Source organism: Phoenix dactylifera, chromosome 6, assembly GCF_051530095.1.
Source record: "Phoenix dactylifera cultivar Ajwa chromosome 6, Ajwa_hap1_PhDact_Kaust_v1.1, whole genome shotgun sequence".
NCBI classification, from domain to species: domain Eukaryota; kingdom Viridiplantae; phylum Streptophyta; class Magnoliopsida; order Arecales; family Arecaceae; genus Phoenix; species Phoenix dactylifera.
Window position 1 is genome coordinate 26,134,629 of NC_143195.1, and position 72,089 is coordinate 26,206,717.

Sequence of the window (72,089 nt, forward strand, 5' to 3'; positions counted from 1 at the left end):
CTATATAGGGTCGAGGCGCCAAAATCTAGGGTATTGTGCACCCAATGTGCATGTTTTAAATTGCCATGGCCCAAAATAATTAGTAACCTTATGAATATGAAAGCCTACCTTAAGTCAAATCATTAACGCTTGTTGTTTGGTGGAATCAATAATGAGCCAATCGTTTTAATATCTAACTGTCATCATATGAATTTTGAATGCGTACTTGCAAACGATCATGTGAATCGGACCCACGATGTCCCCACGTGTGGAAGACATTTGCCTTAGGCCAAAAAAAAAAAAAAAAAAAAAATCCACTTTGGAAACTGTTCAACCTGGAGGATCCTATCACCTAGGGTAAGCATAAGCAAACTCTAATGAAAAACTGAAACATTCTGCTACAGTAGGAAACAAAGCTTCCATTTTGAAGACCCCCCTCTTGTACACCATAAATGGACTTTTTATTCGGAAGCAACATCCCTATAAGTATGCAGTGTAAACAGCTCGCACTCGATGCCATTTTCAAATTTCAAAGTTGACAAGTAGGGCCAAAATGGAAACATTGTTTTCAATTTCATAGTGCATTATAATAACTTCCCTTTTGCTCCCTCGATATCTCTCTCATGTTAGAGATATCTAGGATTCAAATTTATTTGTATAAAAATATTTCTTTCGTAGTTAAAAATAATATATAAAATGTAATAAAAATATAAATTGAGGTTTGTCTCAATGATAATAAGGATGGGTTCAAGTCTTCTACGATGTATCAAAGTGTTTGAGCACGAATAGTTAAAATGCAGTCGAGCTCCCTCTCTTTCTCTCAAGAAAAAAATTTATAACAATAATAACAACCTATAGTGTACGTATTGTTGCTGAAGACCGGGATCGATTTAGGTGTGGAGCTAAAAAAGTTGCCGGAAAGGTCAGCTGATTTGTTGCCCTAATTGGAGGTCGACTTAAAGATTGCTGCACGTCTCAAAGGTAAAATAAATACTTGGATGCTAGCTCCAGCGTCGCGCTTTGATATGAAATATCACCAACAAAAAAAAGTCCACTTACTAGAGAGTATTCGGTGGGGGACCATCTGATGCCTAAGTCAAACTTAATTTTTAGAAAACAATGAAGATGTTGTGAGAGTGGCAAAGTGTCAGCATAAAGGAAATAATTAAAAGTGCTTTGGAGCATTTACTTGAAGGAGCACTTATAGAGGCGACGACCAGCGTCCGTCGCCGAGGAAATTGGGCACACGGGCCATTATTGGTAATAGATTGTGCATCTTCTAAAGATCATGTATCCGGATGTTACACCGGCACATCTCGTCTGCCCAGATCGTTCATTCATTACGTAGTTATGGAATCCGTTAGCATTCATTATTGAGTTGTCGTCAGCTGGGAGGGAGTTTGAAATTCAAAAGATTTTTTATCCATTTTTAGGGTCGGCCATATGGCAGGTTTTATTGGTCGGCCTTGTGGCGAGCTTCTTTTTATCGATTTGTCATATTTGTTGTGGTCGGCTCCGATGTATCAAGGCCCAGACTATGCAACATTGCAGGTGCGTATGCCCAGACTTGACCAAACCATCCGTTCTTCATTGGAAGTCTATACACCTCATATTAAGTACGCGGAAATAGAGCCAAGGGAATGTGGGTGGTGACTGACTGGTGAGCTTACCCAAAGTTTCTGGATCTTGATTTCAGCAAGAAAGGTAGCCCTTAAGGTATCCTTCTAGAATCGACTTCACGGCAATGGCGATTTTTCTCTCTGATAATATCTTCGTACGAACGTCGAATTGTGGGAGAGAACAGGAGTAGGGTGGGAGTGCACGGGCGGCAGCCCTGGTGAGCTGGGAGCCGTACTTTTGACGGACCCTCTCAAGGATTCCTGCTGTCGGCTTCCCGTCGCCTGTTGCTATCAAACCCAGTGAATGACAGGGACAAAACCTACTTTCCCTCCATATCGCAAAACTCTCAAAACTCCCCTCAGTGGCTTCATGTTACGAGACTTCACTGCAATCATGATTTTCTCCAAATTATTACTCATTGTAATGAAAAAATATTGAACCTCTCTCTTTCTCTATCTATAAAAAAATATATACAGGCAACCCTTTTTGCCAAATTATCGATAAGCTAAATAGTCTCTTTCAGTGTACATATTCTCTAGGAGGATGAAGCTTTAGATTAAGGTTGCATCAACTTGTTGGGCGTTCATTAGGTCATTTGTGGGAAGTGTTCATGGTCTAGGCAATCTTCTTTGGACTTGGATTTTGCCACATTATCAGTCGATTAAATGGCTTCTTGCTGCATGCCCGCTAGTAGTGGTAGTATCCATGATATTGAGGGAAGTTTTCATAAAGAAAGAGATTGCCATGGCTTGATATGGTATATGTACTATTGAGAATTCTGGGTGTCCATGGTTTTGCATCTGCAATCACTTGAACATGTACATTCTGTCACTAGTTCACAATTATATCCCGCAAAACAAAAATTTAAAAAGAGTTGGGTGGTTCTTAATTATTACAACGCCATCCACTTCCAATAATCAAAGCAAATCCATGCACTATCATAACTGGCCTATTGAGCCAATGGTTGACAAATTAAATTGCAGTTCCACGTACTGTTCCTACAGATTAAGATTTTGTATTTTCTTCGAAGCAATAATATTGAGATTTGAAGTTCCTATGATACAACTACTTAAGTACCAATGATTAGGGGTCCTATCTTTTTCATTACTAAGGATGGGATAAGTAGGCACTCATAAACGAAAAGGAGATGGTAGAGAGTAAGTCATGTAGTGGGTGGTTGGTAGCTCATAAAGTTCTTGTCCTCGGTCAAATATTCTTTTGATGATCATTAAACAAGTAGTTGAGAGTCGATTACCAAAAGAAAAGGTGAAGCACATTCAAACTTTGAGCTTGCTAGAGACCCTAGGAAGAGGAGTGGAGGTCTCATAATAAAGGTTGAAGGAAAAAGTAATTCACTTGTGTACGACTATATTGATAGTCATATGACCTCCTAGTTGCTTGCAAATTCATTCAGAGTGCAAAATCACTTAGCCAACATAGTCTGACAAACACAAATTACTTTATGATAATGGTTTTGGGGACTTGGAGTGAAGAGTTCTTTGACATCATATCAAAATTTTAGAGATGACCTTATATTTTTGATTAGAGGAATCTTGGTTATCATTTATGAAACTTGGCTTGTTTGTTGTGGATATAAACCACATTCATTTGGGTTGAGTGCATCGATTTGTGCGCATATTTGATGAAACGTATACTTGCTTCAAAAATATCCCATTTAAATAATTCTAGAAGTTTGGGTAAAGAGAAAACATGAATAACAACAAGATTAGGAAGGAGTGGGCTATAAGTTTATAAAAACTTTGAAGTCAAAATGGTAATCCTATAGACTAATCAAAACCCAATCTGTGGACTGTGTATAACTTATGGTAATCATAAGTTTATAATGGTCTCTTTACAAAAGGCACATTTTAATTTTTTCCCCTTCCTTGTATAATTGAAGGGGTTGTATGTTACAAAACTTGCAATATTTTTTTTCTTCTATTTCTTGCCTTTTATTTATTTTAATCCTTTTTACGATTGGCCTGGAAAAGATAAAAAAATTCCCAAAATTTAGAAATTGTGGTCTTTCCAAATGGGTTTACCCCATTTGGTCATACCCAGCACCAAATATTTTGGGTTTTGGGTAGTGTATTCCTAGGTATCAGCTCCCTTTACTTCAAAGAGGAAGAAGAAGAAGAAGAAGAAGAAAGAGCCTGCAAGATAAAAAATCAAGTTAGTTTGTAGGAATGTTTATTCAATTAGAAGTGTCAAAGTACGTACAATATCACATTAAAAAAATGAAAAAATTAAAAAACTCCTCCACATAGTGGTAATATCTTTTTCTATAGTCCGAACCTTTACAATCTCTTTAGAAGCCATTTGACCATCCCTAATAACTATTTTATTTTTTAGAAAAAAATAAACATTCGTTTTAAAACATCATTGTCACCCTTTTACTTCTCAAGGAAAAAAAATATGGCTCTTTTTTCAATGCCTTGATCTGTTATGCATTGTTAATTGCAACATTATGTATGTACCAAAAAAAATGGCAACATTATGTGATGTCAGAGTTTCTTCCTACGGGCCCCAAATTAAAAAAAAACCCTTTTAACTGTGAAATTACCCATGTCAAAACTTGCAATCCTTAATTGTATCCTCTCATTTGGTAATGAAAGGTAGACATCCAATTCTTCTTTTAGTTTATTGACCTCCCATAAGTATTGTCTTCTCTTAAGTGAACTTTTCTCTTATTTAGACTAGAATAATGCAATAGTGGCAATCATAATTAACCTCAATCAACAAGCGTTATCCCATATATCGATGGTGCCCTTTATGAATTAAAGTAGGCTCCATTCATAGTCACTTAGTAATTCATTTTCAACTTGACAACAACCCTCTAGGCCAGTTGGAATATTGCATTCTTGGCTGTGATTATGGCTGCTCCCTATCTGGTTAATGGCTTTCTACATCCCTTGCTCCAACATTGGAAAAATGGCCAAATCTTTCATTTTTTGATCACACAAAGGTGCTTTTCTTGAGATATCGATGTCCTATTCCACCAAGGTTCTATCATGGAGGACCATTTTTCATAATGGCACTATCTATCTAACAATTTTAATTTTGATTCAAAACCAAATTAACAACAGTTTATTTTAACAATCAAGGATCTCACTGAAAAGGCTAGCTAGAAGATACTATTTGAGTTTCTTGGCTTTGTATACAAGAATCCAAGATCTACGTGGTGTATAGCTGATATGGGACTAAACACACGACCGCATGGGTCCTCACGTACTCCTCCTATTTAAGTGTCAGCTTCTTCTTTAGGCTAAAGATCTAAATTCTTTCAAATCTAATTATAAGTACTATAAATCTAATCACAAATATTACGATCAACTTATGCATAGTCCAAATGGGCCTATGCTGCAATATTCCCTAGTCTATATAGGTTATGAGCCGAATTTGCTCTGGTACCATTACTCAAGCTCATCACTTTTTTAAAATTAATTTTTGGAGGGCAAACATTGACACTAGTGCTATGACGAATTATGGCATGTCTCAGTGATTCAAGTTACTTGCTAAATTTTTGATAAAGCTAGGGGAAGTTAACCTTCATATTATGAAAAAGGAAGATATATATTATGTTGTAGGCATTCATGAGCCACCAAAGAAAAAAAAGAAAAAAAATCAGCAAACATTTGTCAAGACATATTTTTCATTCTGGACACTTGACCTGGTGCCCTTCAAAACTGGAATCATGCCATTAAAACATTATAGTCTTTGACAACTTATGGGCACTACAAGTTCTTAGCTATTTCTTTTTACTGACATCGGAGCCCGTTTCAATTATATAGGTTGCAATCGAACCTCCAAATGGCAATTGTTTGGTCATATCTGCATGCATAAAGGTTGCAATCTCTTACACCAAATTTAGCCCGGGCAAAGTGGACAATCCTTTCCATGAAATTGATGCGGACAACTCCCCCCACATGTGTTCCAATAGCTTTGCCGTTTCCAAATACATAACATATCCTATGGATACTCTAGGAAAAGATGGTGTGGATGTAAAGTTCTAGTATGATGGTACCTATTTGCAGCCCTCGACGGCCGTCATCAGAAGATGGATGACCATCAAATAACATGCACCATGTATGACAGTATGTGCTTATGGACTATTTTGTTTGATGGTTGTCCATCACCCAGCAACAACCATCCAGAGTTGCACAACACTCTGTGGTGTGGTCCATGCACTACAATGGATCCTGGTGAGTACCCAATGGGTGCGATGGTAAAGTTGATTTTGGCTTTTCTTTTCTATTTTACTTTTTATCATTGAGAGAGGACATCAATGAAGTTGCTATGGCGTGGGTCGGAGGGAGAGCGTGGGGCGGGGAAGACAAATAGTAGATAGAGGGAAAGAGAGAGAGAGAAGAACCACTGCCCCTTCTTCGAAAATGATTATCTTATAAATATTTGCTTAGAAGTCATACAAAAACTTGTGGACACTTTTTCAGTAATCCACTTGAAGAAAGCTTAAATAACTGTAGTTGTTTTCTTAATTGAGAGGATAGCATGATACCCAAAGCTTACAGTCCGGAGAAAAATTAGTCAGTTTGAATGTTTACATCATGCTCAATATGATTAAGTACCCAAAACTTCATGTGACTACGGCTTTCAAAACCTAAAGAATATCTCATGAAATGACATAATTTTTCGTGTAAAAAATATAAGAAATAAATAAATAAAAGCATTTTTCTGAGGTGTTACTTAATGTTTAGTGAAGAAAGAAATAGCAGTTCATAAGAAAGTCAAGACCAAAGGGCATACTAATCGTCCCAACCCAAGAAACATATAGTGGCTAAATCAAGAGACAATTACCACAATCTATATGACCCACAAAGAACCAGATCTAGATAACTAATTGATGAAGGACAAAAAAAACTTTCTAAGGGAAAAAGAGGAATCCTAATACTTTACATCTTTCTCATATTTAAATATAGTGCGAAGGGCAAAAAAAAAAAACTAGCAATTTTTTTGAATAATTTTCTTAATGAGATCGACCCCTTCTTGAAGGATGAGTTGATCACCACATGAACCATTGTGACTATCACTTAAAAAAAAAGCAAAAGACACATCCCAATACATAAGTAACATGAGTCCATATAGTAATGCCTCCTAAAATATATATTGAGCTGTATCTTAAAATGACCTACATTTTCCAATGACAGCTTTTTCTTGAGATCAAGCAGTGTGCTACTATACATCTCTGTCTACTCTTATTGTAGAATGGTCATGGGTCGCTACGATCTCTCCAGCACATGAGCATCACAATGCATCGGCGAAGTATGTAGAATCTGGACCTCTGCTCCCTCGCCAACAGCCGGCACCTCCGGCTAAACGAGTAGCACGATGAGCTCTTCTCTGTCTTGGCCATTGCACCTCTCGCTTTCCCCTCTCTTCCCTCCCTAAGTTTGCCACGTAAACTAAGGAGGAGGAAGAGTGGGAGTAGATAAAAAGAGAGGGAGAGATGGTGGTTTTTTATAACTTCTACTGGTGGTTGCTCTTTATGGATTTGAGATCTTGCTCAGTGGATTAATACTCGAGAGCTTCTTTTAATCCCCCAACCATATCCTTGTGGGAATTGTGCGAGTCCACCACACCATGACCCAAGGTGGAGATTCCACAGTTTTGGACTTCACAGAACTTGAGATGGGGCCTCAGGCTTTGATTGCTCTATGTCTCTTTCTTGTGGTCTCTGACAGGCCAGGAGAGGGTGCATGTATGAGGGAGAGGACCAAAAAGAGTGGGGGATGATACCTTTGGCGCAGAAAATGAAGGTGATATGTGGGAAGAATAATTCAGTGGGAAGCTTATGTTACTTTGTCTCCCTTGGGTTCTGGCTTCCAGCTTAATTAGCCCTCTGTCAAATGGTGTGTGAGCAAGCTAGCTTGGGTTTCATCTTGTGTTTGTTTCTGAAACCTGACCTAAAATACGCCTCCCATCCCTCCTTTTCTTTGTGTGTATCTTACATGGCCAGCCCAAGCTAGCAGGCCTTCAAAGTGGACCAAGCTTGGGCTAAGTTACGACCATGTCAATGTTCTTGTACAAGAAAAATGGATTTTAAAGGTGCATGTAATATTACTTTTGGATCCGTGTTAGCCTTATTTTATTTTTTATAAAACCGTTCGTGATACTACTGTCTTCTGATTTGTCTCACACTGAATATGTACATGATCAACTATCAAATTTTCCCTGTATCACTCACTATCATCCATTCACACATTTATTGTGCTTGCTCGGCTTGTGCTTGTTTACAAAATAATTACTTTTCACCTGAAAGGAAGAGTTAATTTAATTAGGATATATTTTGAGGGTTGGTAGCCATTTCATTTGTACATATGCTTAAATTTCATTAATTTGTTTAATTAGGAAAGGCTTCCCTTATGAATTATAATGTAGTTTATATTATGTATTTTATATACTACATGTTTTAGAAGTACAAAACTATAACCTAGAAACCGAATTCATGGGTGAAAGACTTGAATACACAAAAGCTGGAGATAGTAACTAATAAGATTCTTTTAGAATAATAACCAAGTATTGTATGTATGAAAGACAAAGCATACAACTGGTCCATGCAAGAGAATATTGGTATTGATGTATACAGTGTAGTAACGCTAAGTTTCTTTCAGCATAGTCATAAAACGTTATAGATATGAAAGACCAAGCATATATACGGGTGGTCCATGCAAGAGAAAATTTCTATGTATAATGCTTCCTTTCAAAATGTTGACTATGGACAGAAGAGGAATGCACTTCTTCAGTGCCTGTTTTAAAAAACTGCTAATATTTGCTTCTTATTCTAGTGTGTAAGGATTTCAGAACATTTTTTTAAAGACTAATACCTTTAGAATAGTTGATGGTCTTCTGCTTTCCTTTTAAGTTCTGTAATAAAGAAGATTTTATCTACATTTGACAAACTTAATGATATGTTTTTGCTGTCATCCAAAAAAAAAAAAAAAAATAGTAGGCTCCAACTCTTATGATAGATTAATGAGAAAATAGGTCCACCTTATGATGAAAAATGCTCAAATTTGCCTTAGCATAAGGTATACCAATCAAAATTAATTTTTGGATGCATGCTAAGCATACTTTAGATGCATTCTAGTCCTTTAATGCAGTCAATTTGCATCTAAAGCTCTGTGCATCTTGAAGTGAGTTAGTAAACACTACTTTCAATTGTCTCAACAATTGAATCAGAATGAGGAATAAAAATGGATTCAAGATGAGACAAACAAAAGATGACAGCTGCCAGCTGCATCCATCAAACAACTTGCTTGTTCATGGAGCCAACAGGCATGCATCTTAAGAAGAAAGCTAAACTAGGCATTTGTATGTTGATTTGCTAACAAAGAAGTTTAAGTAGTTCGAAGACCAGTCTTAAGATTGTCCTTGAATTGCCTGAAAACAGTGCAAGACTGGATCATTCACCTTATAAACAAAAGACAAATGTCTGACAGCCACAAGGGAGTCACGCATATGCAGTGGTCTCACATGCGGGTCAAGCATGTAGTATGTAATTTTATGGGTTTGAACACATAAAATCAAAATAGGTTAGGCTGGATGTGCTTCACTTATTGATAAGAGTTATCTGAAATGCTCTAACAAGACAAGTCAGGACAAGAAAAATGGAACAAACTGCTAGAAAAAGCTTCTTGAAAAGTCACATGAGTAATATGCTGTTCAATCACAATTATCCTACTACATCCACTTTTCTCATGAAACAGCAAGTACTACTTTTCCTTTCAAGCAAGGGTTGTCGTCGAACATAGATGTGTATCTATCGATGATGAAGACATTACTCTCTATTTTTTCAATGGGAAGCTCCCTTTAAGATTTTGATGGAGGAGGAGGAATGGGTAAACTAGGGTTCTTCTTAACTAAAGCAAATTTGGGGGAATGGTGTTAGATGTCTTTCTATTTCTTTTCCTCCACAATTGAAATGATCCAATGCCTTACGGACAGTTGAAATGACTTTGGTCTTGTTTGAAACTGCTGCTAGTGGTAGCGCTTTTGCAGGTAAAACTTCTAGAAGTAGAACTTTTCCTAGTAGAACTTCTAGCAAAAAGTTATTTGGTATTTGGTAAGTACATTTCTAAAGTACTATGTTGCTTTTTGTATAAGAAAATGATACTAAAGAATATTGCATAATGCTGCCAATTTCTTTTATAAAGAATTGTTATAATAAAGTATTCTCAATGTACAAATTATTTATTTTGAATAGTATAATGCTAGAATAGCATACTATTATGATACACTAGTATCATATTATAAGAATATAATAATATTATACTAGTAAAATATCATTGCTATGATAAATATTGATAATAATGTGGTATTGTCATAATATTAATATACTATACTATAACATAACATAACATAACATAACATAATATAATATAGTATATCCATTATTACTTAATAAATATAATACAATATTTTGGTACAAAGTATTACAACTATTATTATACATAACGATACATAATTACATAGTATATTATTATTATAATATATGAATGTGGTACTACTATTTTAGTAATATTATACTATAATATTATTTTATATTAATATAATATAATGCAAACTATTGTTAATCTATAATTCATATATTTTATTTTATTCTAAATATTATAATAAACAATGTAATAGTTACAAAGTTCAGGGGTATTTTGGTAACACAAATAGCTTTATAATGGGCTTCAAAAAGTGTTTTTGGAAGAAGCTTCAAATTAAAGCTTTTGGCAAGTAGAAATTTTTCAGTTTCGAGAAAGATTAGAAAGTTATTGCAGATTTTTTACCTAACATCTATGTAACACCCATAAATGCCTTTTGGACTCCAGAAAGTGCTTTCGGCCTCTTCGAAAGCAATCTCAAACATGGCCTTTATCGTCAAAAGACAAGATTTGTAGGAGACCTAATCATTGTAACCCAATCTCAATCAGCGGTTGATTGGGTCTTCGAAATTTGTCTCATTTGGGTTTCGGTCCCATGGCTCTAATGACTGGCTTAGTATATCCGAGGCTAAGATGGTGTTGAGCTAGAGTTGTTTCTTGAACTTGCTCTTGAATTTATGGTCTCATTTAAGCCCAATAGGGATCCCTAAAAAATATTGTCATCCATGATCGAGCCCATGAAGATCTTTTGAAAGGAGCAAGTTTCGGCCGGGTTATGACCAAGACAAGGATTTAAAATCTTACTTTATTTTTCCAACTTGGAATTACTATCTTCTTAAATGGGCACATGCTGGTGCATGATACTGGCCCACTCTTTTTTCCCATGGCAGTCACTGCTATTACTTGATCTTTGCTGAGTATTAGTGATGACACGAAGAAAATACAGGTTAGTAGATCAAGCTCTAAAGAAAGTCTTTTTCCTCATGAAAAAAAATGCTTGATTTAGGTTGATCTGAAATTTATCTGTTCACTTCATACTCATTTTAATATTCCTAGCCTTGGAACAAGTTCAAGAAATAATTCAACAGCTAGAAATTGTGGCTTTGAGCTTTTTTCACAGTGATAATAAAGCATGATGGATTTCTCGAGAGAAAAGAAAAATAATTGAAGGCTTTTACTTCCATCCTAAATAATCATTAATGTTGAACCTAACCTCGAGCCGAACTTGATGAGTTCGGTATGATTTCCATTTTCTTAGAGTGAAATCTCTAGACTATGGGCTGGTATGAAGAACCTTTGGGCAAAGACTTTCTATCGGGTATGTTTGGTGAAAGATGACTTTTGCACCGAGGAGTGCGGTACCATCGTGGATAGCTGCCATATCATCTACTCAAAGATGGGTAGCTCTCCTTTATCACCACGGCGTGCTATGTATAGCACTGATGGTGCCTTGTTGTATTTGAGAAATGAATCGGAGCTGCCCATCTTTGAGATGTAGTGGCCATCTATAATCTTACTGCACTCTATAATGTGCACTGTAGAGGATCTAAACTCATGTTTGGTTGCCTCAATGTGGATGCGTAGTAGCTACTATGTTGAAGTAATATTAGCCCTCTACTAGTTGAAGTTGCTTCCCATATTTTTTAGCCCGGTTCTTCTTACTGTGGGAACTCGTTTTCTGTCACACTTTAGGCCACTTTAGAACAACCACATGCCTGAAGTCACCTCTTGCATAAATGGCCTTTTATTTTTGCTGCAACAGATAACTCATACACTTTTAGTATAGAGTGCTCTAGGTAGCTCCCCTTCTCCGATCCACAGGGTTTTCTTGGAGTGATTCGCTACGTACGAGGCCACCCAATCTGTGGTGTTGCATAAATGGCTTCGAGTGCCCACTTATGGCTAACCAAACAAGACTTATAGAAGACATTTTGGAGGAAACCTTGGTGGCCTCATTGTTTGAGCAGATTATTTGCCCCTCTTTTTGAAGAAGGAAAAGACAAAGAAGGAAACTCATTTATAAGTCCATTTTCATTATTATTGAGATCTCCAGATCGATTTCCTTTGTAAGAGTTTTTCGATACTTTATTGTTTGATTAGTTTAGAGAAGGTTGTGGTCCAGAAAAGTATTCTTTTGATCTGGGATCTTCTAGCAGTATCAAAAGAGAGACAAGAAACATTGTTTGATCAGTTTTCTCTTAAGGATTTTAGTCTTCATTTGTAATATTTTTGTCTTCATATTGTTTTCCCATAAAGGGAAAAATATTTTCTTTTGTTAACGTAGTTTCAGGTTCTGCATGCGTGTTGGACTTATTTGCGCTCAAGTCCTCACCGAGTGCACAGGTTTGGTTCTGTATGCACTGGCCTTCTAGAAATAAATTATCTCAAACATTTTCCCCCTTACTTCCCTAACATTTTTTCACCTGATTCAAACCTTCCCCAACCCACCTACGTTGCCATCCCTAAGCAAATCACGGTTCAAAGAACTACCTCAGCATTCATTATCTAACTAGATTTCCTAGAAATGTGGAGCTGAAGGGATAAAAAGACTAATAAGAAGTTCATGTATTGCAGCTGCTTGAGTATGCTTTTTCCTCATAGCCCCTCTCCTAACTCCAGCTAGTAGTTAAGATGCAGAACTTCTAATGTTCAGGTACATTGATGGCTGTAATTAGCAACATAATGCTTATAGAGCAATTGCTCAAATAGTCTATGCTTCTTTTTCTTTAAAAATACCTTGCAAACCTAAATATAGGATAAACTTTGGGGCAACTAATGTGATCAACTTTTTTAATCAAAATGACACCAGTTGGGCCTATAAGTTGATGATATTGATGGAAGGACATGTAAACTACATCATCTTATGCGAGTTTTGCCTGAACAATGGGACTTGCACATGTTTGAATAACCCTACAACGTTGGGAGGACTTTGTATCTTGTGGAGGAGGTTCATGATGCTTAAGATAGACAGGACACAAAGTGTAGAGGACCAATTGTGAGCCTCAAAATTATTAAAAACCTTATTAAAGGACCAATGAACCTCAAAATTGTTAAAAAACCTAACAATTTTGTCATGACCCGGTCTGAGGGTGCCATAGATCGAAGACATGGCAACTACCACACACCTAGAAGATACAGCTCTATAAGTATGCAAGGCATTCAACCTGTAAATCAATCATATATTGAGTTAAAAAAAAAACTAAGCACCCCAATATATAATAACCTAATAATTCCGAAACCATCCCAAAAACTATACCTAAATTAAATCATAAAGTTCTAACTCTATATGGCTTTCAAACCTTCAACCTAACTAGAAATTCTCAGATAACTTTCAATAAAACAAACTCCAAAGATAACATCAGTCCATATTGAATACCAGGCCTTGTTTTAATCATACTCTCAAAATCACACTTGCAAAATGAGAAAACTCATGATAATATGCTCACCAACCTAGTAAGTATTCCCCACATATTCCTAAGAATATGTTTAGTGTCAAATGATATGTGTAAGAAAATAAATTTTTTATACATGTATAAAAAATACTATAAGGAATATAACCAAATAAAAATATTTATACTCTTCTGAAGTTCTAAAACTAATACCCAATTTTGATATTCCATGGACGAGTCCATAATATAGGTATCAGTAAATGTAACTTATTAGCAGCCATTATTACGTTTATGCCCTATGACCGGGTATCGATAGGACATGCTTATACCGGTGACTAAATATCAACAGTGTCATACTTACACCCTATGACTAGGTATCTATAAAACATGGCTAGTTAATATGATTCAAACCCAAGCCATATACTTTTTTTGATGATCAAGCCACATACTCAATTGATCAAGTGTTCTCATCCACCTCTTATCATACAGACAATTAGTTATCAAGTATTGCATAGTAGAGTTACAGTTCAATGAAAAAATATTAATTCTAATCAGAGTATTCAAAACACAGCTCCCTAAAAATCACATTAGAATACTACAAAACTAAGCTGTGTTTCAATCAACTTCAAAACTAGTACTCTGTTTTGTCTTACTCTGCGTACCAGGTCACTTTGATATTTCATTCGACAAATCAAATAATCTTAAAAATTCTTTAAATTTTGCAAGATTAAAATTCTATAAGTTCATAACACATCCCTAAATCCTAGGTTAAAGTTCTTAGCAAAACTTAGGTGATAAATTTTTGAATAAATTTTTGAATAGATAAAGATAGAATTTGTGTACGCAGAGGCCATAAGCGTCTGCATCCAAAATTGTTCACGTGGTCCCATGCGACCCCGCTGGTCCACTCGCCTTTCCTGGGCCGCTCCCAGGTTGGCTCTAAATGGGCCAGGCCTGGGTCTCACCAGTTCAAATAGTTTTAGATGATGCTAATCCAAGCTGTAATTAAATAATCCTCTTATCCAAGATAATGTAGGAAAAGTGCAGCAATATTCATTGCCCGAACCAAGTTAAGACCTAAACTAGGGTCATCAGTATTTGGTTCAAAGTATATGAATAGGTTGGAAACTTAGTTGTAGAAGACTTGAATGAAGATCTAGCTTCCTGTATAAGGCCATCATTTGCGTCTATCAACTCTATCTCCTCTCTCACCACCCATCACAATTATATGCCCCGGCAAGAACTGACATATCAACAGACACCAGTTTGCTATGTTAGTCAGTCATGTCCCTGGACGCATTACTCTACCGCATTAGTTAGCTACGTTAGTATTACCAAACACATCAGTTTGTTGTGTTAACTTTCTGATTTGCCACATCAGTTTCTAAACTACTATGTCAGTTTCTGCTCTGCCATATCAAAATCTATATTATCACATTAGCTTGATACATTAGGTTGCCATATTGGTTTCCGAGTTATTATGTCAACTCCTAATCTGCTATATCAACTTTTGAGTTACTATAACAACTCGTGTTCTACCACATCATGTTTTGCACTGCCACATAGCTCTTGATCCACTACCACGTCAGTCTCTAAGCTGCTATGTCAGCTCCTAGTTTATCACGTCAGCTTCTGAACTACTACTTTAGCTTTTGTAGTACATCAGTTTCTAGGTATATTTGTAATCTAATTTTCAAACTCAAACTGGCACCTACAGTACCATTTTGAGTTTGAGGAGGATGTTAGCATAATTTTTAAAATCATGTAACAACTGCATCACCCATAATTTTTTTTATATTATTATTGTGTTCATATATCATCCTATATTATTCTTTTTATATGGAGTCTGTACAATATATATAACTTCTGAGATGTACCGAATGTAATAAAAAAAATAAAATTATTTTTCTCTTTTTTTCTCTTGTATTCCTCTGTAAATATTTTAACACTTAGAGTGCCTCAATATGACACAATCATCCTTTCACAAAAGAAGCTAATACGCCACCCGAGAGGCTGGGAATGGAGTCCGAATTTGTGACGTTTTTCTACCTGGAGGTGGGGGGTGGGATACCCACCGGATAGATCAGTTGTTCGGGGAGCTATTGCAGAGCGGATTCGGTCGCTCCCAATTTCAGGGCACCCTTGCCTTGATGTCAGGGCGTGGAGCTCTTCCTGCAGCCTTAGGGTCAGAGTAGCCAACATCTGCAGTGTTGTCCAGGATTGGAGAGAGTTGGGGGTGGACCTTAGATGGATCTGGCGATTCGGCTTGCACCCCAGAGTGGCTTTATTTCTCTAGAAGTTCGCTTGGGGGAGGCTACCAACTAGACTATTGCTATTCGAGAGGGGCATTGGTATCCCCCCTAGTGCCCTGAGTATCAGTGTTAGGAGGGTTTGGAGGCAGTTGAGGTTTTCCATGGTGCTTTGGTGTCATGTGGCGGCCTTTCTCCAGATTATTCGTCGATTGGCGGGGGCCTTACAGTCCAAATCGGAGGTAGTGCAGACGATCTATACTACCTATGAGATCTGGCTTGCCAGAAATGCATGGACTTTTAGGGAGAGATGCCCCCCACCGGAGGTGCTGGTGGAGAGGGCGCGACTGTTGGCAATGGAGGCCTCTTAAGCCATCTAGTCGGATAGACCTTTGACAGCTTGGAATATCTGGGGCTTCTCATCTACTCGTGGAGCGTCTCGCTTGGTGTTTTTCATCTGTAAGCCCCCACCCCCGAGCTTCCTCAAGGTCAATTTCGATAGATGTGTCCTGCAGGGCGGCAGGAGGGGAGGTGCGGGCTTCGTTGTTAGGGGCCCGAATTCTAGAGTGATCGCAGTCGGGGGCTGCTAGTTGTTCGACATCTCAATGCCAGAAGCGGAGCTGAGAGCGGCCTGGTCTGGATTGTGCTATGTTTGGCATGCCTTGCAGGGGAGAGAGGTCCTTCTGGAGGGCGAATCTGCGACAGTCATCGGATGGATTCTGCAGGTTTCGGGAGGGAGGGGGGTCAGCTATTACCACCCACTTCTGAGAGATATTCGGGCCATGGTTAGTAATAAGATGGGGGTTGGAGGATATTCTGCTCTCCATGATATTTTGCTTTTTGACTTTCTTGATTGTATCCATACACGTTATGTAGGATACTACCATTTTCAGCAAAAAAAAAGTCTCATAGGGTTAATCAATGGGGGTTGGAGGCAGTGTTTCATGAAAAATTTTCGCTTTGGCCCCTCCTTTTTTTTTTGGGTCAAAACGGCATTTCATTTTCAATAAATCAAGATTGAGTACATCCTGCCAAGTCAAGAGAAAGTAAGCCATGCAACAAGTGGGAAACACATGCAAGACTAGTTCAGATGACGTCCCCAGAGTGACGAGCCACATATGAGGCGACCCAGTTTGCAGCTCTGTTCACCTCACGATACACATGATCAATCTAGACAGCTAACATCTTTTGAACCAGTCTACGAGTATCCCAAATCAAAGGATGGCCATCACCATATCTATCCACTCTCTGTATCCAGTCAATCACCGTGGCAAAGTCCCCCTCAATGCACAATCTGTCGACCCCCAACATACATCTCGCATTCCGGATGCCCTTCCAGACAGCTCGTAGCTATGCCCCAACAACCGTCAATCTTGGTGTGCTCCGACCTCCAGCTACAATCAATCTACCATGCTTATTCCTAATAACAAAGCCCACTCCTCCGAAAGCTCTATCCATAGCTTTGGCCCCTTGGTATCACATTGGTTTGCAATTTTTTCTTGCACTTGGGTACGGCCGGGACTGGGATAACCCATCATTGTTCTTTGGTAGTCCTTGGAGAGAGTGGATCTCCTGCGGTTAAGATGTTGTAGCCTTCTTAATGGTGATTCGGACCCAGTGCTTAGAAGACATGTTCCAGGTGCTCGTGGTTAGCATAACCACTACAAGAAAAGTGAGATTTCCCGATGCCTTTTTTCCGACGCTATGGAGAAGCGTCGTAAAAGTTTAGTTCAGCGCCTGACTTTGCCGACGCTTATAAAAAGCGTTGGTACATTTTGAGAATCGACGACGCTTTAGAGCGTCGGCAAAAGTCTGGACCTAAGACGATGCTTATAAGCGTCGTCAAAGGCCAAATCCCTTCAAAATCGCTCGCTTCCCTCCCGATGCCCTAGCTGATCCTGCGCCGACATAATCCCTTAAAAATCTCTCCTCTCCCTCATCCGAAGAGCAGATCCGCGGAAGACGATGGAGGGCGCCTCGGAGGAGCTCGAGCGTTGAAGCCGCTACCTCAGCTCCCGATGAGAGAGGAGCGGAAGATAATGGAGGGCGCCTCGGAGGAGCTCGAGCGCCGAAGCCGCTACCTCAGCTCCCTCATCCAGCGCACCAAGCTCAAGCCCGACGGCGAGCCGGAGAAGAGTCGCCAGCAGCCGGCGAAGCCCGACAAGGAGAAGCATCGCCCCACCGTCAGCGGCGGGAGAAGAAGGAGGAGGAAAGGGATGGGGTTGTCGATGGCGGCGAGGATGATGCGCAGGAGCAGTGGCAGAACGTGCGGGTGAGGGCTCGCGCTAGCCCTCAAGAAGGCACGCTATCTCCCCCTCCTCTATTTCTCAGATTCGTTTTTTCCGCAGAAATTTGCTAGCCAGCTTTTACCTCCGCTTCCTAAACCCTAATCCTCCGTGGGGACGGAGAGTGTTACATAAGGTTTTTTTTTGTGGGGACTCTGATTCTTTGTTTTTCGGTTACTAATTATGTTCGGATTAGCAGCTGAGGATGGAATTGGTTACTAATCAAGTGGCTCGGAGGTAGCTGGAGAAGGAGATCGTGAGAGAGGAGAGGGAGTTGGGTCCTCTCCAGAGAAAGAAGGGGAGCCAGAGAGCTGAGAGAGAGAGAGGCTCTTCATTTCTGAGAGAGACTCTCCTCTCTCGGCAGGAGCCGCAGGACATCTCCCATCGGGGTTGGGGCGCGACTCGCGAGGGCGAATCGGCGAAGAACGCTTCTCGCGCCGGCAGGTGGAAGTAGCTATTCTTGGCCTCTTGGGTGAAGCCCCCGCCGGCTCCTCTTCCCGTAGGCCCCCGCCGGCGACTTCTTCTCCCAGTCCATTGGAGTATGTTCTGATTCTTTATGGAAAAATATTTTTTTTTAAAAAATTTAAGGCTAACGGCGACGCTTATAAGCGTTGGCTTTGGTACTTTTAGCGACGCTTAAAAGTATCGCTAAAAAGCGTCGTCAAAAATCAACCTTTTACGACGCGTTTCAAAAGCGCCGGGACAAATTTTTCCCACTCAGGTATAGGCAACGCTTCAGCGACGCTTTGCATAGCGTGGGGTGGGTCTTTACCGACGCTTATAAGCGTCGGCAAAAGATGTAAAAAACGTCGGGAAATCTCACTTTTCTTGTAGTGAACCCAGATGAATCTGGCTAGAATTTTGCTGTTTATTTGATCAGTAAACTAAATTTGGCTGGTAATTTGCTTTTTATCTGAGTAAATCTTATCCAAGAAGACATCACGGAGAGAAGCTTTCTTTCTTTTTCTTTTTTTTGGTTTTGCGAATAGTGAGTGATGCGGGATTTACACCCCGTCACTAGCAGAGCCCACACACCAGCCGAGCAGCAGAAGAGAGAGTGTCCCCCAGAAGGTATTGTCCGCTTTGGGTCCGATTCGGGGGTCGAGCGTACCCGGAGCCCTCTTCACGGCGCCTCACGGTTTTGCCCCACAAAAGGCGCCTCCTTAGGGAAGGGTGATTGAGCCCCCCATTTTATGGCACAGACCTTCCCGCTACACGGCCGATGTGGGACTAAATTCGGAGAACCCCCCGTAACACAACCCCCCCAGCGGGGAGGTCCTGTGCCCGGGTCGGCTTCTTGCTGGATAGGCGGAGGGCCGAGGCCCTTCCTCTAGCGCCATCTGATGCGGGATTTACACCCCGTCACCAGCAGAGCCCACACACCAGCCGAGCAGCAGAAGAGAGAGTGTCCCCCAGAAGGTATTGTCCGCTTTGGGTCCGATTCGGGGGTCGAGCGTATCCGGAGCCCTTCTCACGGCGTCTCACGGTTTTGCCCCACAAAAGGCGCCTCCTTAGGGAAGGGTGATTGAGCCCCCCATTATATGACACAGATCTTCCCGCTACACGGCCGATGTGGGACTAAATTCGGAGAACCCCCCGTAACAGTGAGAAGCCTCTATTACTCGATGCGCGTTTGTAACATGGTACACCAGTTATTACTGCATCATTTCTGGCCAACAATCCCTCCAGATTTTCCAGCTAAAAAATTAAAACAAGTTGTAACTTGTATTACCCGTGATGTTTTTAAAGAAAAAGAGTTGAAAAACACCTCTATTTTTCTGACCTCAAATGAGGTAGGTAAGTTCCGGAATGCTTCCGGCCAAACTAAGACACCCCTCCTCCTGCATCAACGGTGTTACCTGTTCTTATTCTTTAACTATAAATCTTAGGCAGCTGGTAGAGAGAGAGACTTTGTTATTTATTCATTTAGTGATATGACTATTGGGCCATACAGTCTAATGTCGTGCAGCTCTCGATGGACGCCGTTAAAACATAGACAGCTATTAAACAAAACGATTTATAAGTATACTTTTTGATAGTCATCCATCTTCTAAAAACTATCAAATGCTGTACAGTACTCTACAACTATGGTTGCATGCTTATCAGCCTATATAATATTATGTATGACCCCCTTTTTTCTCATTGTTTTGATAAAGAAGTACAATATCTTTGTTATAACGATGGAAGACATGCATCTCCCATCACTCTCAAACCCTCTTGATAATAATATATATTGAAAACATAGAAATGGAGAAACATATACAATATCAGATTCCCTTCTCACAACTCCTCGGAGAAGCTTTATGGTTTCTCGTGTCCCCTTGTGTCGTTGCACGGCATGGAGCCAAGAGTGTGAAAGTTGACGTACCGACTTGGGGCCGATGGGGGTGGCTGGAAAACCCTTGGCTTGCACCCCGTAATCTCCCAGCTACGGAAGAACCGATGCTTGCGACGCGGGTAAGGTCGCAACTTTGCATACTCCCGATGCTTTGAATTCACCGGCCTCATAGCGGTTGCAACACATAACGAGCAATTCCCGACAACTCCGAGCCCTGGAGGAGACGAGAGTATGAAAAAGAGGAAGGCCATGGCGAGAAGAGCGGACATTTGAGTAAGCGCTGGTGGCCTGTAGTTCCTTTTGTTTTTCGGTGTAGGGAGGGAAGGAGGGGGTTAAAAGAGCTTGGAGTTTGTGGGAGGGAGGGCAATGGTCTTAAATAGACTCGTGAAGACAGGCCAGCAAGGGACGCCACAGCTCATTGTGGAGCCGAGGGCCTCCTCTTTTGCTCTTTCTTCCGGACCATGCAGGTGGGAGGATACCCGTGTCCTCTTTACTGCCAATTTCCTTTGGCTATGTCAAAGTCACTCCTAGGGGTCCGAAATTTGTCAACTAATCTGGCTTTGAAGCAATTGCAGTAGACACCACGTCGGCATAGGGCTCCCATTTGATGCACATCAAAAAATCCTTTTGCTGCAATGCAATCTATAAGAATTGGTTCTGATGGGGGAAAATTCAATGAAAACTTTTCATGCATGCATCTTTTTTTTCCTCCTCTTTTCTAGGCAAAATGGAGGAAGGAAAACCTTCCTCCCAACTTCATACACTAAATATTGAGTGAGAGTGCTCTGAAGCATTTGCCATTGCATATGGGATGAGATATCGCAATTTAAGTGGACCATCGGAACCTACTCATGGTCCATATAGCATGCATGCATCTTTGCTGCTTGTGCTTGTAGCTAGCTAGAATATTTGAAATCTCAAATTTATCTTATTCTTAAGTAAATATTATGATTGGAGTAAGCATTGCCCAGTATAATTTTGTTCCCTGGTCAGCATATTTACTAGACGGTGATGCTCTATAGAGATTTTTTTTAGTATTATTGTATTTTATTGATTAGTCGGTTAATTTTAAGAGTTTAAGCTAATAGGGAATAGGACAACAATGTATGTCAGATTTAACAGGTCTCATTCATGGAGGAGGTTTAAACTCATGACTTCCAGTAATCCAAGCTTTAATACCATGTTACTTAGCAAATTGATTCAAAAAACTAAAGCCCATTGAAAAGAGGTCAACAATATACATGAAGATTGGCATATCGGAAAGTAACAAGATCTTTCATCATTCGTAGTACTATAATACTTGGTGTTAAATAGTTCAAAACAAAATGTCAATTTCAAAAATGATAATTTTGACCAGTCAACCATATAATCATATCATGACATGCATGCATGCAAGCCATGTGGCATAATTTTTTGAAGCACATGCGTAGAAGAATACTAATGACAAATCAATTAAGTTTCACTTCATTTTTTGGTGTGAATTCACTGTGATAAAACAAAATTTTCAGCCTATAAACAATCGCTCAACTAATATGAAGATTATATTTTGATTCCCAAAAGTTAGAAACCATAAAGTCTGCCATCTAGAGGGTTAATAGAAGAGCTTCACATTGATTAGTTACATGATATTTTAAGAGTTTACTTAGCAAGTAGATGATTACTACATAGTTTCGCTTATGCTTTTCTTGCTGCATGTCAGCCCTCAACTTGTCTATTTCCAGTTCTCTGCCCATACTTGCTTTTGACAAAACAGTTAGCTATCATTATTTAGCTTGTTGGGTTGACATGAGAAATTATATCCCGCACCGTAAGTACCATATGGCCATGCACTACATCAATCACGCCCTTCATTCTTACTGATCTCATTTATTATGCGCTCATCTTGATAATAATTAGCTTATAAAACTGAAATAAGATGATTGATGCGGTGAATAGCGAGATTGGTGGACGTGGTGCATGATATAATTTCTCCTAGCAAAGATCAGATAAAAAAGTCAACCTAAATCTATGCTCATGTGATGGGGCATTAGATTATGAGACCAGAACTCCATAAAAACTTCCACGGGCGGCTTGACCAACCTGTCAGCGATTAGCTTTACACATCATCCTCACTTCATCTCGTGCCACGGGTCCCATATAAGACACGTGGGTGAATCTGGACGGTGCTTAGCTCGTAGTTGGAAAGAGCTAGCTTGGATACTGGAAATCTTTGCCCATTAACTAAGGTTCGCATTCAATTTAAGGGGCAATGCAGCTCATCCTCTCAGTCCAAAGCTAGACGGTGATGGGGACTCGGCTGTACTTTGGCAAGAGTTCCAACCTAGAAATTCCATGCATGTGAAAAAAAAAAATCATCAAAACTTCTAAAATAATGTAATTAATATAAAATATAGAAAATTAAAATTAAAGAATACGAGTTTACTAGAAAGTTTATGTGTTCATTCATGGGAAAACAAGGACAGAAGATTCCAAGTAGCCATCGCTTAACTAGTTGGCACCCTCCTCCACCAAAGCCTATATGATCGTTGCATCTTTCCATGGTATTTGTGTTAAAAAAAAAAAACGAACAAAAGTTACAAGGGCAACAAAGGATAGCATAAAATCCATAAACAATCCAGGTAATATTTGGTTTATACAAAATGAGGAGATTAACTCCACCTACTTCATTAAGCAATCGTGAAAGCATAGTAAAGTCAGAGAATATTATTACTCCGATTATCTGATCAGCTCATAATAAGAGGTAAATGACAATAGAAGAAATGTAATGTATACAAGTACGTAGTTCCTTACACAATTGTGCGTATAACTCCACCTTGCTTTGTTCACAGGCTAGCTACTGAAATAAATGGTGAGATAGAAAAAGAACGAAAAAGTAGTTTTCTAGTCAAAAAAATGTAACAAACGTTGTACCCCCTTTAATAACTATCATGAAGTAATGCACGATGGGCTATCCAAGCCAACGGGCATGATTATTGCAGCTGTATTCAAACAAGCCTTCAGGGGTAACAAGTGGTATACCTGTTAGTTATGCTAAGCTATATATATTATGCAAAATTAGGGCTTGATGAACCATTCTCAAATTGGCATTTGGGAACTCGATGGGTCTAGTTTGTATCTTTCACTCAAAATAAGCATTCACCTTCCTTCATATGAAACAATCGTTGGATCACCCACCACATAGATCTAAAAGCGATTCGAACTTCAGCATTCGCCATCGGCACATATCTCATAGCAAGCAATTGATGATCCAATAATAGATTCATGTAAAGGAAGGTGAATACTTCTTTCATGCGAAAGATACAACCCTGACCAAACTTGATATGTCTCTTTCCTCAATGGAAACTCTATCGAGCTCCATCTCTAACTACCCTATTACTTGTTTTGTTTACTTAAACCCGAGGTTTCTATGTCGTTGTTCTCATCTCACCTACAACTATCCTTGATTTTTAAGCCTATGATTAAGACGTGTATTTAGTCCCATGTTGGTTGTGTGCCGGAGATAATTTAGGTACTTATATAGGACCAAAAAATTCAAATAACATATTTCGACTAGCTTTTCTTAAGATAAGATTCTGAAATATTATAAATAGTATCAGAGCAAATGTAACTTATGATAGATGTGGATTAGAGGACATTGCAATGTGGGCCTTCTTGAGGTCGACAGCAAGTTGATTGTGAATTTTAATTGGATTCGATTGGATTTGAGCTCTTAGCTTGGCAAGAATGCCAGAACGTAAATGGGAAGAGTACATAAGAACTCATATTAACATCTATTTAATTCTACATTAATATACATTGGAGAAATCTTAGGTATTTATATACAAGACCAATGAACTTAAATAATATGTTTTCGGTAGACTTTTTTGATAAGGTTCTGCGCTGGTAAACCGAGTAAGAGTATTGTGGTGGGTGTCAGAACAAATATATGCTAACCACTACAATGACCTATTGAAATGAGTTAGCAATGGCACTTAAATAGTTGCAGATGGTTTTCTAAGCACAAGAACAACCACAGAGGCACTTGTAGTTGACCTAAAGTGTACCATTGTTGCATAAGATAGGAGAGGTATGAGGATCCGTGCGGGCGTGTATTTAGTTCTACATCTGGGTGGATCTTGGATACTTATACAAGATCAAGAAACCCAAATAATACCTCTCGGCTAACTTTTTTGAGTAAAATCTTGAGTTGTTAAAAATAGTATCAGTGCAGATCCGACCCATAGCTTATGTGGAATGGGAAATACTGCAGCATAGATCTATTGGGACTAACCATGGATTGATCATGGTATTTGTGATTATATTTGAATGGATTTGGACCTTTGGCCTACCGAGAATGCCAGAGCTTAAATGGGAGGAGTATATGAGGACTCATGCAGTATCTGTTTAGTCCCACATCAGCTATACACTGGGTGAGGTCTATAAGATGTATTCTCCTTCATTTTCTTAATGAAGTGAGTGGGGCTTATCCACCCCCTTTTTCTTAAGGAAAAAGTGGGTAGAAATATTGGCCTCCTCGAAATCTATCTTTCTCCAAGAAGGGCGAAATGAATGGAATTACTCAACCCCGTAGAAAATTAAGAGTTCGGTGCAGGGCCTCACTTGTGAAGGCATAAAATCTGAGAATTTTTGGCACCTGAAAGCTTCCTGCAGGTAATTGTTAAAAAAGAAAGGGGAAAGCTTCGTGCTGGTAGAGTAAGTTGGTGAAAGATCGGTGAAAAAGCACGAAGTTCAGCGAGCCTTTAGGGCTATTCTTATGCCAGATATAAAATATCAAGGATATCTTTGCTCCAACTCCAGACCTAGCCGAGCAAAGCAATGGAATTGCAGGTAGAGGCCATATCAAACATGGGAACCAACAAACGAGCTATGTCAAGCATGACGCATACCCAATTCGGTTTTCTTTCAGATTTAAGCTTGGGTCCAATTAGTCGAGTCAGGTCAAAACTGAAAAAAAAATTAAAAACTACCAAATCATTCAGGTATAGTTGGTTAACTACAACCCAAACCCAACCTAATACATTCAGCTTCAGGTTGAGCCTGGTTCAGGTTCGAGTCAATCTTAGATAAAATAAGTATAATGCTTTATATATTTAAGATTCAAGTCAATCTGGGCTCATTTGGTTCGCAGGAAGTATTTTTTCTTCTTAAGAATATGATTCCTGAAAAGTAGATTTTTAAAAAGATGTTTAGAAAAGTACTTTTAGCATGTTTGGTTGACCATGAAAAAGTGACAAATTTCTAAAATGTTTATGTTTGGTTGACCATCCACTTTTCTGGAAAAGTTATATATAATTCCTATTATACCCTTAATAAAAATTAGGCATTTAATATCTTTTTAATGCTTCTTGAATGCTGAAAGATCTTTTTGGAAAAAAAATAAAAATTGAGTGATTCCCACCTCATAGAAAAGTTACTTTTCCATTTTTCTCATGGAAAAGTAACTTTTTCATATTTTTCATGGAAAAGACTTTTCCATAAAATGAGAATCATATTTCCATAGAAATACAACTTTTCCGTCTCTCTTCTTTGAAAACTAAAACCAAACAAGAGGTATCTCATTACTTTTCCGTTGACCACACTTTCTCCCCCTTCTTCTCCCGCGAACCAAATGAGCCCTCCAAGTAATATTGAGATATTACTTAGAACTGAAAAAAAAAAGGTCATAGTATTCTCTCTACCACCCAGAAAACATGGTTTTAGATAAATTAGTAACACTAATATAGTGAAATTATACCGCTCAATCTCAAATTGAACCTTCAAAAAAAAAGTTCGGTCTTAGTGCAACTATTAACAGTAATATCATCAACAAAATACAACTTAGTCTAAGTTGAGCCTTCAACTACATGAAATAGCATTAATACCCAATTTGCATATTCAAATATGTGTACAAGGTTAGTCCTACAGTGCTTAGAAATTTTGTAGTCATGCACTTTTGAGCTGATTCCGAGCTGGCTGGACCAGCTTAACCAGGGTCATCTAATATTTTACACATTTCAAACCTGTTTACGCAGCATTTCAGGTCCAAATCAGATCGCAGAACAAAAGAACACAGCCCATTCAAAACATAGACTACAGTAACAATATTGATTTAGTCCATACCCATGAATAACTCAGCGAAAACACCCGTATAGACTTACAGAACTCCAGAGAAACGAACCCCAACATCATCTGAAGCCCAAAAGGCCAAATAAATAACGATTGTTCCGTTCTAAACTAATGGGCAATCGCAATGGATCTGCATTTGCAGTTTGGCCACAAAACACAAGAGTGCTGTCAAATTTCCTCGGTAATTTAACCAAACCCATAAAATAACTATGAATGACCAATCATCAGATTCACCTCTGGACGGGCTTATAGAGCACAACTGTAACATATTTTGAACGGAAACGATGGGTGATCGCCAGAGCTACAACTGATCTCGGGCTCTCTCGGTTCTCTATGTAGAGGTGGTTAAGAATAACATTCTGAGGCAATGGGAGACTGCTAGAATCATCTTGACTTGGCGGAAAGCCCAGCAAGGAATGCTGCAAATGAGGTGGGACCACTGGTGGCTCCGTAGCTACATCTTCATTTCCTGGAATGGGGTTGTTGTAGCTTGAATCTGGTGATCTTGGAACTTCGAATCCCACAACGGTCGCTCCTTCCTGTATCAGGATTATTCTCAGAACATAAACCAGATTAATCAGATATTTAGGAATCCTGCTGATCGACACTTACATGATCATCTCTATTTGGGCCATCCATGATTTAAGGTATAACTGACTAGCAGCACTGGGCAGCGATAAGCCTGCAAAACCATAAAATCTCTTTGTCAATCAAGATTAAGGCTATTATAAATGGAACAAATAGATGCAATCAACTTCATATACATTACAAAGATGAGACATAGTTTATGCAAATCTAGGATGTGATAGGAAAAAAGTAAATTTACCTTTTTTTTAATTGAATCTAATATAAGAAAATCTAACCTGCGTGGCAACTGGTACAAAAACAATTAATATGCATCTTTGAAGCTCATTCAAGCATGATCCACTCCATACCCAAAGAATGTGATCTAGTTTAAACAACTGAAGAAGAAAGCATATCTTACTGGAATCAGAACTGATCTTAATAGATTATACTTTTGGATGAACCATCATTGATGCCTCTTAAGGCTGGTTTGGTTGCAGAATAACCAGGAGTAGAGGAGTTAACCTACTCCTAAACCTCAACTCCGGAATGAATTACTCCATGTAGGATGGAGTAGTTTACTCCGAGTTGTGGAAAAAGTACCGTTACTTTTTAAATTCCAAGTTTAACCTTGAAATAAACAGACTAATTTTTTGGGATTCCCTATGCCCAAGCACATGGCTGCCGGCTCCTAATATGGATTATTTTTGGTCAATGTTGTTTGTGACGTTTGTCATACAACCATCAATTACACAGTTGCACCTCCTCTCTGTCTCCTCTTCCCATCCCCTTCTTTGGCCATCGACGACCATCAGTTATGCACTTCCAACTCCCCTCAACCTCCTCCACCCATCCCCTTCTTTGGCTATCAAGATGAGCTTCCACCATCTCCATTTGATATCCCTTGCCTTTGCCATCAGCTTTGTGCTCCACCACCTCTCCTCCTCTAACTCTATTTTGTTTCCCTAACTCCACCACTAGCATCACCTCTCCCATGCCTCCATCCCCTCATTTCCCTGCCCTGGCACTCCGCAATACCCTTTCACTGCCTCCTTACTCCGCCTCCACCCTATTCCCCTTCCTCAGCCATTGACGACACATTGACCACCTCTATCTGCCTTTGCCCTATTCCTTTGACCCATCCATCAGCAATGCACTGCCATGGTCCTTACAAGAGGAGACGGTAGCAAAGGACATTGATGATGTTGGAAGCAGAGAATGCTAGGCTAGAGCAAAGGACCTAGCATTTGGCAATCACAAGGAGGCTAAGGGCTGTTTGTTTGCTGCAATTGGGCGGGTTGCAACTGCCACAAAGATGCCCCAAAATTGGCTTAGTTTCAAAATGTAGAATCTATGTAGAATCACCACTTAGCAAGGTTATTAGGACAAAGATCTCTCTCTTAGGCAGGGCACCAAATCCATGTATCTTTACCGATTAACTAATTTCTCGGTGCTGGAGTTGATCCTAAAGAGATAACATTTCCTCATGAATTTATCTTGAACCACGACCTTTTGGCTCAACTTTATCCTAGTTTTGCCAAAGGAACAACCCCCCGTTTTCACCTTAAATTGGTCAAAATATGCGGACTTCGTCAGTTTTTGCAGAGGATTAGATCCAATCACAGGAGGCCTATGGTTGAGCAATACTGCACAACAACATTTAGCTATTGCTAGTCTTTTTCTGATCACTGGTTATATGTAAAAATTGCAAGCATTTGAAACAACCATTTGGATGCTTGCAATTGCAGGCTGCATTTGAACAGCAAACAAGGGGTCAAATTTTGTAATGGAACTGCTGGAAATTTGGCAACAGTTACAATTACAAGATTTGTTGCAATTGGAATTAGCCCTAAAAGGAGTCCCCTCATCACTCTGTAACCCTTGATAATAAATATAACTTTTATTTTAATAAACATAATATAAAACATACGTTTATTATTATAATAAAATACATAATTATTTTAATATCAAGTCAATTTTATATTAATGTATTATTATAATAACTATTGTAACATTTTTATGATCATAATATACTTAATTATTTTACTGTACCATAATGATACTTATTATAATCTAAATATCATAATATATAATTATATTAGAATAACTATTATATAATAATTATCAGTTATTACAATAATACATCTTATGGAAAAATATATACAGATATAGATATATAGATATATAGAGATATATATGACAGTAATATATCAAACTATTATAATCTCAAATTATTTTATAATGATACAATTATTATTGTAAAAAATGTTATAATAATCTGATAGTAATTGAATAACAATATTACTTATTAATAAAGCATAAAAATCATATAATTATTATATTGCAATAAAAGTATATTATAATAAACAAATGGCAAACAAGATGGAGGTCAAAAGATATTTGAAGTTAGAAAGATCCAATATGCCGAATGGACATAAATAAAAGATTAACTTGAGATTTATCATGGATCGAGGGGATGCGAGATAGCCAAGATGTGGGTAATATCATGGGCGAAGGTGGACAACAGTGATGGGTTCGATCAATGATCACACCACCAAAAGTTGAAACGCCAAAGTGCTTGGTGGTGATGGATAGATAGTGGATTAGTGTCGGCGGAACCGGTACCGGGTTCTCTGGTGGGGCGAGTTAGTACAGGCCTGTGCTGTGCCATGCCGGGCCCGTACCAATACAGTAAAAGAGGCGGGGGAGAGGGAGAACGAGAGAGGAAAAAAGAGAACAGGGGAGGGAGGGAGGGAGACCGGTGGAAAAAAAATGTGATTTTTAAGTGAAGTCAGCAAGCGATTTGCCAACTTCACTTAAAAACTACGAAATTCAAAAAGCGGTCGGACCCCTGTTTTAAACGAAACAGGGGAACAGTCGTGGCTTCCCCTTGATGCCACCCTCCGCCGGCCTCCGCCACCCTCCGCCTCCCTCCCTCCCTCTCCATCTTCCTCCCTCTTCCGCTCACTCTCTCCTTTCCTCTCTTTCCTTCTCCTTCTCCACCTCTGGCAATGGTTTTTCTTTCCATTGCTGGAATTGGACCGATGGGCCGCCGGTACGGCTCAAAACGGCCGGAACCGCCCGATTTGGGATAGTTCCGCTGACTATGTAGTGGATAGTAGGATGCTATAGAATATCATTTTGGAAGTCATGGACAAAAGGGTGGGGGGTCGCAATTGTCCTATCCAAAGTTTGAAACTAGGGACAAGTAGAGAGAGGACTGTGTCCAATTCACCAGATAACCCTTCAACTTCATTTTAATCATCATACTTGCCATTAGTGCTAGCAATTGAAACTGTCTAGTACTCGTGCAATTGTAATGCATCTTGGTTACGCAATGTCGCAATGGATGATCGATATTAATTCAGATTTTTTTTATGCAGAATCTTCAACACACATTGTAATAGATGCCAAAAGATAATGATGGCAAGTGAAATGATAGCCAATGTTGATATGATTCATATAATAATGAATATCACTCTGGTTATCATAGTAATGGAAAAGGTGCATTTATTGCAAACCCTATATCAGCCAAGCTGACTGCTCAATCTATTGTGTGCTCTCTTCCATTTCTAAGTCTTACCTTTGTTATTATCTATTATTACTGACTCAATATATTGACCCCTTCTATTCCTAAGGTTCCTCATCTTCTGCTTCTAGCGAGTCCTGTCCACACCTTTTGGCTTTTGCCACCTTTACTTTCAAAAACTCATATTACTTTATAATAGGATAGTGCATCCCAATCCATATCTGGAGGTTCCTTGTACAGTCCATGATCTTGTAATCCCCTCTTCTATTGATGACCCCAAGCTGAATTTGATTTGCTGTTACACTTTGCACACAATTACCATAATTCATACCAATCCATTCGCAAGTACCATAACCAAAAGATATGCTGCCAAAAGACAAACAATCAGTAGGCTGAGGTATATAGGAGAAATTTCCCCTTTTGTCATTGGCATATCAATTCTCTTTATTTCCTTTATGCTAGAAATTACACTTGTTTATCGAGAAATACTAACTTGTCTAACTAAAAATAGTATCTAACACCACGCCAAAGATGCATAATAATTATTGATAAACAAGTCAAATGCAAGCATACTGAACAAATCTAAAATAGTCTAATACAAAAGCTAGCATTATCATAGGCCTGAAAGGTACAAAAGAAAACCGAAATTTAAGCAAGGCTACAACAAGCAATAATACGATTATTAAAATTTACCAAGACAATGGTTGATGGAATATTCTCCACATGTAAATGATAACAATTAATGAATAAACAATAGAATGCATGCTAAGCATAAGAGCATCTACATGTAAATGACGATAGTTATGAATAAACAATAGGAAGCATGCTAAACATTGAGGAAGGTTGAGAAACCTCATCACTAGAAAATATGAATAGGGTGTATTTGAAGATATAGTTGATATAACTGCAATTTGATTGATGGTGGCACCAGTTGTACAATTTCATTAAACTTAATATATTACAAAGCATAAAATTTCATATCAAAGAGATAGAAGTGTACTTCTCAAAAATCAAAGAAAGTGACAGAAGTGTAGGGAAATAAATATTGTTTAATAGACTTCAGTGATATAGACAGTATTTACATTACATGAAGTCTTTGGAAAAGGACTTCCCAGCAATTTTGGGTGTTCGTTTTGAAGAACATGAAATTAAGATCATCTCAGGCCAAGTTGGGTTAAAAGGACCAAGATTAGCTGGCCTGTTTGGGCCTAGATCAATTAGTTTCACTGGATCAGGCCAGATCAGTTTAGATTGGACCAAGCCAAGTTGGTTCAGTCCAATCTAGCCAAGTAGTCTATTTTACAAGTTTGGATAGAAGGGGCCTCATGAAATTTCCTTCCACAACCCCCACCTCTAGCCTGCTCGAGTTCACAAACTTGATTTGAGCACCAAAGTGGTTAAAGTCAAAGTAATTTTGAGGCCCCCCTTGGGATTCAATTGGAATTCTATCATGTTTCTGCTGGAACAAACACCTGAAGGCAATCAAGTAAACTGAAGCGGGCCTCTCCAGTTATTCAAAAACAAACATGTCATAAAGATAGGGATGCCAACAATGATGACCGCATAAACGTTGCCAATGTCATGCTTTTTATATATAAATTTATAATGTGCAGTATATCCTTATGTAGAATTCTTAATCTAGAAACCTACAGTCATACCTATGTTATTTAGTCTTCTGAAGTGATTCCATGGAGAAATACCTCAAAATAAATACACCGGTAGCCTTTCTATTTAACTTAAATATCAGGAAGCAAATTTTTTTTAAAGCAAAAGGTATATCTTTTAACATGAAAAGGAATTTCACTGCAATTCAAAGATGAGATAGACAGAAAGGCATGAAATAAAATTGAGAAAACAACCAGAAGATCGTAAAAAGACATTGTTTAAAAATGAGGATGTCATCCCCAAACCAGAATCATATACAAGATGATATTCTTCTTCAACAACTACCCTAATCTGTGATAGGGCTCTAATAAACTTTAACCCTTTAAACCTTCCAATACAGTAGCTTGTGGCACCATTTGAGAAACAATTAATAACTCAGAATTCACAAAAAAGGCTTATTTGAAGCAACCAAGTGGAATCGTTCCCTGCAAAGTATCTCCACATGTAGGTATGGGCATGGGACAATGATGCAGGACAGAGGGAGAAGAAGAAGAGGGGAGAGAAGAATAGAAAGAAAGGGGATATATCAATATTATGTATTTTCAATAATGCATACTGTATACTCAACTAACACAGCAATGGGTTTATATAGACAACCCAATATCCTAATAAGAGGCCAAGGCTCCATAAAAATAATTAAAATACTAAAACCCATATAAAAGTATATAAAATTTTAATGCTAGAGTCTGCAAAACTGTAGTTCTAGAGTCCATATAAAAATAAAATTCCCTAATTTTTATATTCACACCTAACAAAAGTGCACCTACTTTCCTTATTATTGGATGGGCCTCCATCAGCCGAACCCCCATTGCTATGCAATATGTAAGACAATTAATCCATGCTTGATTAGAAGGGATTAATGTATAAAATATTAAAAAAACTACAAAATACAAAAAGACAACACACAGTACTAAAATTTTTCACAAGAAATTAAGACACATTAGTCAAACACATAATTACCTTTTTAACATACAACATGAATCCCAAGTAATGCATGTCTTAAATAACTTAGAGAAGTGCAAAGGCCAACTCAAGGTACACTTCTGGTGTCAATATGCAATGTAATAGAAAGCGGTCACAAATCTTTTCCCCATATAATAGAGACGCTATCATCACTATGAATATCACCCTTTGCAAGATTTTCCAAAAATAAGAATCTTCATTAAAACTAGTCATAGTCTTGCTGGGGGTGACAGTAAAAGCTCTAAATTCCATACTTGCCACTTCAAATAACATTTCATTCACTGAAGAAATAAAATTGTTGAAGATCTGGCAAAAAGAAGATAACTTTTTCCTTTTCATTTTGAAGTTCCACAATATCAGATCTCAGAATTTAAATTAAGCATATCAAGCATGCAGAGGAGACTTTCCATATCCATAGCTTCCTCATCGAAGTGATTTTTCCTAAAAGTGATAGGCTAATTATCCCTTGCTAATCACCACATGCTGGCAATTTTTCAGCTGAATTTTGATAAAGATATTAAGAGAACAACCTGTAATATAAAATATCAAGAAATCTCTCCTCACCATTTATCCATACAAATGGCACTCCTATCCACACAAAGCTTCACTTTAGCACTCCTAACACCAAAACTGAAACGTTCAGATGCAAAAACAACAGTTTTATATCTCAACACCTTTTTCATAACCTTAGTTCAAACCATTCTGCATCTATGTTATCTGGACACTTGCGTCGAGCTCCAAAAGTCTATGTTAGCTGCGTATTTGAGTCGGATGAGTCTCTGATTCAAATATGTATGAGACACTTGGATACCTATGAAGTTCTTTGGTAGCCACTTTTAAAGAGTGGAAGAAAGCTGAACTCTTCCAACAATGAGCTTGATTCCCCATTTTGCAATATTAAGAGCAAGTAATTGCTCTTTTAGAAATTGGTCAAGGATGTAGGTGTTGAAATAAGTTTGCAAAATATTGTTCATATTATATCCTTAAGTTAATTGGGATGTTTAATTGAGAAACATGTATGTTGAAGAATCTTAACAAATTATATCTTGTAAATATTTTTTAATTTTTAAGTAGACAATGTTCAAAGATATAGATATAGAATTTAATTAAAATTATGTTTTATCCTATGTATCCCTGTATCTCCCCTTCCCTCTTGTCAAGTCAAATACTTAGATAGGTGTTTGAATTTGATTCTTATATCGGTGTCCATGCAACATAGTTCTACATTGTAGAATTGAAATCTTGCAACCATTTTTCATCTGGCTCTTCATAAAAATCCAATCTCCAAAGCCTTTTTGCCCCTTAAAACCCAAGGGGCTATACTCTTTCTCTTGACTCACGGTACCCATTTCACCTAGTAGCTGCCCTTCTTCTTATGATGATATTTGCAATCAAACTTTCAATATAGCCATTATAACACCATTGGAGTAGCTTGGAGATCGATCAATACTACTATAATAGGGTAGTTCTCCATACCAAAAAACACACCTTACTCTTCCAATTTGCCCCCATCATTCAGTGGTAAACCCATATATCCATAGAAAAGATGAGCAAATCAGCATTCATCATCATATTTCCTTTATCTATGTAATTCCAAATTTTATATACTTATTAGAAACCTTGGGTGTGCCAATATATAATGCTTTGAAAAATGAATATGACTTGAACTCAAACTAGCAAGCCTTTAATAATTATTTTTGTTAAAGAAGTGAAAGAGTGCCATATGCAATCCTTTAGGCTCTATTTGGCTGCTGAGAAAATAAAAGAGAACAAAGATAAATCAAAAGAAGAAAAGAAAAGAAAATCGAGTATTTTCTCATGTTTGGTTGTAGTAAAAAATTGGGGAGAAAATTGTTGAAAAAGTGGTTAAGATATTATGAAGTTAGCCTAAGCTACTTTCCCTGTTGTTATTTTCTCTCAAATTTGATACATTCTGGAGAAGAAAAATTATAGACGTGTTTGAGAACATTTTGGACTTCTATTTTATCTATTTCTCCTCAAATTTTCTTTTTTGTACCAAAAATGGAAAAGAAGATTCATTGCTAACAACAATTCTTTTCCCCCCTTTCGTAGCAACCAAATAGAGCCTTAACCTTGAAGTCCTTAACAAATTTTCTCAAACTCATGAACCCTTGCAATTTAAAAACACAACTAGAAGGGGAGAAAATATTCTAAATGAAAGATGGAAGAAACCACGAAATGCCATCGAGCTAAGCAATCATTTATGTGATTGAATCAAAGGAATCGAGTTGAAAACCTTGTCTAGCAAAAACAAATGTCACCTAGCAAGACAACCACAAAATCCATTTTATAAGACCTGCTCAGAAGGCAAAATAAACCTCAGCTTTTATTTAAAACAAGAGATCAACCATCTTTATGACATAAGTGCAGACCGCGTTCATTTGGGATCAACACAATGAACTACAAATGGCCCTTTGATCCCTTTAGAGCAGAAAGGAACCATCTTTATGCTAATATATTGTTAGCCCTCGCTAGAAAACAAAACGTGCTGACTGAAATCGAATAACCTTATAATTTCTCCCTTCTTTTACCCTTAAAAAGGATACAAACCGATGAGCACTAAGTTTACGACCCCTAAAATTAGAACGGATGCCATGTTCCGAATCCGACGACACCTATCCACTGATTTGAAGGTGAGGGAAACGGAGAGGTGACGAGAGATCAAACAAGGAGGGGCTCTTTCAAGAAGCGCCGTCGTATTAAACCGAAGAGGAACTCGAGCTTACCTTCAGAGGTGTGAACGCGAGAAGAACATCCCATCAGAAGCCAGCGGGGACAGACGACGAGAGAAGTGGCTCGGAGAGCGGGGTCTCCGGCGTGCGGTGGAGATGGCCGAGGGACGAAGGGAGGATGGCGAGGAGTCCAGGTCGCCGGAGTGCCACCGGAGAGGGCCGAGGCTAGGTTTCCGACGGTTTTGGGAAAGGGGGTTTGGAAGCTTTGGCGATTGGTCGATTGGAGGCTGGTATATGGTGGGGAATTTCGGGTCCGTAGAGCCAGACGTAACCCGAACTCGACCCGGGATAAGTCTGGCTTGGTGTTAGCTTAAATTCATTGAGATTGGATCGGGTCAATTCGAGTTGGACAGCGGCCAGGAGAGAGCTCCAAAGCGGGTCCGGTTTTTATCTAAACCTATAACTAAAGGTTTTCGAGAAGGGAGCAGACACCCGCTCCCCACGCAGAATGGTAAGGAATTGCAGCTCCTTTCAGATCGTGCATGTGTTCAGAAAAATAAATAGAGCTGTGGAGTGACTCGTCTTCTTTGTTACTCAACACTTGGAAGAGATCCTATATATATGTTATATAACTGCCCCTTCACTTTCACGCCACATCCTTTCTCTAGATTCTTCTGACTTTACCTCACATTATAGCTGTGTGAGCCGCCGTTATACCAAAAAAAAAATAATCAAAACTTAACATCATTTAATCAGGTGAGGTCATCAGTTAATCCAAGCACTTGCACCCCTAATCAACTCGTAGGTCACAGGATCTAATTTATTCATTTTGAAAGAAGTTAATCAATTACACAAATACTCATTTAAGCATAGGAATTAAACCATTTTTTGGTAAGTTAGAACATATATTGCAATAAAATAAATTCAACATGCTTTATATTTTCTCCTCTTAATTCATTTACTCATCCTGGAATAACTTACTTCAATAAAAAGTTGGAATATTTTAATGCTCTTCCTATATTACCAACCTACATTATTTTTTCTAAACCTAGGATAGGACCAGGGTATCTAATCCTATTCGCTCCCCATGCTTTCGCACCCCAGCGTCGGTAGGGACCCAGAGAGCTGCCTACGGTCTTATTTCATTTAACCTATCTAATCAGAATTTTTTTATTTTATAACCAAATGTAGCCTTAAAAAATCTTCAAAACACTCTTAGATATTTGAAGCAAATCCTAATTATAAGATTCTAAATAGATTTAACGCGCTAGGAGAAAAAAGACAGGTTATTCTGTTTCGGCAACCCTTATTTTAGCTACAAGGTTATTCTTTTAAATCTCTAAAGAAATTTATTTAATTTTTATTTTTTGTAAGTCCTCATAAGGTTATTCTATTGCTTTACTAAAGGATACTTGGTTCCAAGTACAGGAGAGAGTTCTTGGTTAGGTTTGAGACCAAAATTAAAAATCATATATCATATGGTTTGCTAGTTATGAATATTATACACTTGCAAATTAAGGAATCAATTTCACTTTAAAAAAAAATACATCATATGAAAATGATTGATTGAACAAAAAATAAAAGATAAGGAAATAGGCACTTTGTGAGAAGATTGAAAGAGAAGGCATGGCCTACAATATAAGTAGAAAATTGTAAAAACAATATGGCGAGTTTGAAGAATGAGCAATTGATCAACTTGCAAGTAGATACTTCTTAAATATGATATGATTGCAAAAAATACCAAATAAATTATATTGATCATGTCTCTAGATCAAATAGTTTTTATCAACCCCTTTCTCTACCCAACAAATTTATTGATTGACAATCATTTTACTAGTTAAGCACCTCTTTCAGTCATGTGATGAGGAACCAGAGGTTATATTCCTCTACATAATTGAAATAGCATAGTGATAAGTTGATAAAAGTTTTGAATGAAAACAATTATAGAATTACTGACCCAAACAAAATCAACATATTTGTATTAATAGAACTATTCAAAAACCAATTTTTATGCTAACAATTTTGCAAACTCAACCATTCCTATAGAAAGTGAATATCTATTTTGCATAAACTTTAATTCCAAATAAAAGAAAAGACATTTCATAAACTATATTTACAAGAAGAATATAGGGAAAATTAAAACATTTTAAAGATCACACTACTAGAACCAAGAGATACTGGGTTGGCCAAAAGAAGAGGAAGAAACTAGTGGAGGTGATGTACCATAAAGCTAGCATGAATGATGGATTCAAAGACTTGAACTATTCTATGCTTGAGCTCTAAAGGTTGTTCATTGGATTCATTCCTCTTTCTTCTGGATCTCAATTTTTTCTTTCCATGTTTAAACTCTACTTTGTGTTTTGCTCTCTTGCTCTGATAAACACGGGCGAGAGAGTAACGGGCACACGTATAAGTACTGTTATGAGAGAGTCTGACATGTTACGTCCACCAAGAACACGTTAAAGTGTCTTGTCTGCTCTTGAAGGACATCACAAGCAGAAAAGTAGCAAGAGGCATTTTTTATATATATACTAATGCAAATGCTAATGCTGACACATTCAATAAAATAAAAAAAAATAGGTTTCAAAATGTTCTCCACACTTTTTTTTTTTTTTTTTCCAACTCACATTATGCTTCCAAAGTGATTGGCCACATACAAAGCCATCCAATCCATGATTTTATTTGTCTTCCTAAAAATATGCTTGGCCTAAAAGATCACATCATCATTCATCATAGTCCAAATATTTCGAAGCAAAGAGTGGCTTCCTACTGCCACTGAAGGAATCCTGGATCCAGCCAATCATGGTGGCCGAGTCGTCCTCCAGTATCATGAGTGATTAATATGGGTTGAAGGCCAAAAAAGATGACAAACTGGACTCTTGCAGAATAGTTCTATGATAGCATTTAGAAGATATAATATTTTTGGAGGAAGATCAGTAACTAATAATTATGCGAACTTTGTAGTAATTTTATTATTTATTAGGAATCATTTTTAAATGATGAAAAGCGAGATAGCTCCACTGTAGCAAATAAAGATTGAAGTTTTTAGTATTCACCAATGGCATCCTTCTCACCTCAGGATTTATATTACAGCCTAAATACACATGTGACATGTCCATACCTTTTATGTAACCAGTATAGATCTGAAGGCGTCAAATCTATATCTGAGGGTATAAATACCAAAACTTATAATTCTCGTTGCCTAACAAACTCATCCATGATCTTAAAAGCAACAACAGTAAAAAGAAAATTGCATAGAGATTGCTATGAGGAACTCGGATATGCCATTCATCTGGTACACTTGAAAGCATATCCTGTGTACTCATGAATGATGTTACTGATAAGAAAGTGGAAAAGGTATCATACTTGCCATGAACTATTAGTATGTGGTTAAGCAAGTGAAGAGAATGACAAACATGACTCATGCATGGTAGTTCTATGATAGTATTTAAAGGGCTTTATATTTTTAAAGGGTTTCTGCTGATCAAGAATCATTTTAGCCAACAGTTATCAGGAATCAGCATCCTTGCCTCAAAGTGAGAAGTCTTAACTTCCAATCTAAATGGTGGAAAATAACCACAGTATTCTCATAAAAGGCCTAGAAGTTATTTTAAGGGATAGGAAGTGGTTAGCTCCACTAGCAAATGAAGATTGAAGTTTTTTCTATTCGCCAATAACATCAATCCCACCTCCAGATGCATCTTGTATGGCCTAAATATAGATGACATTGCTTGATGTTACCTACATATATATATGTTAAGCCATCAAGCCTATATATTAAGATGGCATGGATAATATTCACAAGTAGCAAAAATAATGATTTTCCCAGCAAAATGGCCCATAATCTTCGGAAGAACGAACGAAAGAAAGAAAGATTTTGTTTGGAGGTGATAAACATTTTATTTTTGAGACAATTGCTAAACTTGGGGAAATGACTCTAGGGCAAGCTTCCATTCATAATACACGATCAAATTAAAATAAAGGAAATATGAATGACAGCATAAGGTCTACCACATATGAGATCTTAAATTATCATTCTTGCTTCTCAGGAATTTGTAGGTCTAGGCACTCTAAATAGAGACTTTAAGAAAATCCTTTACCTCTCTTTTTTTCAGAAAGAAAGAGTTGTTGGTGCTTAGATCCAAGCTATTATCCTCTTATGGCCAGGGAACCCTCTTCTCTCTCCATCTCCCCTCCCCCTTTCATCCCCCTCCTTTTTCTTCTCTTTTCCTCTCAATTTCAAACTGACATGTTTGGACACTATTTGTTTGGGCCAACAGTGTGTAAAGTTATTAGGCTGATCATGTTGGGCTGTTTGGGCCGACATAGTTTGTTGGATTCGCCTAACTCAGGCCTATGAGGTGTACTTAGGAAACAAGTCATTTTCATATATGCTTATGTGGCTCTTTCGTATGTATTGGGAGAAACTTAGACTCAACAATATGTCTAAACTTTTGGTAAAAGATGTAATGGTTGAAAACTCGATGTTGAATTATTTATATTGGAGATTCATATTGTTGATCATAATTTACATTGCTCATACTAAAATTGCTTAGAAATATATATTTCTTCCGGCGAATAATTTAGAATATGTAGATGGCACATATCATGATTTGATAGTTGCAAAACTATGATTCGTGCGACTCATGGATCATTAAAATATTTTGTAATTGCAGCATGAGTTGATACCCTTTCCCACCGTTTTGCCCGATATAACAGCCCAAGTCTAGGACTCATTTATAGAATTCGGGTTGTATCTTTCGTGCAAAAGAATGATTCATCTTTTTTTTGCGACATTAATCATTGGATCGCGCACTGGCTAACTATGTAGATGATGAAAGGAAGAGTTCAGAATGATTTGAGAGCTGTGCGAGGTATGATCCAACAGTCTATATTGTGAAGAAGAATAAATCATTCTTTCGTGCCCAGTGGTTGCCATTGGAAAAAAAGATAAATCATTCTTTTGCGTGAAAGATACAACCCGATCCCCATTAACCACCTACCCATGAATCCTGACTTCTCGAATCAGAGGCGATAATGTAACTATCAATTAGCAATGACTAGGGCTCGAGACGACGCATAAAGTCTCTTCCAGGCAAGGGCCAAAGGACGGATGTGGGCCAAAACCGAATGAAAGATGGTGCGAGGGAGCCCAGGGAATCTTAACTCTTGGAAGAAGCCTTTGGGTCACAAGTTCTAAACCTACGCTGGTTTAGAAGTAAAATGAGGCAAGTTTTACTTGTGGAATCCCAGACACTTACCAGGATGTAAGTTCTTGTAATTCTTGTGCCCTGTTTCTTAGCCTTTCATGCTTACAATGACCAAGAGATTGATCATGTCTATTTGTGGTATCTATTTGCACTGAGCACATACTAATATGAATCTCGATCATCAATATTTTGATTAATATAAATCAACATCGAGAGATATTACTTAATAAACATTATGACACTATCTTACATTAATGACATATTTCGTAAAACATCAAAATTAATATCTAAAATAGTAATTAATATCAATATCATTATATCAACAATATGTTGATATTTTAAATTATTATTTTGAGTAAATTGCAAAATTTTTTTTAAGATTATAGATAAATTACACTTATACCCGATGGTTTGAAAAATCTTTACTTATCTATCTTAGATTTTTTTATCAGCACGTTAACCCATAACTTAACAGAGCATTAGTCAAACTTTTAATCTTAAATAATATCCAGATGCTACGTCAAAAAAATTCAAAAATAGCTAAAATAATTTTAAGTGACAAGAACAAGAATGTAAAGAAAATTCATGTATCCTTCTTCCTACTTAAGAGCAATTTAAAATTTTAATTTAAAATAAATAGTTTTATTAATATTATTAATTTAAATGGATGTAAGAGTAGATTTTATAAATTATTGGATGTAACTATAAAAAATATAATTTATTTTTAAAATTCTTTCACATCAAAGATGGTAAAGTTTGAAAAATGTTGTGCACCTCCTAATGTTCCCCACCGCTGATGTCACCTTATTTTTGTTCTGAGTAAACGCTGATCCCACCTTTTAGACCAAAAGCCTTGCCAATGAGGGGGCCAAGTCCACATGATCCGTACGCTAAGCTATGATTTCCTGCCGAGACTCCGAATGACAATCATTCACCTGCAGGCCCCACACTTAACGCAAAAGGGGGGGATTCATGAAAACTATGAGCGGCCCGTGGCCCGGGGCCCGGGGCCCGGGGGGCCGTGCAAGCCGCGCCCGTGTCCCCCACGGTGGGCCAAAGTCTGCACACCGTAGAGCTGCCAAATCTGGTGGCTTTCTCGTTGTGCGGCTCGTCTTAATTTGATCAATGTCCTCCCACAGGACACGGTTCCATTACTGCAAAAAAAAAAAAAAAAAAAAAAAAGGAGTTAAATTATTCGTTAGGTGAGCCAATCAAACTAAGTTCTGAATATTTCTGAATATTATATTTAATAATAAGCACAATTTCTATAAAGTTAATTTTATTTTTGAAGCATCATATATATGTGGATTGAGTTTTCACGATTTTAAAGATGATAGAATCCAAATACCGAGCTTATATATGATGATCGATAGAATATTAATTAAAATATAAATTTAATTTTATAATAAGAATATGATATGTTTGAATCTTTTATGATGCATGTTTTGTACCATAAGCTATCATGTTCATCATGTTTTCGTGTCAAACTTGCTGGCATGCTAAACACAGTAGATTGAGAGGTCGAAAATAGCTTTCTATTTTTGAAATAGATGATATGCCATACATCCGAATGTGTACGATTTTTCATGGTGAAAAGCATGCACTACAAAAAATCCTGATCCGATCATGATACATAGAACTTTGTATATGGCTACAGATTGGTACATGGCTCGGCTAAACTTCTCATTTAATTCATTATACACGGAAGTGTTGGTGCCGCACATGAAAAATTGAAATCCTCACCAACCTTTGTTAACTGAACCAACTTTTAGAAGTCGGACAAATCTCTTAATTAGAAGGCTAGCTACTCCTTTTTACTTGTGTACATGGGCTAGGGATGGTGGTAGGATGGTCCATTACTGTACAATAATTTTTGATTTGGGTGCAAAGTTGGACATGTCTATTATTTACATTGGTTATAGCTGTTCAATGTTTAGTTTGATCCAACAGAGAGGTCTAAGTTTGTTATCATTTTAAGAGATTAGGTAGTGTTAGCTAGCTTTACAAATGTATGTGCCACACATACAACATATCCATAAATATTATGCAGATCTATTAGTAAATGAAAAATTATATCCTGCACCACATAGACCCCTATTGTGCCAATCAGATTGTCTTATTTATCATACATTCATCTCGATGATTAGCCTAAGAAAATGAAATGACTTGATTAGCATTGTGCATGGCCATGTTGGTGCATGCAGTATAGTGCATAGTAAAAAAGATGTGGGGCCCTAAAAAATGGTTTTAAATGCTCGTGAAGATCTATGTGAATCTAGAACCGGCAAGTTAGCTATATTGAAAGGTACTAGAAGCTATAAATTATCATAAATATTTATTTAATCATGTTGGTACCATGTTAGAGCTACCCAATTATATTCTATGGTTGGTATATTATTCTCACTAGTGAACGCATAGGTTGAGCAATGTGAAATGTATGGAAATAAAAAAAATTACATAGCACACCATCAAAATAGTTTTCCTTCGATTATAGGTGCCAGCTCCTCATGTTTCAAAGCTTTTTTTTCCTTTATTGCGGCAGGGAGTTTCCTTAGTTCAATTTAGGAGGGTTGAGCATACGTTATGGACAAACTTCAGTTCTGGAGTTCATTGCATATAGATCTCTTTCTACCAAGAAAGATGGTCAACCAATCAACCACATACCAAACCTACTAAGTTTTGTTTATTCTCAAATATTTTGGTGAAAATGGTAATGATCAGCTAATGATGTTCCTTTGTTATATCTTAATCTTTTCTTGCATATATAAGGTGTTTCAGTTTTGCATAACCAAGTGATTGGTGGGTAGGATTAAGTTATTCCAATCAATAAGAAAACAAATTTAAGTAAACCAAATAAGGACTTGTGTTGGATTGGCACAACATAAACATAAATAAGAAATTTGGATGAAAAAAATATGAAAGATATAAAGTAAAAAAAAAATCTCGACAAATCAATCGAGCCACCAAGTTTGAGAATAAGGTGAGATCCCTAAATGTAGTGGCTAGTGAATCACTGATCAAAAAGCATATTTTTGAAAGATTCTTCATCGATCAAATGGCCGGTGAATCACTGATCAAAGAGCGAGTAGCTGTCAAGTTTAATGATTTTGTTGGATCCTTGGATGCAGCAGCTTGTGAACCGCTTCTTCTTTTGTCTTCTAGTTGCGTTTGCTTATAGGATAGTGCCCACAGGGAGTTCCTATTACAGAAGGGGATGAAACTAGGAGGCTTTGCATACAGACTAGTAATATTGATGATAGGATGGTAGGATTGATGGTATGCCTGAGATGGCAGTCTTTCTCTTTGGCTTGCACTCGAGATTGCCTTTTTGTTTGAAATCGATATCTTCCTATTGCCTTTGAGAAAGGGAACGAAGGAATTCCATCTATGGTTCAAGTTGAATGTGAATAATCGATTGAATCCAATCTTTGAAGGTTTGAAGGAATACTCGAAATAAGTTCACCAAAGAAAAAAATTTGGAAAGAGACATCAAGCATTAATTCGGATGATACCACTGCTTGCCACTTAAGTTAAGAAATAAAGATTTCATGCCGAAGGTTGTCAATCTTTACACGCCGAGTTCTAATTTTTTCCAATGCTCAAATTTCATGGGTATTTAACTTGATCTATCCAAGAATCCAAATTTTAACCCAGATGCAGAGATACAGGTGTAGGATAGGTATATGATATTATAATCCTCTAACCTTTTTTTTTTTTTTTTTTAAGAAGGACGGCATGAGTGTTGCCAAGAAGAACAGGGCGACACCACGCGCAGTGCTCCACCCATCACGTGCCTCGGCGAGGGGGCGGCTTCCGTCCGTACTCCCAAATCCTCCCCCTTACCATGCCCTCCCACGTGATCCACCAAATCCTCACGCATCTTCTCAAACTGCCGTGCCACGTCATCCGTCTATTAAAGCGAAGCAAACCGGGGCCCACCAACACTGGCTAGATTACAAAATCTATTGTTGGGCAGTTAGAGTGGTATCATAATGAGGTGTTTGAATCCATCACGCGCAGTCAATTTCAAGCCATCCACGGCTCTATCGGCGAGAGGATGACGCATACCCAAGCTGGAGGCTGATGGAATTAATGCCTACTGGTTTTAACGCTTTGAGCGATTAACATAAAATTTAAGGTTTGTTTGGTTGGATATGCATATGCTGGTAATCTGAGAATTCTCAGAAATTATTTTTATAAAAAAATTAGTTACAGAAAAAAAAATCATATTTAGTTGGTGTAAAAATTATTTTAAAAAATAATATTTTTAAAAAATATAATATTTAGTTGGAAGTAATCGTATATCCAAATATTGCCAAATTTCTAATAATTATCTCAACTAATAATTCAAGACTTTTTTTTTATTCAATCCAGACTATTTATGGCCCATGTACATGAAGATTGTTAATATGAGCCACTGATAGAGATTTACCAAAAATAGTTATCTTGCATTATATTTTGATTTAGGATTGTTGTGGGATTGACAATATGAAAAAGGTATTTATAGATTTTAATCAAAAAGTGAGGATATTTTCGTCAAGCAATGACAATTTTAAATTACCACTATTCGATAATTTGGTATGGAAAACAAATATCGCCCTCTAATGGTATTTGTTTTATCTTCTTTTTTAATAAAATAAACATGGGATCCACCATTTATTTTACTATCTCTCACATCTTTTTTTTTATATATACCAAATATGATAATCTAACGTGGGATTTATTTTTCTATAAGAGCCCTTATAATAAGTTTTATACATGCCAAATAGCTTATAAGAAGCATACATAGATAAAAAATAATTATTACAATCAAATTTGTTCGTGCAAAGCAAAATTATTTCAAGAAAAAACTTATTATAAATTTTTTATGCAATAAAGTGTTTACATACAAAAATATATTCAGGCTAGAGTTATTTCAAAAAATTTATCTAAATAATAATAGGAATAATTTTTAAGTAGCAATTTCAGTATCATAACTATTCTTTTTTCACTTTTTTTATTCAAAAATTTGAAGGGTTATCAGTGCCAAACAATATTTTTCATATCTTCATAAGTGCCCTAATGCAATGAAAATCAAATTTTTATATGCCATTGGGGGTAAAATGGTTATTAAAGACTAAAAAAAAATACTTACCTCTCATTGGCATATTAAACCTAGTTTAATACTCTGGCCAAGTAAGCATTTGGATATACAAAGTAGTACATATTAATATTGTAAGATAAAAGTGTTTATATTTAAACCTCATAGTGGTGTTTTGTAAGATTATAGAACTCAAAAAATGAAATTTTAAGGCACCAAACACTATTTGCAAATTGATCATGTATCTAGGCATCGACTTCCTTACACCCATTTTTCAGGCATAGGCATCTCAAAATGGTCTGATGCCCATTGTACCAAGAGTTGTCATTTTAACTTATTAATTATATTATATAAATATTAAAATACAACAATCAATATTATAACACAATAATATTATAATAATGTATTATAGAACTAGGACATATCACGAAATAGTTTCTATAATAAAATATTATATTATTATTATATATATTTTTATAATAATTACTATAATATAATGATATTACTACAATAATATTATACTTATCATAATAAAATATTTAATTATTCAATAATATAAATAGAATTTTATCATAGTATCTACATTTAAAATTTACACTACAATATTTTACTTTGATAATAGTTTATTAAATGCATATAATATTGCATATTAATATATGTTTAATATATTAGTCATATTTTCTATAATACATTATATTATGTTTATAATATTTATTATCATATTATATTAACATTTATATGAAATGATTGAAAATTTAAAATTAAAAGTAATTTATAAACATATGATATATGGAATAGATTATTTTAATGTATAAGTACAATAATATATGATTAATAATTTTATATATGACAAGATTATACTATAATATATTTCATATTATAGTGTAATGATGTTATATTCAATATTTTTAAATTAACTACAATATTTTTAGTATGAATAATAATATATATTATAAATATTTTGAATAATAATATTAGTATAATACATGCTTTATTAATATAAAAAATAGTAGGAATATCATCATATGATCATTTAATATTAATATTGGATTTAAAATATTAATATGATAACACAATATATCACCGTATCATATACTTATATTATATTCTCTTAATAATTTGATATAATGCAACAATTTTATATGAAATATATACTACTAAAACTCTATAATATTTAAGATATTGATATTACGATGAAAATATGTTATAACACTATTATTTAATATATCAAATTATTTTTAATAATAATATTATATTCAAAATGCTATAATCATAAAAGATTATAACGTGGTAAGCATAGTTTTTTTATTTTAGAAAAATTGAATAACTTATTCAATTTTTTAGCTTATTCTAAAAATTTTGACAATCAAATTAAAATTCACATGACCATATAGCATAGCTAAACCTATTGGTATAACCTTTTTTTTCTTTTCTTAAACTATTATCAAACTTCATCTATAGCAATCAGACTACAAATCTTCTTAGCAGTTTTTATTGGGCTTGAGCTTAACTTTCCATATGATTATTCCAGTTTTTTTTAGAAAAATTAAATATAGCTCAACTTAACATTGCCTAAATATCTATTTTATGTTACATATATACACACACACATACACCCTATACAAAAGATTTAATCCAAAACATTTTGGATTATATTCAGCCACCATAGCAACAATAGTTTATAACATGAAGTTATGATTTATCATACTTATTCAAAACTTATTTATTTTCTAAAATATACTCATTTCAAATATATTGTGGTATTTCATATTTTCATAATTAATTTCTTTCATAAAAATTCAATCCTCTTCTTTTTGATAAAAATAATAAATAGATAATTTTATTTTATTTTTTATGATATTTTGAAAACTTTTTATTTTAAAATAATTAAAAAATTCAATCTATTTCTATAATCATATATATTTTTCTAAAGTATTTCAAAAATAGATAACTCATGATTCTTTTTATTAATATATAAAACTTTTAATAATTTATATTCCATATTTTATATAAATAGTTTTGATAGCGAATTTCGTTTCCAACCTATAGTTTTCTAATTATTAAATTAATTTGAGTCATATAACTTGATCATCAAATAGATCATATCAGATCAAGTTGAAAATAATATATCTAACTTATCAAAAAATTTCAAAAAAAAACATAATATATAATTCATTGAAAATAATAAGCATTAAATATTCTTTTCTTACAAAAGTAGATGAAAGATATTATTCATTTTTAATAAATTATTTGTAATACATTTTTAATTAATTAATAATCATTAAAGTATAAAAACTATTATCAAATTAATTATAGTCGAATGAAGTTGTAAATGGCATATTTAAACCATTAAAAACTTTTAAATGCATATCGAATATAGAACAACCAATATATAATCGTTACCTCTAAAATATATTAGATATATGCAATATAAATTAGTAAAAAATATTTTATAGTATATATATGTAAAAAAAATCAATCATATATTTAGCGATGAAATATTATTATTGTAGAATGTCCAAAGTAGTTTGCAAATAAAGTAATTTTTTTTACAAAATTAACCATAAATAATTGGAATAAAAATTATTAGTTATATAATGATTGATACATGACAAAATCTATTTTATCATTAAATAGTTAGTATTATGCAATAAAATTATATATATTATCCATAAATATATATTTAACGATGAAACACTGTGACCAATAAATTATATATAAGTAATTTATAGCAAAAAATATTTAATATAAAATTATACAATGATGTATAGGCGATAAAATCTAATTCATCATTAAATAGTTAGTATTTTGTGGTAAATCTATATACATTTTCAATAAAAATATATTTAATTATGAAATATTATCTTTGCTAAAATTTAAATAGATAATTAGCAACAAAGTTAATTTTTATTGTAAATTTATACAATGAAGAATGTATGTTGAAATAGTATTTCATCAATAAATAATCGACATGCAATAAAATCGTACATGTTACTAATAAATAAATAATCAATGATGAAATGTTATTCCCATAAAAAATTAAGGATTCACATGCAATGAAATATAATTTTATTGCCAAATAAAAAAAATAGTAGTGATGAAATTAATTCATCACAAAAAATTACTTTTTGTTTAAATATCTTGTATCCACATGTATATATTTGAGAATGATTCTAACATCATCGTCAAAATAAATAATTAATTCATGGAAAGAATATGTATTCATTAAAATTTTTAGTACTCATGATAATAATTTTTCATCATAAAGACATCATATATTGTTACCAAACAAAATTTCATCAAAAGGTCGGAGTCAGAGTATTTGATGCCTTAAGTTTGGTGATAAAAATTGGCAAAGAAATATTATTTTATTGCTAAAATACTATTTAAATAATATTTCATAATACACTTTTTTTATTTAATCGTCTTATGGTATTTATTAGTGACGAATGGTATTTATTAGTGACGAATTGTATTTTGTATAGCAATGTAGACTATTAGGTTTAATATTTCCTTGCAATCACGCCTTTTACAATGTATAGATAGTTATGATTATAAGACTTAACCTCTTAAGTTTAGACCTAAATTGGAGAGGAGTCAACTTAGATTTGTTAAACTAAAAATACAGTTTATTTGCTATATGTAGATTTTTCTATACGTCTATCTCTCTAAACTTTTCTAAAGATATTCCATAAGTCTTTCCTCTTCCTAAAGAGAAACGCTCGGCCTTTTGAGGTAGGGAGCCCCCTCTCTTCTACCCTCCTCCCTCTTCCTCTCCTCTCCTCTATTTTGCCTCTTCTCTCCTTTCTCTCTACTGACTCATTTCTTTTCCACAAACACTCTCTCTTCACTCTCTTGCTCTCTCACCATAGAGTCTTTTGATTCTATAAGCTTGCTTGCGATCTTCCATACCTTCTATTAGCCTTTGCATGACTCATTGGTGAGGCTCCATCCTTGCTCGTGGATGTAGACCTTTGGCCGAACCATATAAATCTATGTATGCTATATGCTTTCTTTTTATTTCATCGAATATCTTTATTCTTTTCAATTTTATTAAGATTTGTTCCAACATGCAGTTTGAAATATGTGTTCGAATTGAATTATATGGACTAATCATCAAGCTGCATTTTAGTGTTTAAACTAGTTGAACACCTCTACATCTTTTTCCCCCTTTTTTCTTCTTCTTCTTTTCTCTCTTTTTTTGTCTATTTAAACTTAAATGAAATGTGTGATGATATCTCCTAGTTTTCTCAAAAAAAAAGTCATTTATTCAAGTGTGATAGCAATCCCAAGTCCTAATATGATAAGCAAATTTATCAACATCTTATTAAGATCACTAAATGTTTATCGTTGGTATGGCTATGAATAAACTTATGAAATAAAAGAGGAGAGGGAGAGGTTTTACATCTTAAGAGAGAGAGAGAGAGAGAGGTGTTACATCTTTTTAGGAAAGAAATTAGTGGGTTGGGTTGGATTTAGGTCAAGTTGATTAACTTTTTTATCAAGATGCATAGGGCTTAACCTGAATCCGACGTGATATGCCAACAGGTCACAAATCTTAAACCGAACTTGAGCTACAACTAGCTCAATAATCCTCAACCAATATGTTAACTAATTCAAGGCCCAAGCCTATCTAGTTTTGGACTATATTAAATGGGTATACTATTTTCATAATTCTAGACTATTTATGTTACGATTATCTTTCATTTTAGTTTTAAGTCATTAGATCAATGTCCAATGTTATATATTGTATTTTTTTTTAAAAAATAAATATAAATATAAATATTTAAAAATTTACATATAGCATAATCCAACTATGACATGACCGATTGAGAGGCCTTGACATGAACGCAACCTAATTCATTGACATGTCAGGATTGGCTGACCTACATTCGCCTCGCGAATGTGATGGGTTGGATTAAAAATTGCCTCGAGTATATCCTTTTTAGTATGAACATGGAACATCTCTACTATTAATTGGCCGCTAACATCGAGTAGCCAATTGACATCATTCTCCCATTAAATCCTTGAAAGCTTCCCCTTCGTTGTCTACTTTACCCTCTTGTGCTTGCAATCCACATACTCCATGCTATCATCTCTCTTGTTTTTATATTGCTAGTATTGAGAGGAAGAGTCCCTGTCCACTTTTCTTTATTCTTCATGTCCCTCTTTAAGTCTTTCTTTTAATTATGTCGATAATTACGGTTAGTGAGAGCCTTACTACATTGATACACTACAACAAAAATAAGATTTTTTGATGCTTATTTGTCGACACCAGAAAGAAGCGTCAGAATCTGGTGACCGCATCAAAATTTGCTGACGCTTTTTAGTAGCGTCGGCAGGAATTAAACTAAGACGACGCTAGTACTAGTGCCGCCATTGGAATCCAAGATTAAGACAATGCTAACAACTGTCGTCAGAACCCAAAGCTACCACCATGCTTTGGCCTCCGACGACGCCTATAAGTATCATCGGGAGCTACATGAAAGACGACGCTTTTAAGCATCATTGGATGTCAAAAAGGGAAAGCAGAAGACGATGCTTAAATGGAATCATGACATACTTGGGCCAGACGATGCTTAAAAGCATCGTCGGGATCCTCCAAACCAACCACGACGCTCAACTGCCAAGTCTCCATTATAAAAAAGCCAATCCCCCATTGATGGAAACCCTAGTAGCTCACACAGAGAGAGAGAGAGAGAGAGAGAGAGAGGAGGAGGAGGAGGAGGAGGAGGAGGAGGGAGTGCGTGCATGGGGGAGTAGCAATCAGTGGCCTAGACCATATCGGTGTGGGGGAGTGACTATTAGAGCAGATCTCTACCGTCGCTCGGACCAGATCGATGTGGGGGAGCAACGGTTGGCGGCCCGGACCAAACCAGTGTGGGGGAGTGACTATTAGACCAGATTTCCACCATCGCTAGGACCAAATTGGTGTGGGGGAGCAGCGGTCGGCGGCCCTGCTTTGTCTATTTCTCTCCACCGCCGCTCGGACCAGATTCGCCACCGTGTTCTCCAGCGACATCACCACGAGCACTGACCCCACTGTGGAGTGATTGATTATAACCCTATTTGATTTTGATGAGTTCAAAGCATTTAAGTATATCTTATGTTATACTAATGAATTCAATCTAGTGTTTCAATCAAATATTTGTAAATCTATATTCAAGTGTCTCTAGCTTTGGTTCAATACACTTTGGATAAGTAAGGAATTCAATTTGAACCAAAGTCTGAATCTCGAGTCGACTCCGGAAGATTACGAGTCGACTCCAAGCGTATCAGAAGCTCTGACACAAGCTCGACTCGACTCCTGCACATTACGAGTCGACTCCGACTGAGAACAGACAGCCGGACAGAAAGATTCATCTCAGAACCTGTCAACGAGTCGACTCCTGAAGAATTTGAGTCGACTCCGATGCTTGTCGAGTCGACTCCAGCATAGTACGAGTCGACTCCATGGAGTAACAGACAGAAAGACAGAGAAGCCATTTTGGACTCTGAGAGCCGAGTCGACTCCCGAAGAACTCGAGTCGACTCCGATGGTTGGCAGGTCGACTCCTAAGGAAGCAAGAGTCGACTCCCAGAGAAAAGCAAGGCTAAAAGTCAGAGAGCCAATTTTGGACACTGAGAGCTGAGTCGACTCCCGCAAAGTCCGAGTCGACTCCAAGGCAGCGCAACCCAAAAGACAGAAGACGGTATTTTCGTCTCTGAGAGGCGAGTCGACTCCAAGACAGTTCGAGTCGACTCTAAGGCAGCGCAAGCGCAAAGACAGAAGACTCTATTTTCATCTCTGAGAGCCGAGTCGACTCCGAGACAGTTCGAGTCGACTCCGAGATGGCACAAGTCAACAGACAGAAGATCGAGATTTCGGGCTCTGAGTGCCGAGTCGACTCCCAGAATATTTGAGTCGACTCGAGTGAGCAAACTTGAAAGAAAGATCTTTGGATTCCTTAGAACGAGTCGTCTCCAAAAGTGTCGGGTCAGCTCCAGACATTGGAAAGTCGACTCCGAGTTCAGTCGAGTCGACTTCAAGTCAAGACAGCACTTTAATTCAAATCCAGAACAATTGCCGAGCCGTCTCCAGAAAAACATGAGTCGACTCCTGCAACAGGCGAGTCGACTCCAGATCGTGCGAGTCGACTCCGATCCCAACGGAAATATTGTCAGGAGTTGCAGAATGTGCAGAACAGCTAGAAAGATGTGTCTAACGGCTATTTCTCTTGGAGAATGGCTTAAATAGCCTAAGTGAACGGTAATAGTGTAACAAAGAGAGACTCCATTCAAAGCAAAAGGGATTTCCACCAACCAAAAGCTCTCTAGAGTGATTACACGAAAAAGAAGGAAGAAGTGCATTGAAGTCGACTCTCCAACTCTCTTCCTCACATTCAAGGCTCTCCTCCTGATAGCAAGTCTACATCAAATTCAAGAGGAGTCAAAGAGTTTGAAAAGCCCTTCCTCCATCTCCAAAATCAGTTTGAGGGCTTCTTATTCTTCCTTGCTTAAATTGTTTAAATACGCTTTTGAGAAGCTTTCTTTTTCTGTTTGTTTCAAACTATTTGTTTCTTACTTGATTCAATCAGGGGATTGAATCAAGGGTGTTAAGGTTTGTTGGTGAGCCTAGGTTAAAACCAACGGTGTAAGGGTTTGATTGTGATCCCGAAAAAACAATCGGGTGGTTCTAGTCGGTGAGCCTGGAAAAACCGACCGAGTTCGTTGTGATCTCGTAAAACAACAAGTTGGGTTGTGAACTTGTAAAACAACCGGCTGTAATCCGAGGGGTTATAGTGAATTCCCAAGTGAGGCTTGGGGAGTGGACGTAGGAGCAAGGGTTAGCTCCGAACCACTATAAAATTGCTTGTGTTTGTGATTGCTTCATTGTCTCTTACTTTTCCTTCATCCACTGCATATAGCAACTAATTAATCCACTCGCAAAAAGTTTTAATTAGTTACTCACAAAGCTTTTAATTGCAATAATTATTTTAAAACCCAATTCATCTCCCCTCTTGGGTTGTCTATCTGGGCAACAAGTGGTATCAGAGCCGGAACCCTTTTACCAAAAGAGTAAAAGATCAAAATGATAACCCCATTTGGATCTTCTCATATTGAGGGCCAGTCCACCCATAGACCTCCATTCTTCAATGGATCCGACTACTCATATTGGAAGGCTAGGATAAGAATATTTATCCAAGCACAAGACTATGAGATGTGGACCACCATACTTAATGGACCATACATCCCATCAATTTTTGTAGAGGGTGTTACTATACCCAAACTTGAAAAGGATTGGGATGACAATGATATAAGGAAGGCCCAACTAAATGCCAAAGCACTGAATGTGCTTTATTGTGCTTTAGACCGAAATGAATTCAATAGTGTCTCTACTTGCAATTCTGCAAAAGAGATTTGGGATAGACTTGAAGTGACCCACGAGGGCACAAATCAAGTAAAAGAATCTAAGATAAATATATTAGTTCATAAGTATGAATTATTTAAGATGGATTCCAATGAAACTATCACTTGCATGTTTACTAGATTTACTGACATTGTCAATGGCTTAAAAAGCCTTGGCAAAAATTATACTAACAGTGACCTTGTCAGGAAGATTCTTCGTTGTTTGCCAAGGTCATGGGAGGCCAAGGTGACCGCAATCCAAGAAGCCAAGGACTTAAACAAGCTGCCACTCGAGGAGCTTCTTGGATTCCTCATGACGCATGAGTTAACAATGAAACAACACAGTGAAGAAGAGTCCTCTCACAAGAAAAAGGTAATAGCCCTCAAATCTGTTTCTACTAACAAAGATTTATCTTGCAGCAGCAGCAGTGAAGAGGAAGACAATGAGGGAGAGGATGAAGAGGCTCTTCTTGTAAGAAAATTCCGTAGATTCATCAACCGGAAGAAGTCCATACATCAGAAAAGAGGTTCAACAAATTTCCACAACAAAGATAAAGGTAAGGAAAGGGAAAGTGAAGGAATCAAATGTTATGAGTGTAAGAAGCCGGGGCATTTCAGAGTTGATTGTCCTCTGCTGAAGAAGGGCAGCAGATACAAGAAAAAGAAAGTACTTGTTTCCACTCTATCGGACTCCGATACATCATCATCATCATCGGATGAGGAACAAGAAGAAAAGGCCAACCTATGTTTTATGGCAAACGACAATGAGGTAACATCTGAAACACATTTAGACTTTACCTTCGATGAATTATATGATGCTTTCAATGAATTAATAGACGAATATAAGACAATAAACCTTAAGAACAAAGAATTGAAACTAACTAACCAATCTCACTTCCGTAAGTACGATACATTAGTTAAGGATAAAGATGTTATCATTAAAGAAAATTCAGAACTTAAGACAAGCAACCAAATGTTAATTCAAAAAACTAATATCTTAATTAAAGATAACAAAAAACTGACCAAAAAAATATCAGAACTTAAAAACGATAAACAAATCATAAAAGAGAGTCTCACAAAAGACTTAAATGCACTAAAAACAGAAAAACAAAAGTTGGCACTAGAACTTGAAAAGTACAAACCTTTTGTAGAAAAGTTTACATATAGCTCTGAAAAATTGGAAATGATACCTAATATTCAACGAGCTGTGTTCAATAGAGCTGGTTTAGGGTATAAACCTTAAAATAAGCAAAAGCTCCTTAGTAATTTCTTTGTAAAAGCAGGGAAAAGCAAAACTAAGAAAATAACCTGTTTTTGCTGTGGAACAATAGGACATAAAGCGAATGTATGTGATCATAGAAAAGAAAAAGCTAAAAAAAAAATTAAAAGGGTTTGGGTTCCAAAAGGAACCAACATTACTAACCATGAAGGACCCAAGAAAACTTGGGTACCTAAAATTGTATGATTTCCTTGTGTAGGAGTGTCTTGCAGCCAAGGTCAACAAAAACTGTTGGTACTTGGATAGTGGCTGCTCAAGACACATGACGGGTGACAAAGACCAATTCTTCACCCTTGAGCCTAAGAAGGGAGGTGCTGTGATATTTGGAGACAATAACCAAGGTCACATCATTGGTATAGGTGTTGCCCAGTAGATACAACCCAAGAGGGGGGGTGAATTGGGTTTTTTAAAACTTTTAGACTACTTCTAAAACTTTTCAATTAATTATGCTAAGTTGTATAGATGCACAGTGAAATTTAAACTTAGCAATAGTTTGATGTATAGAATGTGACTTGATTGAATATGCTTGCAACTAAAGGATGCGCGGACAAGAGTTAAGCAAGCAATTTATCTAAGTAAGTAAGTGAGTAAGTTAGACAATGACAAGAGGCATTACAAACACAACAAACATATAGTGGTTCGGTGCACCCCAGCACCTACATCCACTCTCCAAGACCTCTTGGAAATTTCACTATAATCCTACAGATTACAGCCGGTTGTTTTACAAGCTCACAACCCAACTTGTTGTTTTGCGAGATAACAACGAACTCGGTCGGTTTTCACAGGCTCACCGACTAGAACCAACCGATTGTTTTTCCGGGTTCACAATCAAACCAAGTTGGTTTTCCCATAGGCTCACCAACCACAACCTTACAACGATTGTTTTCCGGGTTCACAATCAATCCAGTTGGTTTTTCCAAAGGCTCACCAACCACAACCTAACACCGTTGGTTTTCCCTTTGGCTCACCAACAAACCTTAACCCCTTGATTCAATCTCTTGATTGAATCAAGTAACAAGATATTAAAACAAAGGTTTAAAGACAAATACAAGCTTCTCACTTAAGCAGATATAGCAAATATAAATAAGTAAGGTAAAGAGAAGAAGCCCTCAAACTAATTCGTAGATGGAGGAACTCGGCTTCTTCTTCACTTGATCCTCTTCTGATTTTGCACAAAGTAGAGGATCACCGAGGCAGCACACAGTTGAAGAGGAAGCTTTGGGATTCACTTGGATGCTCTTCTTCTCTCTATTTTGCTTTGAATGGCCCTTTTGTGCTTTAGGGAGATTTTCCTTGTAATCTCTTCTAAATCTCTTTCCTAAATGTTCTCTCCCACTTCCATGCCGTCTCCCCTAGCTCTCCTCTTGATTTTATAGCTTTACATGTCGTGGAACCAGAAATCTAGCCGTTAGAGACAAAAATAGAGCCGTTGTGCACAGTCTGCAACTCCTGACAAAGTTTCCGTTGGGATTGGAGTCGACTCGCGCGATCTGGAGTCGACTCGGCTGTAGCAGGAGTCGACTCATGCTTTTCTGGAGTCGGCTCGGCAACTGTTCCAGATTTGAATTAAAGTGGTCTTCTCGACTGGGAGTCGACTCGACTTAACCCGGAGTCGACTCGCCAAAATCTGGAGCTGACCTTGCACTTTTGGAGTCGGCTCATCCCAAGGAATCCATAGATGTATTCTTCAACTTGGCTCACTCGAGTCGACTCGTGAATTCTGGGAGTCGACTCGGCGCTCAGAGGCCGAACTTCCGATCTTCTGTCTTTTGGCTCGTTCAGTCTTGGAGTCGACTCGAACTGTTCCGGAGTCGACTCGGCTCTCAGTATCCGAAAAACAGTCTTCTGTCTTTTTGGAGTAGCGCTGCCTTGGAGTCGACTCGAACTGTCTTGGAGTCGACTCGAGTCTCAGAGACAAAAACACTGTCTTCTGTCTTTTGGTGTAGCGCTGTCTCGGAGTCGACTCGGGCTTTGCGGGAGTCGACTCGGCACTCAGTGTCTGAAATTGGCTCTCTGACTTTTTGCCTTGTATTTCTCTGGGAGTCGACTCTTGTTTCCTTAGGAGTCGACCTGCCAACCATTGGAGTCGACTCGAGTTCCTCAGGAGTCGACTCGAGTTCCTCAGGAGTCGACTCGGCTCTCAGGATCCAAAATAGCTTCTCTGTGTTTCTGCCTTGTTACTCCCTGGAGTCGACTCGTACTATCCAGGAGTCGACTCGAGGACTATTCTTTTGGATTTTCCTTTGAATTTGCTCTTCCAACTTGAGTCCTTTGAACTTGAAACTTGGGCCAATGAAGTGTAACTTTCTTCCAACTTTTCTTGAGAGCTTTGGAGGCCTTCTTGTGTTCTTCCAGCTTGCTATGTTCCTTGCAAAATGAATATTTTTCTCCTTGCAACACAAACATTAGTATTTATACTTCAAGGTTTTTGTGATCATCAAAATCAATCTTTAAATCAATCTTTGGGTCATCAGTCTCCCCCTTTTTGATGATGACAAAACTTGGAGTATATGCAATATAAAATATATTGTGTTCTAGAAGTAGTGCATAGCTAAGTTGTTTAAAGTAGAAAATATATATCTTTAACATATACTTCATGATAATGCTTTAGATTTAATCAACTTAACATAATCAACACATAAAGCATTATGAGCATATACTTAGATATTTCTCCCCCTTTTTGACAACATCAAAAAGATAGTGAAACATTAAGCACAAAGATAAGAATACTCAAATATTTCTTTTTCTTATTGTACTCTGATTTGCATGTCAAATTATTGCAAGGATGTGAATCATATAACTCAAGGCAATAATATTAGAATAAGATTAATGAGCATAGATCAGAGTCAATTAAGATAATTTCAGAGCAGAACACATCGAATGTGATTCCAAGGATAGTTTTCAACTCAAGTGTAGATGGAATCTTTCTTAAGTTAATTCAAGAAGTACCACGAATGATATTCAAAGAAAGCACGAATGAAAATCTAACCTCTCTTCAATAATAAGTATGAAAGCTTGTTCATTTAAGATCTTTTGCCCAATATATTAAGTATTTTATCAACATGCGAGCAATTTAATTAATTTTCAGCGTATAAGATCAAAACTTATATACTTGAAAAACATATCATCATGTTGGATCATTAATTCTTAATGACTTCAAAGTTCTTTTATGATAATAAGAACATTGGGGCACAAATACCAAAATATGCAATTTTTGATACATCTTAGAGCTCATTTAAAGACTTTCTTTTATTTCTTTAGAAAATAAGCACAATTTGATACATAAAAATATGAATTGGCATAAAATTTGAAGTTCTAAAGAGCACGCCAATTAGGACTCATTAGTGAATTTCAAAATAGATTTTCTAAAAGATACTCAAGCAAATTCAACATATCATACTCTCCCTTTTTTATTAAATTAGAGGCTCTTAAGATCAACTATTTGAATTGCAATTTGGTTCATGATTTATGCATAAGATATATTAACCAAATAACAAGCCTCAAGGTGTATCATAAAGATTTTCAGATTAAATTTCAGATGATACATATTGGAGAGCATTAGGATCACTTTTCATTTAATATGCTTTCTCTCTCCTTTAGTTATAGATTTATGCGATTAAGTTCCATAAGATCTCTCCTTCTAAGATTTTCTTTCTCCCCCTCAATTGATTATTCCATTTAAGAGTTTAGAATTTGAAGATAATGTTCAGTAAAATTGTCAATCTCAAAAAAAATATTTTCTATAAGTTTCAGCTTATTTTCATAAGACTCAATGTTTGAGATAAGACAACCTTTATATAACTCATCTCAAGGTATAAACTCATTATATAATTAAAGCAAGTCTTGCAATATAAGGAGGTTCATTAAAATCAATCCATAAAAAGATACTGAATATCTAAAGCTCCCCCTCAAAAGATGCATTCTTCTTTAATCATTCTTTTCTATTGTTGAATTTCAGATTTTAATGATAAACGTGAATAAAACTGAAATTCTTTTTAATAAAACTGAAATTCTTTTCTAGCAATATATACATGAAGCACAATAAATCATATATTTAAAAATATTTGTTTACGATTAAGATCATCGAAAGACACATCATTTGGACCAATATTGGTACACTCTAAAGATAAGTAATGATATGTTTCGGATGCGTATCGGAGCAATCAACCAAGGCATCAAAATTAATTCTATTTTTCTTTCATTAAGATTTTATTTAGAAATCATATTGAATTTAAGCTTTTATATAAAATCAGATTCTGAATTTCATAAAGATTTTCAATAGAGGCTTTCAAAGTCATAATTTGAGATATGTATCTTCCACATTGTAGCTCATCTTAAATCATTATGATTGAAAACACATATTTCAATAACATTAGAGCACTTTCAGAATCTTTGTATTTAGTATTGAGTTTCGATACACGATGGAGGATATTTTAACAAGTATTAGGACATTAAGTATCAAAGTTAGGCAAGTAGAAAGATAAATCAAGATCAATTCAAAATAGAAATATCCTTCTCTTCTTCTTTTTGCAACTCTATTTAACTTTCAAAGATAATCGTGAATGACAAATCTGAAATTTCTTTTCAATAGTACCAGAATAAAACATTCAATCAAATTATTTAAGCATGGAGCATTACACAATATTGAGAGTCCGTAATTTAAAGCATCATGCCACATGCAAAACATATTACGTGTTAAGTCATGCATTAAAATATTAAGAATAAGCATGTCAAGGACCAAAATCAATTCTTTTCAAATAAACTCCCCTTATTTAAATATAATCTTGCACTGATTTCATTCTTAAGGTGTGTTTCCAAGTGATTAAAGCTTGACTTGATTCTTCTTATACTTTCATTTACTTTGTCATTCATTTTTATTTTCTTGTGCTCTATACTCTATTTGCTCCCTATCCGGTGGAGTTGGAAGGGGCACGAGGTACTACCACTAGCCTCCCTCTTGTGCCGTCCCTAATATGCCCTACACCGAATAGTTGGGTCAAATAGTGCCGGGTACTACCACTAGCCTCCCCATTGGCACCATCCCTATGATGAGCAATATAGAAAGGTTAAAATTTTCACTTCAAACTCTTCCTGTTATGGATTTTATCCCTTCCAAATGTGCCGAATATATTATGCTTGTTTTGCTTTTCCTTAAGATTGGAGTACTTGCCTTTGCTTAGATTTTTCATCTCTTGAATAATATCCATTTTCTTTTCTTTATCTCTCTCTCTTTTTGTTATTCTCAAGTAATTTACATGAAAGAGCAGAATAAAGAAATAATCTTATGTATCATATAGATGTATATCATGCAAACAACATTTTCATTATGCTCAAGAATTCATAGCTTCTCACAAGTCATTTTAAATCAGCATTTTAAGCATATACTTATGTATTTCATGGTTATGATATAGGCAAAGGAATATTTTAGTTTGAGCAAACCATGAATCAATTTCTATAAGCATAAGTCAATCAATACATATATAGACATGATATCAAGAAATTAATAATTAAAGACTTTAATCATGCCATAGTAAGATTTAAGTTAATGACTTTGCTCAGCTAATTTATGAGAGAGGTATCTAAAATTACCGAATCATTCTGCATTCTTCAAGTCAAATACCTACTAGATTTCTTATGTGTAACCTTTTGGCTGAAGAAAGTCCTCTCTCTTGTTTGCATGCGAATGTTTATCGTATCTTACATGGAGATATCCTTCAAGTTGAAATCTCTCATTTTCTTGCTCAAGGATCCTGCATTATTAGCAAAATTCTTTTCTTTCTAGAAGGAAAGTCATTAGTTTCTTCAAGATACAAAATATTCATCCAACATATTTTTAACTAGATGACTCAATAGTTGAATATTGACAATAGTTGAATATTGAGTCACTTTACTCAAGAGATTGCCTAAATATAAGCAAGCACATATCACTTGAACTAAAGAGATAGTTTCATTAACCAAGATGGTTCAAGGACAAGCATGTGAGGCAATAGGAAGATTTATCAAGGTCAAATCAATTTCTTATTTTCAAAATCAATTTAGTTTAGATTTTATTTGCTTAAGATAATTATCAATAAGATACGCTAGCTAAGTTTTAATCAACTTATCTTAAACAGTTGTTTCTATTAAAATTCAGATTATGATTTATTTGTTATCAATAAATTATGATTCATTAGAGTTAGATTGAAATCTTGCACATAATGAGCATACAATCTGGTCTACTAGCTGTATGATAAAATAAGTATTCGATCATGCTTCAATACAGCTTTAAAAATAATAGATCTACTTTGCTCATCCTTTTCAAATTCTACAAGATGGGGTCATAGACATACCTTCTTCATGCCAATCTTCTATAAGAGTTTTCTTGTGGACTAACTTTGGTCAATGAAGATCCCCTTTCTTGTTTGTCTTAATTTGGAGTTTGAGAAAGAAAATGTTAATTCATTCATTATACATATTTCAAACTCACTTTGCATGAGCTTAGTAAAATCTCCATATAAATTTCCATCAGTAGAACAAAAAATGATGCCATCAATGTGTGCTTTGAGCAAGCAAGATATCACAGATTCATCTTTTTAATGTATAGATTTATCATTATTACTTTTTATCAAAAAGTTACTCAAGCTTTTATATATCATGCTTTTGATGCTTGTTCCAAATCACATATTGCTTTATCATATATGTAATGAGTGTTTTTAAATAAGATGGTTATTTTACATAGATCTTTTCTAATGAAATAACCACATAGGAGTGCATTCTACACATTCATTTAACAGTATTAAAGTTCATAAAGCAAGCAAATGATAATGGTGATCTTTACTTCTAATCATGTAAGAATTTTATCAGGATCTATTTCATCTTTTCTTGATTTAGTCTTTTAGTAGTCATCAATTTTTCTTCATTAAGTGCATTTCTGAAAAATCCAATTTGGTTCTAATTATTAACAAGTTTTCAGATTGTTATATGTAAAAGATTAACTATATATATATAAAATTTAATTTTAGTATCTTGACAATAAATCATTAGTCTCATAAAGAATAAAATGAATAGATATTTCTACAACTCGAATCTTTTCATTGAGTATTCTATATGCATTGCTTGATGAATGATATCCAAGGATAGAAATTTCTTTATCAGATTTGGCATTATTTTCATAAGAACATATCAAGCATAACGAGTATGACTGAAAAATATGAAAGATATGCAATGGTTCATTTTTCATTTTTCAGAAGATCAAAAGGAGTTTTCATCAAAAATTGATCTAATAGAAATCATATGTATGACAAGCAGTGATGATAGCTTTTAAAAATCATTTAAGTAGATGACTATCATACACAATTGTCTTTTTCATTTCTTCAAGGATTCTATTGATCCTATTTTAACTTATGGTGTTCTTGGTGCAGAAGCAATTGCATTCAATATTATCTTCTGTGCACAACTTAATACAAAATTAGTTTTCAACACTATGCCATGATTCATAGTTTGCAAACCTTTTTCATTTGATTCCTTTTTGTGAGTTTGTGCCAATGCAGAAAATATTTCAATTTAAGTGCCAAGAACAAAACCAATATAAGCTTTTGAAAACTTAGTGTTGGAAACAACATTTTTAGATTTAAAAATTGATTTTTGTTTGTTTCCTTAGTTAACATGCATAGTAAACTTTGACTTTTCAGAAGATACTCTAAGTAAGCCAAAGGCAAGGTCTTTTGAGATTAAGTACATACTAGCATGAGTTGATTTTATATCCAAAATGGTTTCTTTAATCTTGGTATTCATAGTGCATATATTCAAAGGTATACCAAGTGCACATTTTCATATCTATGATCGATAAACAATAATGCCATGGATAAAAACTCTCAATCAAGCATATAGAGAATTCATAGAGTTATTCTTAGCAACTTATCCAATAGTGAGAAAATCATACTATAAAATGAAGTGATTTGATAATATTTTCAAAAGTATTTTCTATATCACAAAATTGATCAGTACTTGCAATTCATATTTTAATCAAATACTAAACCAAAAGTAATGATGAGATGCAAGGGTTACTGATTTCATTATTATTAATTTTTTAATTACTTTCCATAAATGTATTTTAAGTTTCACTCTTTAATGTGTGTCTAGAGCACCCATTTGTATGAAAGTTCTATTTGTTTCATGGGTATCTTGGCACACCTTAATCTACATCCTCATATTTTCATTTTGGGTACCCAAGCTTGCTTGGGTTCTTGAGAGTTAGGATATATAGTTCCTTTTGGAACCCAAATTTGTTTAATTGTAATAACTTTACTACTTGATTTAATTATGTTAGAACGATAGGTAAAGTTGTTATGCCCATTCTTTTCATGTTTGAAATAAGTTATCTTATTTAATGATTTGCTTGGTGAATTGATAACCTTTTTCTTTAGGGATTCATTGCTAAGTGAAGGAGTTAAGCCAAATTTTGATTTATCAAAATCAGCATGTTGGCTTTCAAACATCATTTTTAATCTTTCTAAACTTACAGTAACTTTGTTAATAAAAGACTTCAATTGGTTAATTTCTTTACTTAAGTTTTGATTTTCTTTAATCAAATTCTGATTTTTCTGAATTAATTGTTCTGAATTTAACCTTAAAATTTCATTTTCAGAATTTAGTTTATCTTGTATTTCATCATTAGAATTTCTTTCTTTTAAAATTTTCAGATTTAGTTTCTTAAGATTTTTATTCTTCACAGCTAATTTTCTACATTCACCATACAAATCATGAAAAGCATTTAATAATTCATCATAAGAGAATTCTTCTTGAAAATCATTTGAGGTAAGAGTAGATTCAGATTTTACCTTGTCTTCTTGTGCCATAAAGCACAAGTTAGTTACCTCTTGTAGTTCCTTGGAGCTAATATCATCATTGTTGCTCCTAACTTTTAATTTCTTGCTTGACTCTTTCTTGGTCAAGGCTTTCTTCCTTTTTATCTCTTTCTTCCTTTCTTCTAGCTTCCTCTTCTTCTTTGTCTTTATGAAGCTTTTGAATCTTTCTTTCTGATTTAGAGTGTTTCCTGCATGCTCAATGTTAGTCTTGCAATTATCCTCAAGTAAACTAACATGGGGTTCTTCGGAAATATCATAAGTTGCTTCAAGAGTATCCCATATTTGTTTGGCAGATGAACATATACAAATTTGGTTGAAAATATTTTTATTAAATGCACAGTAGAAAAGGTTCATAGCCTTAGCATTTAGTTCAGCCAAATTTTTATCGAACATACTTTCAATTAATTTCGTGGGTGTGTGTAGGCCATTTGTTATGACATTCCATAACTCATAGTTTTGAGATTGAGTAAAGATTTTCATTCTAGCTTTCCATTGAATATAGTTAGATCCATCAAACAGTGGAGGTCTGTTTGTGGAAAGTCCCTCAGCAAGTAATACGTTATGTGGGGTTGTCATGATCTTTGGCTCTAGTCGGTTAAGACTACAAATAATATTTGAGCACCTGCTCTGATACCACTTGTTGCCCAGTAGATACAACCCAAGAGGGGGGGTGAATTGGGTTTTTTAAAACTTTTAGACTACTTCTAAAACTTTTCAATTAATTATGCTAAGTTGTATAGATGCACAGTGAAATTTAAACTTAGCAATAGTTTGATGTATAGAATGTGACTTGATTGAATATGCTTGCAACTAAAGGATGCGCGGACAAGAGTTAAGCAAGCAATTTATCTAAGTAAGTAAGTGAGTAAGTTAGACAATGACAAGAGGCATTACAAACACAACAAACATATAGTGGTTCGGTGCACCCCAGCACCTACATCCACTCCCCAAGACCTCTTGGGAATTTCACTATAATCCTACAGATTACAGCCGGTTGTTTTACAAGCTCACAACCCAACTTGTTGTTTTGCGAGATAACAACGAACTCGGTCGGTTTTCACAGGCTCACCGACTAGAACCAACCGATTGTTTTCTCAGGTTCACAATCAAACCCAGTTGGTTTTTCCACAGGCTCACCAACCACAACCTTACAACGATTGTTTTCCGGGTTCACAATCAACCCAGTTGGTTTTTCCAAAGGCTCACCAACCACAACCTAACACCGTTGGTTTTCCCTTTGGCTCACCAACAAACCTTAACCCCTTGATTCAATCCCTTGATTGAATCAAGTTACAAGATATTAAAACAAAGGTTTAAAGACAAATACAAGCTTCTCACTTAAGCAGATATAGCAAATATAAATAAGTAAGGTAAAGAGAAGAAGCCCTCAAACTAATTCGTAGATGGAGGAACTCGGCTTCTTCTTCACTTGATCCTCTTCTGATTTTGCACGAAGTAGAGGATCACCAAGGCAGCACACAGTTGAAGAGGAAGCTTTGGGATTCACTTGGATGCTCTTCTTCTCTCTATTTTGCTTTGAATGGCCCTTTTGTGCTTTAGGGAGATTTTCCTTGTAATCTCTTCTAAATCTCTTTCCTAAATGTTCTCTCCCACTTCCATGCCGTCTCCCCTAGCTCTCCTCTTGATTTTATAGCTTTACATGTCGTGGAACCAGAAATCTAGCCGTTAGAGACAAAAATAGAGCCGTTGTGCACAGTCTGCAACTCCTGACAAAGTTCCCGTTGGGATCGGAGTTGACTCGCGCGATCTGGAGTCGACTTGGCTGTAGCAGGAGTCGACTCATGCTTTTCTGGAGTCGGCTCGGCAACTGTTCCAGATTTGAATTAAAGTGGTCTTCTCGACTGGAAGTCGACTCGACTTAACCCGGAGTCGACTCGCCAAAATCTGGAGCTGACCTTGCACTTTTGGAGTCGGCTCATCCCAAGGAATCCATAGATGTATTCTTCAACTTGGCTCACTCGAGTCGACTCGTGAATTCTGGGAGTCGACTCGGCGCTCAGAGGCCGAACTCTCGATCTTCTGTCTTTTGGCTCGTTCAGTCTTGGAGTCGACTCGAACTGTTCCGGAGTCGACTCGGCTCTCAGTATCCGAAAAACAGTCTTCTGTCTTTTTGGAGTAGCGCTGCCTTGGAGTCGACTCGAACTGTCTTGGAGTCGACTCGAGTCTCAGAGACAAAAACACTGTCTTCTGTCTTTTGGTGTAGCGCTGTCTCGGAGTCGACTCGGGCTTTGCGGGAGTCGACTCGGCACTCAGTGTCTGAAATTGGCTCTCTGACTTTTTGCCTTGTATTTCTCTGGGAGTCGACTCTTGCTTCCTTAGGAGTCGACCTGCCAACCATTGGAGTCGACTCGAGTTCCTCAGGAGTCGACTCGGCTCTCAGGGTCCAAAATAGCTTCTCTGTGTTTCTGCCTTGTTACTCCCTGGAGTCGACTCGTACTATCCAGGAGTCGACTCGAGGACTATTCTTTTGGATTTTTCTTTGAATTTGCTCTTCCAACTTGAGTCCTTTGAACTTGAAACTTGGGCCAATGAAGTGTAACTTTCTTCCAACTTTTCTTGAGAGCTTTGGAGGCCTTCTTGTGTTCTTCCAGCTTGCTATGTTCCTTGCAAAATGAATATTTTTCTCCTTGCAACACAAACATTAGTATTTATACTTCAAGGTTTTTGTGATCATCAAAATCAATCTTTAAATCAATCTTTGGGTCATCAATAGGTAAAGTACAAATCACCCCTTCAACCTTTATTGATAATGTTCGATATGTTGATGGTCTTAAGCATAACCTACTTAGCATTAGTCAATTGTGTGATAGAGGTTTTGATGTTCTGTTCAAACCATCTTTATGCATCATAACCAACTCAATTGACAACAGTTTAGTATTTAAAGGAATAAGACGTGGCAATGTGTACGTAGTAGATCTTGAGGATCTTGCCAAACATAACCCCTGTTTAGTTACTAAGGATAATGATGCAAGTTGGTTATGGCACCGTAAGTTAGGTCATGCAAGTATGGATACAATATCAAAACTAGTTAAAAGAGATTCCGTGATAGGTTTGCCAAAACTAAAATTTGAGAAAAATAAAATCTGTGAAGCTTGTCAATATGGCAAACAATCAAGGAACTCCTTTAAATCCATAAATTGTGTCTCTACCTCTAGACCTCTTGAACTACTACACATGGACCTATTTGGACCAACTAGAACCACAAGTCTAGGTGGAAACAAATATGGTCTTGTTATTGTAGATGATTTTTCTAGATATACTTGGGTCATGTTTTTAGCTCATAAAGATCAAGCATTTTCAGTATTTAAGAAATTTCATAAGGCAGTAACTAATGCTAGAGATGCTTCAGTCATAGCTATTAGAAGTGACCATGGAACGGAATTTGAAAATCATCTATTTGATGAATTTTGTAGTAAAAAGGGGATAACTCATAATTTTTCTGCACCTAGGACACCACAACAAAATGGAGTTGTAGAAAGGAAGAATAGAACCCTAGAGGAAATGGCTAGAACCATGCTATGTGAAAGTAACCCCCCTAAGTATTTTTGGGGAGAAGCCATTAATACATCATGTCATATATTAAATAGAGTTTTATTGAGACCCATTATAAAGAAAACACCTTATGAACTTTGGAAAAATAGAAAGCCCAAAGTAAACTATTTTCATGTTTTTGGATGTAGGTGTTTCATTCATAATAATAGGAAGGATAACTTAGGTAAATTTGATTCTAAATCTGATGAGGGTATATTTTTGGGGTATTCTACAACAAGTAAAGCCTATAGAGTTTTTAATAAAAGAACCCTTGTTATTGAAAAGTCTATACATGTTGTTTTTGATGATACTAGTGATATCTCTTCTAGCAAGAGAGTTGATCTTGATGATGATGATGAAATTCTTGAAGAAAAGATTGATGAGATGACATTACAAGAAGATGAACAAAAACTAATTGGAAATGCATCATCAAGCCAAGAGGCAATTGTGGATCATGGGCTGACTAAGGCTTGGAGGTATGCTCATGGGCATCCTAAGAAATTAATTTTAGATGATCCATCTCAACCTGTTAGGACTAGAGCATCTCTTAGGAACTTAAATAATCATCTAGCATTTGTCTCACATTTTGAACCTAAACACATAGAAGAAGCTGAAAAGGATGTAAATTGGATAAATGCAATGCAAGAAGAACTAAACCAATTTACTAGAAACAAGGTATGGAACCTAGTTGAATGACCCTCTGAATATTCAATAATAGGTACCAAATGGATATATAAAAATAAACTTGATGAAAATAAAATTGTAATTAGGAACAAGGCTAGACTAGTAGCAAAGGGCTATAATCAAGAAGAAGGTATAGACTTCGATGAAACCTTTGCTCCTGTAGCTAGACTTGAGGCAATTAGATTGTTACTAGCATTTGCATGCTTTAAAGATTTCAAATTATTTCAAATGGATGTAAAAAGTGCCTTTTTGAATGGGTATATTAATGAGGAGGTGTATGTAGAACAACCTCCAGATTTTGAAAATCATCAATACCCCAATCATGTGTATAAATTAAACAAAGCACTTTATGGTTTGAAACAAGCACCTAGAGCATGGTATGAAAGACTTAGCAAATTTCTACTAAATCATGAGTTCTCTAGAGGAAATGTTGATACAACACTATTTTTAAAGAAGAAAAACAAAGAAATGTTAGTAGTGCAGATTTATGTTGATGATATTATTTTCGGTGCTACTAACAATCGCCTCTGCGAAGAATTTGCTGACTTGATGCAGAGCGAAATTTGAAATGAGCATGATGGAAGAGCTGAACTATTTTTTCGGGCTTCAAATCAAATAATCTGAAGAAGGGATCTTCATCAATCAAGCTAAATACATCAAGGAGATGCTTAAGAAGTTTGATATGGAAGGAAACAAGTCAATCAGCACACCATGAGTTCATCATGCAAACTAGACCAAGATGAATCAGGTAAATCAGTAGATCAAAAGATGTATAGAGGTATGATAGGATCCTTATTATATCTCACTGCAAGTAGACCTGATATCATGTTTAGTGTATGCATGTGTGCTAGATATCAATCTAATCCTAAGGAATCACATTTAATTGCAGTTAAGAGAATCTTTAAATACCTAATAGGAACAAAAAATATAGGTTTATGGTATTCTAAAGAATCTAGCCTAAACTTAATAAGGTATACAGATTCAGATTTTGCTGGTTGTAAACTTGATAAAAAAGGACCAGCGGGTTATGTCAATTCTTAGGAGAAAATTTAATCTCATGGTTTAGCAAGAAACAAAACTCGGTTGCATTATCTACAGTTGAAGCCAAATATGTTGCTGCCGGGAGTTGTTGTGCTCAAATTATGTGGATCAAACAACAACTTGAAGATTATGGAATTAAACAAGATAAAATTCCCATTAACTGTGACAATACAAGTGCTATTAACCTAACTAAGAATCCAATTCAGCACTCAAGAACCAAACACATTGAGATAAGACATCACTTCATAAGAGATCATGTACTGAATGGTGATGTGACACTTCAATTTATTTGCACTGATGATCAACTAGCTGACATCTTCACAAAATTCTTGAGTGAAGAGCGATTCTGTGTACTTAGGAGAGGATTAGGAGTGATTGATCCATCCTAGTGATATTCTCTTCTAATTCATTGATTTTGATGATTAGCATGTGTTAAATATAGAGTTTCTCATCTATGATCATCAAATCAGCTTATAAACTTTTTGATTATCCCTTCTTTGGCACGAAAATAACATGATTTTTGGGTGCGTGCCAGAGTTCGAGTGGACTCGGATACATTTTAGAGTCGGCTCATGGGGGAGTCGACTCGCACATATTTAGGAGTCGACTCGAGGTCGATGGCATCATAGGGGGAGTCGACTCGCGCATATTTTGGAGTCGACTCGAGGTCGAGTCGACTCGCGACTTACTGGAGTCGGCTCGAGGTCGGAAATCCGATGTTTTAACCCTAATCGAAGCGTTCAATCGATACTTCTATTCATCGCCGCCACTGTTCAAAAATCTAGAGTCGTCTCCGACCTCGTCTCCGACCTTTGTTAGGGCATTTCCGTCGAGTTTCCCTCCGTTCCTCGTGTCCTTTCCCCCTCCTTAGGTCTAGGATGCCTCGGAAAGTTGTTGTCCCGAGCCGAAAAAGGCCCCAATCCACGAGCGGCACCGAGCGACGGTCAAAGGCTCGGAATGATCCCGTGAGGCCACAACCTCCGGTTCCTTCCCCGCCGAGGCCGGTTCCCTCGCGTCCGTGCGCCGAAAAGGCGGTCTCCACCGGGAGATATGTCAACTTTGACTTCCTCTCCCGGGAAGGCTTTACCCTAGGGCATAGGTTAAGAGCTCAAGGGTTAGAAAGATTTTGTTCCCTAGATCTCCCTACTTACCCAGGGCTAGTTAGGAAATTTTATGGTACAATAGCTAGGGGTAATGGTGGGATTTAGGAAACTGTAGCAGGTGTCCCTTTATTTATTTCGGAGGATTTCATTGCTCAAGTCCTCCATCTTCCCCAAGTAGGAGTGTTTCTCTCTCACCCCACAGATAGGACTAAGGCCCTTACGACCATACTAGGGAGTCCGCCTCAGTCCCCCCTAGAAGAGGTGTCTGCAAGTCAGCTATCAGCTGAAATGCGGCTCCTCTTGAGTATCATATCTAGGATCCTCTTCCCCAAAACAGGCCGTTTTGATTTTGTATCTGAGAGGGACCTAGCCCTGATGTTCTACATTCTTCAGGATACTCCAATCAACTTCCCAAAACTCATCTATAAATACCTATGTGAGCCTCTAGACAAACCTAGGCTCAGTCTTCCCTATGGCATGCTCTATACCTTGATCTTTAGGGAATTAGAGGTCCCCATTCCTGAGGGGGAACCCTCTCGCTCACTGCGATACACAGATCGCATGGGTGAGGGGACTCTTCACAGGATGGGATTCCATAAGGTTGAGGGAGCCTGGGTCCGGAAACCATCCACTTCCACACCTTCTGACCCTACTACTCGACACTCCCCCAGCCCAGATCATGACTCAGATTTTCCCACCTATCCCTCCACTTCAGCACCTTCTACTTCAGCCGGACCCTCCACTGTACCACCTACTCAGCCACTAGAGGTCCGGATATCTCCTGAGCAGCTCCGGGAGCTGTGGCAGGAGATCGTGAGGGATCTCCAAGACGACCTACTGAGGGAGCTTCGAGGTCCAGCGACTGCTTCCTCCACTGCGATGGTTCCATCATTGGCAGCCGTGACCGAGATGACGGCTCATCTGAGGGAAGAAATTTACAATGTAAGAAGCCTAATTCAAGCCCAATTTTCGAATATGAGCGATGTCACGAGTAATACAAGAAAGATGCGAGAAGACATCCGACAGGAGCTAGGCAGCCAGAGTCAGGGTGCCAAACGGCTAGCCAATGTACTGATCTTCAAGTTGGATACCCTCCAGGAGAATCTGACTGGGCTTACCTCGATCCAAAGTAGGGCC

The 72,089-nt window shown here is 36.7% G+C and overlaps 1 protein-coding gene and 1 long non-coding RNA gene across 2 annotated transcripts; one reads left to right on the top strand and one right to left on the bottom strand.

Moving 5' to 3' along the window:
- The first annotated feature begins 17,479 nt into the window (after positions 1 to 17,479).
- On the top strand, positions 17,480 to 18,210 carry LOC149753373 (uncharacterized). The gene is made up of 2 exons (XR_016395667.1): positions 17,480 to 17,927; positions 18,112 to 18,210. It is a non-coding gene; the product is annotated as an uncharacterized LOC149753373 (long non-coding RNA).
- Positions 18,211 to 26,286: 8,076 nt separating this feature from the next.
- LOC103710914 (SNF1-related protein kinase regulatory subunit beta-3) lies at positions 26,287 to 36,162 on the bottom strand. The gene is made up of 3 exons (XM_008796843.6): positions 35,824 to 36,162; positions 26,968 to 27,037; positions 26,287 to 26,894 (listed from the first exon to the last, which is right to left on the bottom strand). The coding sequence occupies exons 2-3, from the start codon at positions 26,992 to 26,994 to the stop codon at positions 26,586 to 26,588; spliced, it is 336 nt and encodes a 111-aa protein (XP_008795065.4). The 5' UTR covers positions 26,995 to 27,037; positions 35,824 to 36,162; the 3' UTR covers positions 26,287 to 26,585.
- Between the last annotated feature and the right edge of the window lie 35,927 nt (positions 36,163 to 72,089).

Bases quoted from the DNA above. Each gene is read 5' to 3' on its own strand.
- LOC103710914 (XM_008796843.6), bottom strand. From the start codon at position 26,994: ATGGATGGCCCAAATAGAGATGATCAT. The intron at 26,895-26,967 runs GTAAGTGTCGAT...ATCCTGATACAG, and splicing joins GCCCAAATAGAGATGATCAT to GAAGGAGCGACCGTTGTGGG.